At 32.5% G+C, this 54,603-nt stretch overlaps 7 protein-coding genes and 1 non-coding gene across 9 annotated transcripts; all 8 read right to left on the bottom strand.

Annotated features, from left to right (window-relative positions):
* Nucleotides 1–2,340: 2,340 nt before the first annotated feature.
* Nucleotides 2,341–7,742, bottom strand: LOC107417219 (histidinol-phosphate aminotransferase, chloroplastic-like). Its single transcript, XM_048471149.2, has 10 exons — nt 7,568–7,742; nt 7,193–7,438; nt 6,618–6,701; nt 6,318–6,472; nt 6,108–6,205; nt 5,792–5,900; nt 4,266–4,423; nt 3,688–3,830; nt 3,409–3,549; nt 2,341–2,651 (listed from the first exon to the last, which is right to left on the bottom strand). Exons 2-10 carry the CDS (start codon nt 7,424–7,426, stop codon nt 2,520–2,522), a joined length of 1,254 nt encoding a protein of 417 aa, XP_048327106.2. The 5' UTR covers nt 7,427–7,438; nt 7,568–7,742; the 3' UTR covers nt 2,341–2,519.
* Nucleotides 7,743–9,114: 1,372 nt separating this feature from the next.
* Nucleotides 9,115–9,228, bottom strand: LOC112491476 (U5 spliceosomal RNA). The gene has a single exon (XR_003055760.2). It is a non-coding gene; the product is annotated as a U5 spliceosomal RNA (small nuclear RNA).
* Nucleotides 9,229–9,539: 311 nt separating this feature from the next.
* On the bottom strand, nt 9,540–11,313 carry LOC107417213 (G-type lectin S-receptor-like serine/threonine-protein kinase SD2-5). Its single transcript, XM_060816132.1, has one exon. It carries the CDS (start codon nt 11,301–11,303, stop codon nt 9,549–9,551), a length of 1,755 nt encoding a protein of 584 aa, XP_060672115.1. The 5' UTR covers nt 11,304–11,313; the 3' UTR covers nt 9,540–9,548.
* Nucleotides 11,314–11,353: 40 nt separating this feature from the next.
* On the bottom strand, nt 11,354–12,073 carry LOC125422029 (G-type lectin S-receptor-like serine/threonine-protein kinase SD2-5). Its single transcript, XM_048472472.2, has one exon. The coding sequence runs from the start codon at nt 12,071–12,073 to the stop codon at nt 11,354–11,356; it is 720 nt and encodes a 239-aa protein (XP_048328429.2).
* A 1,758-nt stretch (nt 12,074–13,831) lies between these two features.
* Nucleotides 13,832–16,802, bottom strand: LOC107417214 (G-type lectin S-receptor-like serine/threonine-protein kinase SD2-5). Its single transcript, XM_016025810.4, has one exon. The coding sequence runs from the start codon at nt 16,517–16,519 to the stop codon at nt 14,174–14,176; it is 2,346 nt and encodes a 781-aa protein (XP_015881296.3). The 5' UTR covers nt 16,520–16,802; the 3' UTR covers nt 13,832–14,173.
* A 931-nt stretch (nt 16,803–17,733) lies between these two features.
* LOC107417225 (pentatricopeptide repeat-containing protein At2g41080) lies at nt 17,734–20,313 on the bottom strand. Its single transcript, XM_016025827.4, has one exon. The coding sequence runs from the start codon at nt 20,045–20,047 to the stop codon at nt 18,056–18,058; it is 1,992 nt and encodes a 663-aa protein (XP_015881313.3). The 5' UTR covers nt 20,048–20,313; the 3' UTR covers nt 17,734–18,055.
* A 647-nt stretch (nt 20,314–20,960) lies between these two features.
* On the bottom strand, nt 20,961–25,544 carry LOC107417227 (ATP-dependent zinc metalloprotease FTSH 2, chloroplastic). The gene is made up of 5 exons (XM_016025829.4): nt 25,257–25,544; nt 23,302–24,486; nt 22,908–23,221; nt 21,851–22,091; nt 20,961–21,474 (listed from the first exon to the last, which is right to left on the bottom strand). Exons 2-5 carry the CDS (start codon nt 24,484–24,486, stop codon nt 21,133–21,135), a joined length of 2,082 nt encoding a protein of 693 aa, XP_015881315.3. The 5' UTR covers nt 25,257–25,544; the 3' UTR covers nt 20,961–21,132.
* An 11,154-nt stretch (nt 25,545–36,698) lies between these two features.
* Nucleotides 36,699–38,590, bottom strand: LOC107417220 (RING-H2 finger protein ATL46). 2 transcript variants are annotated; one of them, XM_016025818.4, is made up of 3 exons: nt 38,255–38,590; nt 38,051–38,127; nt 36,699–37,429 (listed from the first exon to the last, which is right to left on the bottom strand). In XM_016025818.4, exons 1-3 carry the CDS (start codon nt 38,399–38,401, stop codon nt 36,937–36,939), a joined length of 717 nt encoding a protein of 238 aa, XP_015881304.2. In that variant the 5' UTR covers nt 38,402–38,590; the 3' UTR covers nt 36,699–36,936. The 2 variants fall into 2 exon arrangements, with proteins under 2 accessions (XP_015881304.2, XP_015881303.2); XM_016025817.4 differs by having other exon boundaries at nt 36,699–37,501; nt 38,255–38,587.
* Between the last annotated feature and the right edge of the window lie 16,013 nt (nt 38,591–54,603).

Genomic DNA, 54,603 nt, shown 5'->3' with positions numbered 1-54,603 from the left:
TTTTTGTATTTTTTATTTTGTTAATTTTATACGTTTTCATTTCTTAGTGTGATATAACAGGAAAACAAATGTGATGGTGCTCTATAGATCTATACCCCCCCCCAAAAAAAAAAAAAAAAAAAAAAACACTTGAGAATCAAGCTTTTTTTTTTTAATTTATGTTTTCTTTTTAATAATTTGGTTGTCCATAAAGAATAAGACAAAAAAAATTCCTAACATAGTTAAATTATGATAAAAAAAAAACCCATATAAGTAAATTTTAATTTTTTTTGGAAAATAATTAAATTGTAATTGACTTTTCTTTAATTTAAATGCATGATGCATACAAGTAGTATATATATTTTATAGTTTCTGGAAAATTTCAAATGCATATTGGTAAATTTTGTAAAATAATTAAAAGTTTAATAATAATATTTTTAAGGAAAAAAAGAATAGATTTAAATTTAGTTTGGTTTTGAAGTAGATTATAAAAGAATTAGTAAAAGCTTTCTTGAAGTAACAATAACTTTTTTTTAACATTATATTAGTGATTGGCAAACTATTATTTCAGCATTGCTAAAAGTTCTAAAATTAAAATTTAAGTTATTAATAAAAAAAACTTATTTAACTATTTTAATTATATATAATGACCAAAATATATATGAAAATTATTTATTTATATACATATATTAATACTTAAATTTTTTTTATTATTAGTTAAATGTTATAATAGTAATCTTAATTTCAAAAATCTAACAAGATACATCTAACTACTTATCAAGATTTTAGTTTTTGAAGAGAATAAATTATTAAAGAACTTAAAATATATAAATTTATCAAACACTACATGTAAAATAAAAAGTGGGATTCAAAAGCAACTCAAAACACACATTTACACTATTAGCATGTTAGATATGCAAAACAAATATAGAAATAAAATAGCTGTATTACAATATATATATATATATATATATGTTTTATGTTTGATATATTTTCTTTCAAGGGAATAAATAATAGTACATTTCAAAGACTAATTATTCTTTTTTAAAAACTCAGAATTATTATTTCTGTATTTTTATCTAGATAAGCTTTAAATATATATTTATCATATTTGTAATATATTTAAATTTAGATGGTTTATCACATTTAAAAATACATAAATAAATATAAAAGTTGATTTTTTTTATTGATTTTAACGAAATTTGATATTTTTAAATGCTAAAGTTTGAATCTAATTCTTTAGTATTATCAAACATATAAATAGGAACCAATATTTCATTTTCTTTTTTTTTTTTATTACTATGAATAGTTATTCCAATTTTAATTAAAAAATCATTTTGTAAAGCTTATGTTTAATATTGAAGGGAGGAAATGAAAAGAAAAGATAAGATTAATGAAGAAAGGAAATAATATGAAATGAAACAAAAATGAGTTGTTTATAAAATTACCTTCAATGCACATTTCTAGTAAGCCACCTAAATAATAATTATATGAATAAGTTTGGAATATTGAAATAATTCATTAAAGACTTTTCCTTTTCTACATTTACCTCTTAATTTTGAAAAGAAAACAGATTTGCTAAACTAAAAAGAAACTTTGTTAAAATAAAAGGACAAATTCCCTCCCTTTCCTGTCCACTTTATTTTTAATTATCTAAACAAAGGATTCATATGTTTTCTTTTCTATTCCCTCTAATCCTTCAATCCAAACACAGTGTTTCTCAATAAGAAAAGGTTCCACTAGTTGAGTTCAAAAGCAATTTCAACTTTAACTTTGTGAAATTAAAAGTATCTAAATCATGGATTTTGATCTATGACAATGTTAAAAAATTTACAGTTTTTTGGCTCAGAAAAAGATTATCAATGTCATGTAGAATGTTGTTAAGCTTATTCTAAATGACACTAATGTAAAGAAATATGTTACAAAATCATACAAAAGCAAAAGATAAAAAACTCAAAAAAATTACAAGAGTAGCAGCTTTTGCTGCTTAGAATTGCCATTCAAGTATTTCGGATTTCTTTTAAATAACAATAATAATAAAATAATTAGAATTGCCATTTAGGTATTTCGGATTTCTTTTAAATAATAATAATAAAAAAAAAGAATACTCTTTAGGATTAGTACCTTTAGTTGTTAATTATGTATTATGGTGACATCACGTCCTATTATAAGGTGAGAAAATATATCAAGAACTCAACTCTCTAAGCATGATGACTCACTCTAATAAATACTAGGGATATCTAGTAGCCCCTTGATAATTAGGATGGAGAAAAATCCCCATTCAAAAGATTTTGTAATTTATACATATACAAGACCCTACATAACTCTGCAAAATGTGAATACTAAATTGGAAAAACCAGCAAAAGAACAAGCACAAGACAGTTTCAAAATAAGGTAAAATTCGATGTCAAATGTGGCTCTAAAGGAGTACAGTTACAAGCAAAAGGCATTCTACAATTCAGTATGGTAAAATTGTTAAATTTCATTCCAGAACAGAACCTCTGACACTAACAACATCGTACCCATATAGGCAATGGAGACTAAAACAAGCTTCTAAGGCCTTTCATCAGCGCATCTGTGTGCTCAGGCTTCCCAACTGAAACCCGAACATAACCCCTCAACTCTTTATTGTTGTAGTGACGAATCATCACCCCCATTTTCGCAAGATCCTCCTGTATTCAAACCAAAATATGTCAATTTCCAAATTGCCTACAAGAGACGAAGTGACATATGCAATATCCACGTATTAGCCAGCCTAATATACCGTATGTATCTTTTATGTCATCCCTCCAATGTTTGACACATAATCCCATGCATTAAATACTCATTGAAATTCAAAGACACCATCACTGACTATAGTTTTCTCACTCTCAACATATGCCATAAGTCTATCATCCCTACCATAAGTCTATCATCCAAGCCATCTTAATTTACCTTAAACTAGCTTCTTTGAGGCGGTTTCGAAGAAAAGAGGTAACTTTACAATGATAAAAAGGGGAAAGAACAGAACACAAGAGACAAAGGTGACGTTTGTTAACGTGTTTAGTTTTTGCTTTTTCTACCAAATTGCATGTTTGTTTGGTTACTTCGAGTGTTTGTTAGTTTAAGTTAGTGGTAGTTATTTTTTTTCCCTCCTTGGGTTTATAGTTAATTAAGATTTCTAACTACAACTAACACTAACAAACACAATTGCAGTAAGCAAACTACACTCGATTTAGTAGGAATAAATAAATAAATAAATAAATAAAAAAAAACCAAACAAGTTAACAAACGGCACCTAAGGCATAAAAAAAGTAAACCAAACCCTTAAAAGTGATATCTTCTTACAAAAACAGGTTTCCTATTCATGCATGCATATGCATCTGTGTCTGTGTGTGCCTATGTCAGCTTGTATGCAAGCACGTATTGTATTTTTACGTAGATATGCACCTTTAGCTTCTTAGCATCCACTCCTGATGTGACCTCACAGAGAATGAAATTAGAATAGCTTGGATATGGATTTAGAAATGGCACATCTTTTAGAAGGCCAAAGAGCCTCTTCCTTTCTTGCAATAAAGCGTCTTTCACCTTCTGGCATAGAGAAGGAAGCCCATATTAGATATGCAACTCAGCAGAAGAAATATTAACAAACCCCTTGTAGCAAGATATGTAAATTATTTAATTACATAGCCATGAAAAAGATTGTGGAATCTATAAAAACAAAACAACCTCTAGATAGGTAGGATTTTGCAATGCTGCACAAGCAGCAACTTCCGCAGCAACAGAAACATTATACGGCTGCTTTGCTCTCCAAAGGTACTCAATAAGGCTTAATGGAAATGCTCCATATCCAACACGAAGTCCAGCTAACCCTGCATCAGTTGCTCCAATTTAGGAATCTAATCACTTCATAAAAGATAAGAAAGATAAAATTAAGATATTCTTAGAGAGACAAAACACACTGCAAAACAATTTTGTTTCTGAAGTAACAGAACATAAATCTAACATACAAAGAACATCCATTGGTTAACAATTTTATCATACCTTCAATTTGATATCTATACAGAAGAAAAACCAAAACATCCAGGTGATTACACTAAGCACAACCAAATTTACGTTTTTCATTGATCCAAATGTTTTACATGAAAGGCATCGAAGAACTTTAGGTTTCAATTATATATAATCATAATATTGGCAGAATGTACTTCACATGGTTCCCATTGACTGGTTGAATACATAGACAAATTGGGACACATGTTGAATGCATTGATCCCCTATTCATTCACCAATTAAGAATGTGAGAATACCAGCTCTTTTGCTGAATGTTCGAAGAACAATTAAGTTCTCATGCTTCTTCACCCATTGCATCCTGGATTCGATTCCTGAAAACTCAACATATGCTTCATCCAGCACCACCAATATGGGAAGCTCAAGGATTTTCAAGAGAGTCTCATCATTAATTATACTGCCATGGAACAAGTAGCAATATAAGCATAATATAACAGAACAAAACCACATCTACAAAGTAAAGTAATGGCATGAAGTTCCAAGACCAACATTTCATGCAACTTTTCTCTTTAAGCAAATAAAAGAATATGTAATGATTGACAGATGTCGAACTTTTGTATATACAAAAGGAAGATCATTAAGTCAACATATATGATGCAAAAGAGGGCATATAAGGAAAGATTACTGAACCAAACCACAGCCTTCCTAATGCTTGTTGATTCTCACAAGAATTCCAAAACTGAAGGCACAAAAGTCCTTTTCATTTTCCACAGAAATACAAAGAACAATGATGATTGAGAAAAGAAATGTTGTTAATTCAAAGAAATGTTGTTAATTCACCCCTCGTATGAATTAAAAAAGTACCATGTTTCCTTTCTATAGTGTTCAAAACTAACCAAAAAGTACTACCACAAAATAAAAAATTAAAAAAGAATAATTAATAAAAAAATTAAAAAACACTACCCAAAATGGAAAGTAGACTCATAAAACTGGAAAGAGAAAAAACCAAACTAACACTAGAAACTCCTAATAGTTGACCTAATAATCATGACAGAATCGATACAAAATTATTCCGATTCTCCTACAAGATATTATTGATTTTTAAAAAAAAAAAAAATCTAAAATGGCAAAAAACACAAAATTAGCCCCAAGTGGAAGAATTTGGTAAAAATCCACATAAATTGTAATAAAGTAGTAAATTTTGTTCACCAGATTGTTTCGCTTCCAAGTTCCGAGACAGGTGTTACTTTAAAATTCTGACATTATTGATCCCAAACACAGGACCCCGCAATGCAACCTAACAGTTCTTATGATACTCTCATAAGACAATAAACTCTACAGCCTAATTTCCACACAAATACATAGTGCCAGATTGTATTAGAATTAAACAGTATAAATCTAGAGCAATATTGAGCAGGCTGAACAACCAGAAAAACAAGAAGTCATATTAATGCATCTCCTGAGCCAATAACGGTGATCCTAAAACCTCTTTCTTGTCTTTCATACACAAGCTCACGCTTGTTCACGTTCAAAGTAAAGCTCAGTTTGCACTTAATCGCATTTAGAGGTTATTTATTCAAAGTAATGCTCAGTTTGCACTTAATCACATTTAGAGGTTATTTATTATGTTCTAAACTCATGGAACTGAATGTATGCCAATGTCATCTACTATGACGCCATAGTAAAGTTCCACTTTAAAGAAACTCATCCAATGAACTGGATTAGGCAGTTAATTACTTTACTGGTATGACACATATTAGAGCTGAAAACAACCATAGAAGGATAATCATGTCAAAATTCACAGACAAGCAACTGTTGAAATTACCTGCCATCCGGATTGTTAGGAGATGTTAAGAATATGCATTTTGGTTTTTCCCGTTCCACTGCATCTTTAATGAGTTCTACATTCAAGCTAAAGTCTGAATTCCTTGGAACTGTAGAGTAACAGAAAAATGAAAGAGATTATGCACATTATATGTGATACATAAGTGCAAAAGCCAACAAACTGTTTTTGAATGATTCCAAGCAGAAAGTTATAATTAGAAATTGGAATGTTAAATTTTAAACAGACTTGGAAACAATTATAATAAAACATCAAATTTTAAACAGACTTGGAAACAATTATAATAAAACGTTTCTACCTTTAATGACAAGTGCACCATTTACTGCAGCATCAAATTCATACATGGTGAAGGTTGGAGGGCAGTCTACAATCTTGTCACCAGGATCAAGCACACTTCTGCAGCCGTATATTAATCAGGAATAAGGACAACCAAAGATTAGGAACTTTTGATTGCCTAAATTAGGCATCGCAGCATAATCTGGAAATTATAAAACAATTATGTTCTAACCGCATAATTAAATCAATGAGTTCATCCGCACCACATCCAGCAAGTATATAATCAGTTTCAAGGCCTGAATCCTCTGCAAGTGCAGCACGCAATCTACGGCTTTCAGGGTCGGGATAGACATAAGGGAATTTCAATGCACCCAAAGCTTCAAAAACCTACAGAAAATCTGAAACTACAATGAGGAGACAAGGCAGTATCAAATGTTCAGGCTACTACATTAGTTAAGTGTAAATTGATGCTTGACATATAATTTCCACAAAAGGCTAAACAAAGAGATATTAGGTTGCGTATGTGACTTGCCTCCGGAGGAGGACCATAAGGATTTTCATTTGCATCTAATTTGATGATATCCTCAGGCTTCCTTCCAAGCCGGGTTGACAAAACCTATAGCAAATTCACTTGGATATCAAATTAACAGAACATGATTAATCAGTGAAAAATTGATAGTAAAGGTGCGCATTAAGCATAGTTAACTAACAAATGACAGTGATATTTAAACAACCGAAATAATCAACACCAAAGACACTAAAAAGACAACAAATTCACAAAAGCATATAGACAGCAGTATGAATAAGCAGAAAGCAACAGAATGTTCTCTCTAACAAATCATTTCTAGTAACAATGGCTCAAAAGAAGATGTTTATATATATATTTTCTTTTTCCCTTTATATATATATATACATATATATATACATTTTTCCGAACTCAGTCAAAACCATACTCGGATTATCAGTCATAGACATTATCCATTTGCCAATATACCCGAAATGAAAAGCAACAAAACTCCATTTACTTGAAATTGCATCAAAACTTCAACATCATCATCATCATCATCAAGAAGAAGAAAAGAAAAAAATATTGCAGTTGAATAATACCTCAAAAGGCAAAATGGGTTGATAAGGAGACAATTTCCTTAAATGGGGTCGAATGAATGAGTCACCAGTCAACCGCTGTTGACCACCGTTGACTTGTTGTTCCACTGGGATTGTGGATGCCATGGATACAACCCTCTTGTTATTTCCTTCAACTGCCCAACCGGGTCTACGACTGTTTTTTGTTGTTTTGATAAAACACAAATAAGGAGAGGGGCAGAGCTCAATGGCACCCATAAATATCTCCCCCTTTTGGAAGCAAAAAAAAAAAAATATATATATATATATATATATATATATATATAATTACAAAAATTCAGAAAAAAAAAAAAAGGAAAAAGATAAGAGTGCCGGAGGGATGCGAGATGGGTTGCAAACCAAAGTGGCCAAAGTTGGAAAGAGGCGGAGGAGCCGTGGGAGTTGCCGTGCCGTTCAGGCTTTTAGGGTTTTGCTCAGGCAAGGGAGCGTTGGGAATTTGGCCGCTGGCTTGGATTTTAGTTTACTTGACTGCGCTATATTTTAGAAGCTATTTTGCTAACATGGCCGTTGGTTTTAAGTTTTGTTTTGTTTTGTTTTTGTTTTTTTTTTTTTTTTGTGGGTTTGAAAATTAATTGTGTGTTATTTGCTTACACAGGTGGCTGTTGAAGAGCCATTTTTTTTATAGGAAAAAAAAACAAAAAAAAAAAAAAACAAAAAGGACTAATATGGCTTTAAAATCCTTTTGGTATAGTTGATGATATAGAATGTAGAGATTTATACAATAGATTTGTATAATAGAATTTTTTTAAAAAGAATTATTATTAAAAACTTAATAAATGTTTAACTATAAATATAAAAAATGTATTAAATGTTCAATAGTTTCTATATAAGCTAAAAAAATTATATTAAATGCTCAGTGTCTATTTGACAGAGTTTTTTTTTTGAGTTAAAAGCTCTACTTGAATGTTAAAAGTGTTTTTGTTAAAAAAAAATATATATATATATTTGGTAAAAATTAACAAGCACTTGTCGACTAAGAAAATAATTTTTTAAAACTATTTTAGAAAAGTCCAAATTTTATACTCTCTAAAAAAGCTTTTCTTTTTAACTTATATGAAAACTTAATGAGCATTTAATGTATTTTTTTAGCTTATATGAAAATTTATTGAGCATTTAATGTAGTTTTTTAATTTACAACCAAATACTTATTAACTTTTTAATAAAAATAAAAAATTTATTATATAAAACTCTACAGACTAAAACTCTATTTTTATCAGCTATACCAAATGGATCCTCATTGAGTTTTCATATAAATTAAAAAAAAAATTTTAAAAAAAAACATAAAATTTGAGCTTTTCTAAAACAGTTTAAAAAATATTTTTTTTTTCAATAAGTTCTTGTTCACTTTTGTCAAATATCCTTATTTTTTAACAAAAAAAACTTCTGTTTTTCAAATAGAGCTTTTGATTAAAAAAAAAAAAAAAAACTGTGCCAAACAGATATTTAAAAAAGGAAAAAAAAAAGAAAAAAAAAAAAAGACTTTCTACAAAGTAGATGATTTTATAACAGCAAAATCATTTAAAAAAATCACCAGTTAAAATGATTATTGAATCAGCATGGTAAATTAATACCAAATAAATTTTTAGTTCGTTAATATATTTTAAATTATTATAAATTTGAAGAACAAAAAAATTTAAAAACCAACACAATTTATATTCAATTGTGAACGTATGTTAAATATCTATTTTATTATTATACTTTCTTTTTTTTTTTTTTTAATGAAAGGGGCAATATATATAAATATATTTGGTAATATTTTTTGGGTGAAAAACATTTTTTTGTAATGAATTTTTTTATTTTTTTATTTTGTATGCCTGTTGGTTGATTTGAATCATTGTTTCTTAATTTTTTCTATCTGAAATGTCATTATAGGGGAATAAGAACATGTCAAATTGAAATTCATTCTAAAAACATAAATGAATGTTAAAATTTGAAATTCGCACACACGGTATTCTTTAGTAAAAGGCGAAAGAATAGTTCGCTCTGTGTGCACCGCACGGCTCCGTAGCTATTGTCCATTCTCAAATGCTTTGCTTTATAGCTTGGACTTGGTTTTATATTTGTATTTCACAACAAATGTGGGACACTGGTTCTTCTGCTTAATGGAGCTTAGAAGTTAGAACCTTCTACCCATTTAGCCATATGACCTCACAACAGTGTTATTTAAGGCTCAAAACTTAGTGACTTTTTATGGTTATGCTTAACTAGTTACATTGAACTTGGAAAAACATGTATAAGAAAGAATTATTAATATTCAATAAGATAATTCAATTATTTCTTAGACGAATTTGTTTTTACCTCATTTGGGTTATGCTTTCAATCATCTTGGAGCAGAAAGCATAGAAGCTTGGGGAGCAACTGTCATATGGTCATTTGCAACAGATGTAGAGGCCAATGCATGAGAAAACATATACATTATATTTTGGTCTACTTCCATAACTCCTTCCAAGACTTTCACTACTGTAGACATGAGAGGCCTTCTTGTATGATCATTTTGCAGACACCAAGCAGCAACCTTTATCGTCCTCACCATTTCTTCCTCCTTGTTTTCCATTTCTTCATCCAAATCTTCAACAATGTCAATGAGCTTTTCCTCTTCGGCCTTCTTCTGCAACATTTTAAGTAGGTGAAAGCTAGACTCTGACCGTGAAGGATCGACATTTTTCCTTTTGGTAACAATTTCAAGAAGGACAATACCAAAACTGTATACATCAACTTTTACGGTGACCCTTAATTGTTGCCACTCAGGAGCTAGATATCCAGGAGTTCCTCTCATTGTGGTTAGGACTTGGCTCTCATTTCTGTCAATCAGTGTCGACAGGCCAAAGTCAGAGACTTTGGCATTGAAATATTCATCTAAGAGAATATTATGTGGTTTGATATCTAAATGTATTATCTTCTGTCGACAATCTTCATGAAGATAGGCCAACCCCTTGGCTATGTCAAGGATGATTTTCTTTCGAGTTTGCCAATCTAGAGTATGAGATCGGTCCCTCGAGAAAATCCAATTGTCCAGAGATCCATTGATCATGTATTCGTATACTAGCAGCCTGCATGATTTTTCTGCACAAAATCCGACCAACTTCACAAGATTAAAGTGGTGCAGGCTTCCAATTGTCTCAACTTCTGCTAAGAACTCCCTCTTCCCCCGACTCATTTTATCCAACCTCTTCACTGCAACTCTGGTTCCATCTGCTCGAATTCCTTTGAACACAGATCCAAATCCTCCAGTGCCTAGCTTTTCCTTGAAATTTTCAGTTGCAACTTCCAAGTCCTTGTATGAAAAAGAAATGAGCATTCCAGGAACTTGACTCATATTGTCTTCCCCATCCTCATCCCCATCTCCATCCTCCAGTTTTTTCTTCCTCAACATCACAAGGCACGTGATTATTATAACAATGATAATGAAACCACCAGCCATAGATAGTGATAATATTGCTGCCAAATTCTTTCGAATTCCTGGAGGTGAAGATGGTGGGAGAATCTCTGGTACATCTCCTCCTAATGGTGAAGGACTTGGTGACAAATTTGGTTGAGGTTCAAAAGGAGGAGACGGTGGGATGAACTCTGGTGGCGAAGGACTTGAAATTCCATTTGGATTCAGTACCTTTATAAAAGTGGCTGATCTTCTATCTGTTGTTTGTTCTTCTCCAACAGAAACAATCTCAGATGGAAAATAACAAGTTCCATTTGAAATATCATTCTCATGGATGAAGACAGCTGCATTGCAAGAACAATTTCGCTGACAGGCTAGTAAACATGTGTTTTGCTGACCAGCTTCAATTGCATCCTTTGAAATGTTGATGGAGTAAGCAATGTTCCTTACTTGCATCAGATGGTATCTGTTTGAAGAAATATTTTTGCAATCCGAGGTAACCATATCAACAACATTGGTGCTAGATTTTTCTCTTGTAAAATACTGGTACATCCTTAAATGACCATCAGTATCGAGTTTTACGTACTCAATATACGAAAGAGGATATCTTGGCGTAGATATTCCAAAGTTCTCAAGTTGTTGCATTTCATATCTTAGTCCAGATATCGAATTTTGATCATTCAAACTGTAATACATCATAGATTGACCAGAACCAGTATTGAGAAATGCAGAGAAATTAGCATCAGATGTTAATGTGGGGCATAGAAAGGGCCATCCATCCAGAAGGACGTGAAGGAACTTGCAACAAGTTTCTGACCCTTTGTTAAACTCTGCCCAATTAATAATGTGTCCCTGGGATGTTCAAAAGATTGCCAAATCTTATATTCTTCATCATTACTAAATAGAACCAAATTTCCTTCTTCAGTAAGGTTCATTCCATATACAGAAATACCTGATATATTGGTTGACCACACTCGTATCCCCTCGGAGTCTCGTAGTACTAAGCCTTCATTGCTTGTCAGCTGCACAGATGCATTCTTTCGAACGGGACGATTTCTGTTGGCTGCCCAAACTACATTATGACCTCCATTTCCAAAAGCAACAATCGACAACAGGTAGGAACTGCAGTTTCCAGTGCAGTAAAATCCACAATAGAAACCAACATTATATGTGTGGTTTCTATTTTCTAGTAAAACTGTCATCTCCCATCCATCCATGGCATCTGGATTGCTGTTGTTCCAAGTTGAGGGAAGGCCTGGATCAAGGTAGTATATAGAACTTGTTTCTTTGTATTGTCCAGTAACTGTAGTTGAAAGTCTGAGAAAGTAGACATAAAAAATAATAGGAAGAATATGGAATAGGCAAGACATGATCTCTATCGAAATTTTCTTCCAACTCCTTGGTTGGAGAGAGGGAAAGAGAGGAAGAAAAGAGTTGGAGGGGATGGTGGATGGGAAGGGATTGGTCATTAATTGGTTCCAAGAAGAAAAAGTAATTTTCAAGAGTCAATTTACTTGACTAAATGCCATTTAGTGAGAAATTAATGGCAAAACCAGGTTCTTTATTTTTATTTTTCTACTACTGTGCTTCAACAAATCAGGTCATCTTATCAATATTTCGGTGCAATCCTATAGACCTGCAAAAAATTAGTTTTCTCCACATATATCATACAGCTTTAATGTATGGAAATTCTATATGATTGACAGTTAACCACAACTCAACAATGATCTACGACCACTAAGACTTTATAATTCTTAATCAAGGTCTTTATGATCAACGAAATTGTAATCCATCCCATACTTCAGAAAAAGAAAAAGAAAAAAAAAAATTATAGGACCCATTATTTGGTAGGAGTTTATATAGGTTCCAATTTAATAGATCTAGTCAATATTCAAACCGATCCGATCCAATATATGTCAACTACAAATTTATTTAATACGTATAAACCATTAAAAAAATTACTAATTAAATAACATATCAATGATAACATGCATAAAAAAGATTATATAATTTTTTTAAGTTAATGTATGGAAATTCTATATGATTGACAGTTAACCACCACTCAACAATGATCTAGGACCTCTAGGACCTCTAAGACTTTATAATTCTTAATCAAGGTCTTTATGATCAAAGAAATTGTAATCCATCACATACTTCAGAAAAAGAAAAAGAAAAAGAAAAAAAAAAATTATAGGACCCATAATTTGGTAGGAGTGTATATAGATTCCAATTTAATAGATCTAGTCAATATTCAAATCCATCCAATATATGTCAACTATAAATCCATTTAATATGTATAAACCATTAAAAAAAATTACTAATTAAATAACATATCAATGATAAAAATTCGAACTTTAAAATTTTGTAAAATATTATATATTTATTGGATTGAATTGATTCGGATTGGTTATTTTAAAATAGAAAAACTAATAACTTGATCCAATCCAATTGGATTTTAAAATTTGCAATCCAATGCAGATTGATCCGATAAAATTGAATTTGATTGGATGGATTGGCTTTATTGAATTGGTTATAATTTTGTACACCCTTTAATATTTGGCATTCTAGCATGCTAGCACCACTCTAGGTGCCTGAAACTGCCAACTTCATATATCACATTCTTTTATACTCGCTAGAATGTAAAAATAAGTCTCTAATTCTCAGTTTAATTATTTATACTTAAGTAGGCAAATTGATTTGATGACTTAATTTTCCAACTATTAACTCATTTTAACTGAAGTTAAGTAAAAAAATTTATGTAAACAGGTAAACTTACAATTCGGTAATAGGTTTTAGTCATTTGAAACCTTAACATTCTTATAAGCAAATCATAATAAGAAGTTCAATAACAGAACACTGAAGATGAAAAGAATCACATTAGCATCCTTTGTTCTTCCAGGAGTGTGGGTTAGGAATCCAAATAAATTAGCACAGGTACAACCTTGACGTGGGTCAAATCCTTTTAATCCTCTCAAAAAAGCAAGTTAAATGGAGAAACCTCTATTTGCTTCCATATCTCTAAGGTTAGCTGAAAAATAACAGAACCATCCTAAGCATGTTTTATATGCTAAAGGAGCTGAATGCCCATATAATTTGTATAAAAGTATAACTGATTTTGAATTATACTCAAAACAACTTGTCAAACCTGGTGTCATAAACTCTATTTTATTCTCCTTTTGTTTTGTTTTGTTTTTGCCCTTTCTTCTTTCTTAACTTCATAGTTACATTCATCTAGGAGGATAAGAGCAGATAACAGTGGTTCTGCAAAAGCATACTAAAGATGGCCCTGCTGGTATTATACACAAAGTTCCTCTCATTTCATATTCCAAGTGACTTAATTAAATTACAATCACATCCCAAATTCTTTATAGGCTTAATTAATTACCTTGCGCTTTAAACTATAGACAATCAAAAATATATATTATTAATAAAACAGAAAAAAAAAATTTAATTGTTTCTTTTTTTGCTCTGCATTTTGAAATTGTGAAATTACCAAAAGAAAAAAAAAATGATAATGTAAAAAATCATACCAATGCTCTCATTTGTTTTACCACCACAGTTATGATTTATCATCTTGGAGCAGAAAGAGTAGATGCTTGTGGTGCGACTGTAATATGGTCATTTTCAACAGAGGTGGAAGCCATTGCATGAGAAAACATGTAGACGATGTTCGAATCAACTTCCATAACTCCTTCCAACACTTTCACTACTGTAGACATGAGAGGCCTCCTTGTATAGTCATTCTGCAAACACCAAGCTCCTACCCTTATCATTCTTACCACTTCCTCCCTGTTATTTTCCATGTCTTCATCCAAATCTTCAACAATATCTATGAGTTGGTCCTCCTCAGCCTTCTTCTGCAACAATTGGAGTAGGTGAAAGCTAGAGTCTGACCGTGAACGATCAACATTTCTCCTTTTGCTAACAATTTCAAGAAGAACAATTCCAAAGCTATATACATCAACTTTTACAGTGACTTTTAATTGTTGCCACTCAGGAGCAAGATACCCAGGAGTTCCTCTCAATGTTGTTAGGACTTGGCTCTCATTTCTGTCGATGAGTGTGGATAATCCAAAGTCTGATATTTTGGCATTGAAATATTCATCCAAAAGGATGTTATGTGGTTTGATGTCAAGATGTACTATCTTCTGTCGACAATCTTCATGAAGATAAGCTAACCCTTTGGCTATGTCAAGTATAATCTTCTTTCGAGTTTGCCAATCCAGACTGTGTGCTTGGTCTCTAATGAAAATCCAATTGTTTAAAGACCCATTAGTCATATATTCATATACTAGAAGCCTGCATGATTTTTCTGCACAAAATCCAACCAGCTTTACAAGGTTAAAGTGGTGCAGGCTTCCAATTGTCTCAACTTCTGCTAAGAACTCCCTCTTCCCTTGACTCATTTTATCCAACCGCTTCACTGCAATTCTTGTACCATCTGCTAGCACTCCTTTGAAAACGGATCCAAATCCTCCACTGCCTAGTGTTTCCTTAAAATTCTCTGTTGCCTCTTTTAACACCTCAAATGAAAAACACATTGGCATTCCAGGAACTTGCTTGATATTGTCTTCTCCATCCTGCAATCCGTTCTTTCGCAACATCATCAGGGATGTGAGAATTAGAAGAATGATGACGATCCCGCCCGCCGTAGATCCTGATATTATTGCTACTAAATTTTTCTTAGGCTTTGAAGGCAAAGCATGCGGTGGAGGTGGTAAAGGATTCGATGATCCATTCAAATTTAGTACTTTCACAAATGTAGCTGACTTGGAACCATTAGTTGTTTGATTCTCTTCACCAGTTGAAAGAATCTCAGATGGCATATAACAATTCCCATATGAAGATTCATCCTTCTGATTGAGGAAGACAACTACACTGCAGGAACAATTTCGCAAGCAAGCTTGTTTGCATATGTCTACTGTCATGCCTTGTTCAATTAAAATATCTGAATTGCTGATGCTGGAGAGACTTACATTCCTTACCTCTACGAGATCTGGATCAATCGGGCATTCTTGGGTGACCAAATCAACTCCGGCAGTACCAGATCCCTTTGTGGTATTATAGTGGTAAGTCCTTAAATGCCCATCCCTATCGAGTTTCAGATACTCAATGTACTCAAGTTGAGATGTTGCTTCAGATGTCCCATACCTCACAAGTAATTCCTTTTGTTCATCCTCTACATATTGTAGTCCAGAACGATTTCTTGAATCCTTATCCGGATTTAGCTGATAATATATTAGAGATTGACCATCGCTAGTATTGAAAAATGCAGAAAACTTAGCAGTGGGTGTTACTGTGGCATAAAAAGGACCATCTCTCCACAAGGTCGAAAAGTAATTCGCAACTAGTTTCTGACCTTTGGGTAAACTCTGCCCACTTAACAATGCATCAGTAGGATGATCAAAAGACTGCCAAACAATGGCACCTTTCTTATCAAAGAGAACCAGATTTCCTGCTGCTGTAAGGTTCATACCCTCCACAGATTTACCTGATGTATTTGAAGACCACACCATATTTCCATCCGAGTCTTGTAGTACCAATCCTTTATCTCTTGTAAGTTGCAATGACGCATTCTCTCCTACGGGGTTGTCCATGTTGGCTGACCAAACTACATCATGACTGCCTTCTCCAACAGCAACAACTGAAAACAAGTAGTCGTTGCTGTTTGCAGTACAGTAGAATCCACCATAAAAACCGAAACTACGACTGTAATGCTTTATTACAAGGAAAACCCTCATTTTCCATCCATCCATGATCACTGGATTGTTGTTGTACCATGTTGATGGAAGGCCTGAATCAAGGTAGTATAAATAACTGGTTCTTGTAAATGAAGAATTTCCAGTCATTGCTGCTGAAGTTTTAACAATGAAAACACTGCAAATAACAAAGAGAACACACAATAAAGATGCCATGATCTTTGATAAATTTAGACCCCTCTGGTAGCCTGGTAGTCCTGTTCTTACTCCTTGGTCGGGGCACAGAGAGAGAGAGAGAGAGAGAGAGAGACCAAATCAATCTGAAACTTTGAATAAAAATAATGTTTGACTAAATGTCAAGCTGAACCAATTCTTTTATTTATTTATTTTTTTTTACTACTTTGTTGAGTTATTTATTTCTACCTTTAGAAAAAGATCGATTGCTGTCTTTACATTTGCATATTATGGTGCATTCATGGCCAACACCACCTGATGCAATGGTTTAAATTTGCAAACTTTTTATTACTCTTTCTTTTTTTATTATTTTATTATTTTATAAAAGCTCTAATGTGATTGATGTCATCCAAATGGATAATAGGAGAAAACAATGCTTTTGTACAAATATTATACGGGATTTAAGTTTTCATATAAAAAAGTAGCTTTTAGTCATGATACTAAAAAGCTTCTACTTTATTGATTTGTGAAAGAAACCCTTACATATCTTCTTGTGAATTTCCATATATCTTCCCCACCAGCTTCATAAGCCAACTGGTCTAGATTAATCCAGACGTTCAACGGTGACAGTCGACCCCACCATCCAACAACCAAATTCAAAGAAGAAAAATTGATCAATAATTGGAGGTCTGTTGGTCACATAACGCGTAACCCACAGCATACGTCACAGGGAATTGAACAAATTCCAAAAGTAGTTAGTATCTAATATGGAAATGGCACCAGATCCAACTTGTAGTAAATCCCAGATGGAAAAGAGTTCCAATAAAAATTTAGATGAAAAATGAAAAAGAAGTTTCTCTCTCTCTCTCTCTCTCTGTGATAAGATGAATGATCAAACAGTTCTACACAGTTCCTGTTAATAATTTAAACTTCTAAAGTCAGGTTTTCTAATTACCAGCTAATAAGATGTCTTATTAGGAATCACTATGCTAAAGTCTCGATATGACCCTCATAACATTCTTTAGCTAACAAACAGAAATTCAAGCACCAAAAATCTCCAGTTGCATACATGCCTTTACTTTCCTGAAGAGACTGGATTAAGAACAGTAGCCAAATCTACGTAGTTCATCTGCATTTGCAAAACCATACAGGAACAACCTAGATCACTGTCAATGACATACATAAAGCTTTTTACTGTCTGCTTACCTAGAAGTGCATTATATTTCTGTTTTCATGCTTTTCTATTAAATTTTCATAAACATTTGGGATATTCTCATAGGTCATAGATCCAGCTGACACTATTAGATGGTAGCATGACATTGTTTACAGCCTCACAAGGGTTCTTCAATCCAAGGTGATGGCTTCTTATTCTAGTTAAGTGATCTTTCTTGGTGTACAAAGCAAAAGATGTTGATATGATTGTTTCAGCAAAATGATCATAAGTTTCAATGGAGTTTAGAGTAAAATGATTTCTCTTCCATCAAAATAAATTTGTTTTCCAATTCAAAACTGGCAAGGAAAATAACGTCCTAATTTTTCAATAACAAAAAATTATCTTAGAGTGGCATAACCTCTCCTTTACCAGTAATCACCACAAGAGCATCTCCCTTCCTTGAAATGGTGAAATCGACTAGAATCACGTACAATGATTTCCCGGTTTTTGATATCAGATATGTATTTAAAGGCAACATGACAATCGCTACATATACGTAAGTTCTTCATCACCCTTATCGGTACACCCTCATGAGTATTCAATAAAGCAAAAGCAACTGCCAACTTTTCACTGTGATGTGCCAATTCATATTCTTTTTCCTCAATGTCCATGTCATGCAAAACAGAGCCAATATCAGGCTCATAACCTCGTAACTTCATCTCTGCGGTCAGTTCTTTCAGATACAAATCAATCTCCAAAGATTTTGGATGGGATTTGTCACTCATGCAAAACTGGTGAACTTGATTCTTTATTTCCAACCAGCTTATACCCGGTTCCTTCTTAACATTCCTATCTCTCATGCTTCTCCTCACATTGGAAACTTCCTGCCACCTTCTAGCAGAAGCATGGATATTGGAGAGTAGCACATAAGAAGCTGAATCCTGTGGGTCTAGCCTAAGAACTTCTCCGGCAATTCGACTCGCCAAGTTTGTGTTCTTATGGATTTTACATGCAGATAACAAAGTTTTCCATATGATTGCATCTGCTTTAACAGGCATTGATCTTATCATAGATTCTGCTTCTTCCAGACATCCAGAACGACCGAGTAAATCAACCACACATGTATAATGTTCTAGTCTAGGCTTTAGTCCATACTTCTCTACCATCAAATCAAAGAACTCAATCCCTTTTTCCTTCAATCCACAATGACTACAAGCATAAAGCAAACTTAGGAAAGTAATATCATTGGCTTCCAACCCTTCATGCTCCATCTGTTCAAATAGCTTGATGGCTACATCTCCTTTACCATGAAATCCATAAGCAGCAATCATAGAGCTCCATAATACAACATCCACATCTTCTCTTTCCATGAAAGCTTTCACAGAGTCTTCCAAACTCCCACATCTTGAATACATACTAACTAAGGAGCTAACAACACCAACTACAGAACTGGACCCGGCTTTGATTGTCTCAGCATGAATCTGCTGACCCTGTCCAAGTGTTGCCAATTCTGAACACGAACTGATTACGCTAACAAATGTGATTTTATCGGGTTTAAAACCGGCAAGTTTCATGACATTATACTGATCAAGAACCACCTCCGGATACCCATTTTGAGCTTTTCCGGCTATAAGCGTATTCCATGCAACCACATTGCGAGTCGGCATTGATTTTATTACCTTTTCTCCTTCTTCCAAGCTACCAGATTTCATATACATGTGGGCCAAAGAGCTGCCAACAACCAAATTGAACTCAAACCCACATTTCATTACATAAGCATGAACCTGCCGTCCTGCATGTAAAGATCTCAAACCCGCACATCCCCTCAGAACACTACCCAGTGTGAAATTATCAGGCAAAAAACCCAATCGATGCATTTCCGAAAAGATACCCAAACCCTCTTCATTGAATTCAAACTGGGTCAAACCAGTAACCATGGCGTTCCAAGTCGCAACATTCCTCTCGGGCATTTCTTCAAATACTTTCTTGGCACTTTCTATGTCGACACTTTGCATGAACCCATTAATGATAATGTTGCAAGACATGATGTTTCTCCTTGGCATACGGCCAAACAATGCTATAGCAGTCTGTAACTCTCCGGATTTGGAGTACATGTTGAGGAGGTGATTCGAAACAAACTTGTCTGAGGAACACCCAGATGTAACAATCAAAGAATGAAGCTGTTTCCCCAATCGAAGTGACCTTTTGGGGATGCATGCTTGAAGGAGGTGAGAGAAAAGAGATGGGTCTGACCATAACTCAAAACTGAAGCTCTCAAAGGCTTGTTTGATTTGCCCTTTCGAGCAAAGACTGGTAAATTCTTCAGTTTTAGATGCAGCGATGGAGGTGGTGGAGGCAAAGCGAATGCCTTGGATGTTTAGCTTGTTGAAAAGACAATAGAAGCAAAACTTGCCCATGCATCTGGCTTGCTGGGCTTCGTTAAGCGTTTATTGTTTTTGGTACTAAAAAGTCGAAGTAAAAACTAAAAACAAAACCAAAAAATAATTAAAAAATGTGTTCAGTAATTCGATCGATGTGGCAAGAAGGATTTGTGATTAAAATTATACATTACTTGTCACTTGTCTGTAATATCATCATGCATGTAAATTGCTTTACTACTGTTTTTTCATTTTCAATTCCTGCACCCAATTTGTGTGATTGATTAACAAAGTTTATTGGAAATGGTTTTAGCGAGAATAAAACTTGTTAAGGAAAAATGAAATAATTTATTTAATAAACGGGACACGTTTTATGAAATTTATATTCATTTTTGGAAATGAAAATAACAACACACATACAGCTATATATATATATATATATATACACACATACACGAGGATTTCTAAGGTGTGGATAGCTTGCATATGGATGCATTCAAAACTGATGCTTTTTAGATGAAAATATTAGCTTTTCTATATACTATATACATCAAAGCTAACGTTTTCACCCAAAATACGACCCATCAACACCATAAAATTCTATTACATATATATTAAGATTTTGCATCCCATTATTCTTCAAAATTTCTTGAAACTGTAGTAATCTAATGGTCAAATGTATTTTTGTTTTCACCTTCTACTTAAGAACAAAGTAAAAGCTTTAAAATTGAAAATTCGGCTCAAATTACTAAAAGTTCCAACATGAGCGAGGAACCATCAAGTAAATTTGAAACAAAGGCTCCTAGTCAAGCATGAAAGCTAAGAAAGGTAGAATCAGCACTGAACAAATTCTACGTCAATAACTTCTTTGGATACTTGCTAGAAATTTTCATCGATGTTACAAAATCTACATGAGAAGAAAATAAATTCTTTCATCAAGCCTGCAAGGAAGTGTGATAAATTCATGTTATGGAAAATGCATTAGGCTCAACTACCGAAATTTTGGTATCTTAGATCGGAATACTTTACATATACATGATAAAAAATAATTACACTTTTTTTTATACATTTAACCAATTAAAAGATATATGGTTTGAGAGCTAATAACCGTATGACTAATTTATTTAAACAGTGACTGGTGATGGTACTGAAGGAGGGACCCGGTTTTCGACTGGGATTTCAACGAATTCTGAGAGAATTGCCCGGAATTCATCGCCTGTCATTGTTTCCTTCTCGAGAAGGACTTCTACAATCTTGTCGATGGCCTCACGGTTATTCTTTATGTGGGTCAATGCAATCTCATATGCCTCATCTGATAATCTCTTGACAGCAGCATCAATGTCTTCAGCCAGCTTTTCAGACATTGAGTTCCTCGCCATCATTCTCATGATGACATCAGCACTCTGAGCTGACGCGTCCATTAGTGACCATGGGCCAATCTCTGACATTCCGAATGTGGTTACCATCTGCAAACAAGTCAATATAATCCCTCAAGTTAGAGATGTCAATGATCAATCAAGATAATACTCTTAGAGCTATTGGTTACAAAACAAGATAGAAATCCAACATAAATTGTCAAGAAAGACGATCGGAAAAAGCAACAATATTTTATAACCAAGAATCACTTTATAAAGCTACAACTCTTCCAACATCCAAGCAAGCGAGAAAAACTGAACCATTTTGCTTCCTTCCATACCCAAAAATAACTAAAAACTCCCTTCTACGTTCTACCCAGCCACAGAGAGAGAGAGAGAGGGGGGGAAAAAAAAAAACACAAAGATAAAAAATGACATTATATGACAGTGAAATTGCTTAGAGCACACCATTGACATCGTGTAGTACCTGTTTGGCCAAACCAGTAATCTGCTGCAAGTCACCAGCTGCACCTGTTGTTACCTCGGGTTCCCCAAATATGACTTCCTCCGCAGCTCTGCCACCGAGTCCACCAACAATTCTTGCAAACAGTTGCTGCTTGGAGATCAAGGTAGGGTCATCTCCAGGAATGAACCAGGTAAGACCCCGTGCCTGACCTCGAGGGATCAAAGTCACTTTTTGTACAGCATCATGCCCTGGAGTCAAAGTCCTGTATAAAAGAGAATAAAGCACTTTTAAATTCTGTAAAATTTCCTCCTTGTAGTTGATGACGCTAGTAATCTGAGCTTCATGAGCATAAATACAATGAACAAAACCATGAGGAAATATTAGCCCCAAAAAAAAAAGGCGATAGGTGATATGGATCTTATAATCTGCTACCAACCTCCAGAATAGATTCGACAACAATCACTACAGTGGAAAATAAGCAGCATCATCAGTATAAAAACTTGGTTAGGGTTCATAACCAGAATAAAATGCTACTCAGGTGCAAAAGCAGCAACAGTTCTATCAAAACCAAGATTGACTGCACCCAAGCTAGATATGATAACCTTCCGGGTCAATCAGACAGTTTAAGTTCAAATTTAATCATGACTTGCAATCAGTTTGAGCTCCAATTAGCATCACATTCAACCTGTTAGAAGTTCTAATAAAGTATATTAATGATAACTAGTTACACTTGATTTTATCTCTACTTTGGCATGGTCTTTAATTAATACAGGCAATCAAAATTTCATAAGCTTAAACTAAAGCATCCTTGGGAGGGTCCCTTTGAATTTTGTTTAAATATGGAATCTATAAGGCATTGATCATTCAGAGGTAGCATGTTGCAATCACAGGTAAAGGCAAGGATGGACATAAAACAAGTACTAAATTTGATGAGACATCTAAATTTTAGACCAGAAAACCTTTTCAAGTAACGTGCAGATTTATGTTGACTAAAGATTGTACTTTACTAACTTGCTACATTGCAAATTATATATTCTTTACTTATTTAAGGGGAAAAGAAAGCAGATATCTCACTCACCCGCAAATAGCATGCCCAACTTCATGATATGCCACCAGACTTTTGCTTTTCCCATCTGTCATTACTGTTCCTTCCATTCCAGCAACAATCCTATCAATTGAATCATCAATCTCTTTAGATGATATTGCTGTCTTCCCACGTCGACCAGCTAATATAGCAGCCTCATTAAGGAGGTTTGCAAGGTCTGCTCCACTAAAACCAGGTGTTCTCATTGCTATAACCTCAAGAGAAACATCACCATCAAATTTCTTATTGCTACCATGAACTTTTAAGATCTCAGTTCTTCCTCGAATGTCAGGAACATCGACAGTCACCTGCATTACAAATTAATATTGAGTAATTCCAATGCAGATCATTGCAATGAGAACTAATTGAATTACACATACATCCCTACCTGCCTATCGAACCTCCCAGGCCTCAATAAGGCAGAGTCCAGAATGTCTGCCCTGTTAGTAGCTGCAACGACAATGATACCAGTGTTGCCTTCAAAACCGTCCATTTCTGTCAAAAGTTGGTTAAGGGTCTGTTCTCTTTCATCATTTCCTCCACCAATTCCAGTACCTCTTTGCCTTCCAACAGCATCAATTTCATCAACAAATACAATGCAAGGTGCATTCTCCTTGGCCTTCTTAAAAAGATCACGCACTCGAGAAGCACCAACACCAACAAACATTTCTACAAACTCAGAACCTGAAATGGAAAAAAATGGAACACCAGCTTCTCCAGCAATTGCCTTGGCTAGCAGAGTCTTTCCAGTTCCTGGGGGACCAACAAGAAGAACTCCTTTAGGGATGCGAGCCCCAACCGCAGTGAACCTCTCAGGTTTCTTCAAAAACTCCACCACCTCCATAAAGTCCTGCTTGGCTTCATCTACTCCAGCAACATCATCAAATGTCACACCAGTGTTTGGTTCCATCTGGAATTTGGCTTTAGATTGACCAAAGGCCAGGGGGAAGCCAGGACCTCCGGGCCCACCCATACCTCCAGATGAACGCCTTGAGAGTAGAAACAAACCCCCAATTAGAATTAGTGGGAATGCCAGATTCCCAATCAAGTTGAATAACAGAGAACCTGAATCCTCTTGAGCATTATGCGCTGCAAAGTCGATGTTCTTCTCCCTGAACTTCTGAAGGAGCTCCTGGTTCAGCCCAGGAAGTTGCACCCGAACTCGCTGCACCCTGTTCCCTAACTCAGGAGAAACAGCTTCAACAATTGCTATGGTTCCGTTCTCAAATAAATCCACCTTTTTAACCCTATCCTTATCCAAATACTCCAAAAACCTAGAATAAGACATCCTCGAGGAAGAAACTCCTTGGTCATCAGCATTAGCGTTCCCTCCAAGTAAAGCTGGTGCACCAATTCCAACATTTCCAAGCAACAACTTTAAGAAGCCTCTTCTTCCTTCATGTTGCCTACCCTCTGAAGATGCTTTTACAACAGCAGCTTTTGTCACCTTTCGGAATGATAGAAGGTTTGATGAAGGGAGAAGATGCCTCCCATAGAAGCTCTTGCTTAATGCTGGATTAGTACCATGAGTAGATAAACCATTTCCCACAAGGCATGCTGATGACAATGCCATCTGCAAGTTCCAAAGTAAAGGCATTCTATGGTGAATATGTCCAAAAGCTAAATACAGACATGTTAAATTATCAGTTAAGAAACAGAAAACATTGAAACGAGGACTTAATTTTCATATGCGAGAATTATATCATTGGAATAAACAAGAGAAGAAATAAAATGAATTAGAAGTATTTCAAATAGGTGCTTAATCACTCCGACAAAGTGGACATAACTTTTCCCATGACACTAGAAAACACAAATGCAAATTATCACTACAAGAACACATTCAAAAACTAGTTGAAAATATAATCAGCACAAAGACACAGGAATTATCAATTCTCCGTCCATGTTACATCAATCTAATACTCTATAAGAACATTCAAATAAACCATTTTTTTTTTTTCCCCCTCTTTCCCCTGAACATATCCATAACCTTGTTACTTCTTCTCGATTCAAACACCATAAATTGTCCTCTACGTCAAAAACCCCTTACAATTTTCACCATCCACTAGCATTCATAAAAGAAAAATACATAAACTAATAGGTTTTTCCAGCACAATTACATTATCGCCCATCCCCATCCAAACAAGCAACGAACTGAGACCAAAACACTTCCAGCAGAAACGAAATGATAGACTAACAATAACAAAGATTGAAGATTCCCAACAATTTTATCGTTTTCTAATCAAAAAATTCAAACTTTAACATGCTAAACATATTTGACACCAAACACAGACACCGACCCATTACAACCCATTACGAAGAAGTAAGAGAAGAAGAAGTACGAACCTTGAAAACAGAGAGCAAATAGAGAAGTAATGGAATTGAAAGAGAGGAGCTTCTTGGCCTACTTGGCGCAGAGAGAAGGCGTGGGGTTTTGAAGGAGAGGAGAGGAGAGGAAAAGAGAGAGAGAGAGAGGGAGAGAGTTTTTAGTGTAATATTTTGGAGTGGATGTGGTTTGGGTTTGGCATACGTGTCTGCGTGTTAGCGCTTGGTTTGTCTGTTTTCGCTTGCTTCAGATTTTTCGTGCCGTTTTGGGGAGCTTCATTTTTCTCTTTGGCTGGTCAGCAAAACTTCTTTTGCTTGATTTGAGATTTTTTCTGGGGTTTTCACTAGTTAGCTAAGGATGTTAAAAGGGCACGTCACACGCGTGTTGCAAGTGTGGCTAGAATAAAATTTGAGATTTATAATTAATAAATTGATAATAATAGTAATAATAATAATTCAAAAGAATAAATTGACAAATTGAATTAAGAAGAAGAAAGACTAAACAAAAATGAAAAGTCCAACTTATAAGGAGAAGGTGAATGTGGTCCATATCAATCCAACTTTATAAAGAATGATGCAAACTGGACGCCCTATAGGTGTTTGACGTTTAAAAATCTTCCTATAAGTTTTCCAATTAATTTATTTTATATAGATCCAATTATTATATTAATAAGATCATTTTTATAAGGACACAATATTAAAATTAAAGAAAATAAATATCATTAAAAAGAAAAACAAAACAACAATTATGAAAGAAACACCAATTGAATAATATAAAAGTTATTGTTGTGAAAATTTATCCACAATATTATGTAGTATCTAAAATACAAAAATTTAGGAATGGATGAGATTAAACAAACACCCTAATGGTGTTTTTGGAAGCTTATTGTCACTTAGCTCTAATCATACTTCAATGCTTTTATTCTTTTTTTCTAAATCTCCAAAGGTTCAAATTAAATTGCTTCAATGGTGGAAAATGATGGAAGTGGCATGGGGATGGTGGTAGGCGTATAGTGTTGGTGATGGAAGATGGATGATGTCCTGTACGCGAAAAAACAAATTCTTAAATAGAACTCGAGTTTCCTCCACATTTCTTAATTTTGTAAATTACAAAAATAAAATAATATCTCCAAAACTAATCAGCTCCTATAAGTTATAATCCATTAATAAAAATAAATACAAAAATAGATAATAATTATCAATTATTTACCTACCAAGAAATTGGGCTTCTAGGCATGAGATCTCATAAAATGTTGAACTAGGCCTCCCTTTTAACCTAACTTCTAAATGAAAAACTTGCTCACTTCTAAGCTTATTTTATGTCCTAGTTGCATAAAATAATGATATTCGACCTTTTTTAAGGCATCCAAGACTATCCTGCTTAGGGATACCCTTTTGAACCGATACCAAGAGTTTAGTAAGACATTTTTATAAATTGAATGTAACTCAATAACATAAAAGTGAAAAATAAAAGCTTTTAATAGGAATTTTAAAACCATAATCATATCCATCAAATGTTCCAATTTAAAAGAAAGAAAAGGTCTATCCATCAGAGCATATTAAAGAGAGTAACTGAGTCTAAAAATAAATAAAGCAGAATAAATAGTAGTTTCATATGAAAGCAGAAAAGAGATAATACATCAACAGCATAAGAATAACGAAGGTGACGATGTGATAATGACAAAATGTTTTAGGGTGATGATGAAACGATGCCTAGACTTATTATATACCAATTATCAACCGAGGTCTGGGAGAACAGTTTAAAAATACAGAACTATGAGCTTAGTGAATAAACAAATACGATATTATAAAAATAAATATTATTTTTAGACAATTATTTATTTTAAGACCTCACTTTCTCTCTTTGAAAAATCCCTTATTTTAATAAATAATTTTCACAAAACCCTTGATTACAACCAACATAGCAATTTTATGAAACATAAAATAAAAAGATTAAAACCAAATTATACCTATCACCCGATAATTAAGATACACTTTTACAAGTTATGATTCATAAATATCGATAACCATATATATATATATGTACATATACCGTATCCACAGTGTAACAACAATAATCCTGTGTGCTATATTCATTACCATACCATGTTGCTCGATCATACTAGAGCCCCAATGTGTTGGGAAGGGGAAACTATCAATACGAACCTGGGGTCCCAAAGACATCGTAAACTGGGACTTCTCATCAAACCTTAAGAATCACGTGATCAAGTAGGGAATGATTAAACAAGCATAGATAATGATAATCTAACAAATCCATATCCATGATATAGTATGTATGGTACACAATAATTCACAATTTAGTATCTGTTTCAAAATCCAATTGATTTATAAAATTTGTTAATTAATACCCAAAATCGTCATATTAAAATATTCTTACAAATACAATAATAAACATATATATATATATATATATATAGCCATGTATTGAAATTTATTTATGCCAAAGTAAACTTTTTAATATATCATAATACAATAAATAGAAATATTCATTCATAGCATATAATAAAGTATATAACTTAAATAACTCTAATAATAATAATAATAATAATAATAATAATAAGATAATTTATATATTATATAAAATCAAACACATAATTTCTACAGCAATTTCAAAAAATAAAGTTCACTTGTTTATCACAATTCAAACTAGCTCCTTTGTCGGATCACCTCCAATACTAGTCCGAATATCTAAAATAATAACGAAATATTACTTAGGTACCAATGTCCCAAAATAACTTTAATAATTGTGAAATTTCTAAAATTGGATACCGAACAGTCCAATTAAACTATGAGCCCTAATTACTAGATACCCAAAATTAGAAATCTTCATCCATAGGCCAATTTAATGAAATTAAACATTCTATTGGGTCCCATTAATGCTAATTATACTAATCTAACTTTAATTTTGGCCAATTTATCTAATTATGTTCAAACACAGTCCAAATTTATTTAGTATTTAACTAATTGATTTAAAAATGAAAAAATTATTAAACGATGTCTAAAATTTATGAACTTTATATTGATAAAAAGCTCATGAGATGGGGAATACGATGGTGTACTTACCTTGATCCCAAAACCTTGTCAATGGCTGGAAAAGCTCCCTAAAATTTCGTTAAAACTTGATATTGTTGGATCTTGCAAACACTGAGGAATCTCGAAAAATGAAGGTCGTGAATGATTTTAGAGGGTTCAAAGTAGGGGGAATATGAAGTTGTTTGAAATGGCCAAAAAAGGGTCCAAATTCTAGCAACCCAACTAACCGCCAATGATGACTTTAGAAATGTCGGCTGGTTGGCCAGGAAGCTTCACAGCAAAGTCATCAAAAGGTAAGCTTGTTGGACCTTCAGCGTGTGTTGGTGATGAGTGGCCAAAAATGGTCAAATTTGACCCAAAAGGTTCGGCATGCTTGCGGGTATGAGTTGACTTGATTTGGGTTCCAAAGGTTTGGGGAAAGTTTTTAGGTCTTTTTGGATATTTTTCAATTTGTTTATTGAGGGCATGATTCTCGAGATATATATATATACACCTTGGGTCCACTAAAAGACAAAAGTCTGGACTTGTTTGGACATGATAAAATACTGATATTTAAATACTTCTTTGAACCATTAATCTCTAATAGCAACTTAAAACTAGGTATACCACCAGTCTATGAACTCATATCAACAAGTTCTATGCTATAGTGTGTTGGTCAAAACAAAAATCTTTACCAATAAAAGGCCAAGCTTAAGGCCTATCATAGTCTAATTAGTCAATCTTGATCAAACCAAACATAATTTAAATTCTAATTTTTAATCTTTAGTGGATTAGTCAAAATTTTAACAAAATACAGCTTCAAATCTCCAATTCTAAAAAATACAACACATATATGCTAAATTCAAATGAATGTTGTCATTGACCCCTTAATCCAATTACAATGTAATCTTACAAAGACATTCCCTTATATGTCTACAAAATTCTCTAACAAGAAGCACTAAAATATTTCATCAGTAGCTCAAAATATGATCAAACATTGACTATTATACAAAAAATCAGTGTCTAATACAGTAAAATACAATAAAGACATACAACTTCAAAAATCAAAATAATTCTCCAAGCTTCTCGAAAATTATGTCCAAAATAGATAACTAGCAACTCAACTCCATTAAAGCTCTATAAAATATATTTCTTCATAATTCTTCTAAAATAATACAAAGTATCCTTTAAACTTAAATTTTTAGTCTTTTTACCTAAAATTAAAAAAATAGTAAAACAAATAGAAATCCATTCTAAGTAAGCATAATTACATAAGAAAACAACAAATACTAAGCATAAAAAAAAAGCTATAAAATAATAATATTTCACACTCATTAAGTTCCCAATGACTTAAAGCAATCCTGGAGCAATGACAAAATGTTTCTTGGGAAATTTTTGTCAACCAGAAAGATTAGTCATTTTTTTTATTTCAAAAATTATCAACAAGGTGTGGAGAACCATAAGTTAATTGAACATTAAGAAACTACATGTGACGACCCACCCTAAGAAATAAATTAAAATTTAAGTTTTTAAGTAGTTTAATTGGGTTTGACTAGTTGGATTGAGTATGGGTTTTAAGGTTGACCTTTTCTATGATCAAGTTTTTTATTTGATTGGTATGCTATAGCATGAGCTCGTCAATATGAGTATGTAGTTATGGTTAAAAACTTATAATTCTGAAAAGTTTTAGTCATAATATTTTTATTTTCATTTGTGTCCAAATTAGTATTGATTTTTATTTGTTAATTACCCAAAAGCCCATATATACATTGGGGACTGTGCCCAACAATAAAAAAAAAATTTTAAAATACCCAAAAAGTCCCAAAGAACCCCAATAGAATCGTGAACATGATTGGATCTTCCCCAACCAACTTTCACATAAAATGGGTTAAGCTACTTTTCATCATTTTTCAACTATTGAAAAGTTGCATGCACTGGCCACCCCTCAAGCCCATAATCTAACGACATCCATCATTAGATGTAACTAAATCAAGCCGGCAAAGCCAAAGGTAATGCTCTAATCAAGTCATCGGAGTTTCTTCATTTTCTAGCTATTTTAGCCACCCCATACCACTTACCCCTGATTTTGGACCTTCAAAACTTCAATCCAACCTTCGTTTATCATGATTCTTCACCTTTTGAGAGATCTACTAACATCAAGTTTAGCTTAAAGTTTGAGGGGATTTTCCGATCATCAACGATGTTTTTAGATCAAGTAAGTATACTAATGTAATCCCTATCTCATAGACTTTCTATTGATATATAATTTATGAGTTTTGGACATCAGTTGATTAAATTTTTTTTTTGTTTTTGGATTAATTAGTTAAATACCAAATAAAAACCCAAAAGAAGGTTTAATTTTCATAAAAATTGGCTTTAGGGTGAACATCCAATTATGGGTATCGAGTCTTAAGGGTTTGCATCATAATTGGACCCTTTGATGTTTAATTTTGGCAATTTTGGAGTTGTAAAAATTATTTTAAAACATTTGGTATACACCAATATCTTTGCTTAATTTTTGGAAATCTAAAAAATATTCTTGTTATATTTTAGGCACATTGGGACCAAGACTAGAGGCAATTTGGTGGAGGATGTAGTTTGAGTGTGATATGTGAGTGAACTTTTAATTTTGAAAATAGTTTTTGGGTATTAAATGCATGATTATATTATTTTATATTTGGGAATTATTAAAACCATATGATTTATATTATGCTATAAAAGATTAATCTAATTTATAAATATTTGATATTTTTTACAATAATATTTTGATAGAAATATGTTCTTAATACATGATAATAAATATGTATATCTACCGACATTTGTGAAAAATGACTTATTTTTTATGATAAAGGAAGATGGTAACTTATATAATGGTTAATGGGTTTGAATATTGGTTTTGGATATTTATATTTGTATCATTACTTTACCATGGTTTTAGATTTAATGAATATATAGTTATGCACACTTATTCTCATCTCCTACTATGATCATGTGTTCCATAAGGTTGGATAATAAGGTCCTAGTCTACTACAACTTTGGGATGCCAATAGTCACATAAAAAAAGAGTAAAGAGAAAAGAGAGTTTCTATAGCAAACAAATTCTATATAATCTCATTTTAAATTTATGTTTTTATTACCATTTAAAATTACTATTAAAGGCATTTAACAATTGTAACTCTTTTGAAAATCCTCTTATACACTCTCATTCTTCCTCTCAAATCTATTTGTCTAGCTCATACTCTACCATAAACTAGGGTTGCATACAAAACAGTTAAACAAAGCATGGAAGCTCAAAAAGAGTAATATGTATTTACTATTGTCAGGACCCGTCCAAAATTCCTTCCCCGGAACCCTAGACAAGCCCTGATCCCAGGGAAACCCTACCGGACCCTCCAACGGAAAATCCGGCAGAGCCTCCCCTAAGGGATGGACTTACCACAAATTACCTGCACTGCAAACACACTTCTATACTCATCCCCTTATTCCTCCCGCAGACTACAAATTGTTCCACAAATTTCAGCACTTCTTAACAACAATAACAGTCCAGTGCATAAATAAAACATAAGTGTCCCAATAGTATACAGAGCTTTAAGAAGTGCTAAACAACAGAAATACAACAAGGCTGAAAGAAATAATACACTGAAATGAAAGAGTACGGAAGTACTTCTCGAAACACAACAGCAGCGGAAAACTTGGTTCGTTCCGGAAAAACGTCTACCACCACTTGCACCTAAGGAAACGGAATTTAAGAGTGTGAGATGCTAATCATCTTAGTGAGTGACCCTAACTAATGAACACTTTTAATAATAATAAAATAATAATAATAACAATTAAGGAATAGAACAAATACCAACAATTAATAAATAAATAATAATAACTGTTGGAAAATAATAATTTCCCTCAAAACTCTTACCAATCGCTCCGTTTGAAATGTTCCCTTTTTAAAACCTTTTCGCAAAACCCAGTGTACATACCTCCCGAAAACCAAGGGATTAAACCATTTGATAAACAATAATTAAATAAATACATACCCCAATATATAATTAAAATGTAATAAATTATAGTAAATAACTTTGAACACCTTTGGGGTTTAAAATATTATTTGCAATTTACACTGATGCACCACACCATATACCGGTGATGCCCTCCGATACCCAACGTCCCGAGCACCGACTGGCGGGGGGTTAAAGAGAGAAACCTGCAACGGCACTTCGGCGTCCCGACAGTACCGCTGCTGAAACCATCACCCGACCAAGGAGGGGGGTGGCTGTGGCCAATAACAAACTTGCCTACCCACGGTCCAATGGCAACTCACGGGTGAAGTAATAACCGTGCGCTAAACCACATAATACCTGCGCGCTACCACGTGTCCATACACCATACACCAGAACACCAATACTGTATGAGTGCATCTAAAAATAAACATTATTAACCAACCGTACCGTTTTCCAAAATTACCGTGGAAAATATACCAAACTTTCACAAAATACCATCCCACATATTTTTATTTAACAACCCGGTACGAAACAGCGATAACAACAAACCACAATTTTCTCGAAATACGAGATGCAACCATAAAAATACCGCGGGCATAATTTATAAAATTTAAACAAATATTTTCGTAAAATATTTAACCCAATTATGCCCGAAAAATTAATACTGAAAACCACGTACAAATACCACCGAAATACACTTTGCTCATGCATAATAAATAAATTAAACCACAATAAAACCATAATTAAATCACACCACATGAGCATAATTTAAATACCAATTAAACATAATTAATTGCCCAAAATAATTTTTGAAGGTGGGTCACTTACCTTGAGCGCGTAAATCAACTAAGATCCTCCTCGGGATCAACTCCACCACTCGTACGCTCACCTAAACAACCACAGTGTACCAACCAAAAATATTAATATTTTATTCGGGTAATTCCCAAATGGGTACCCGGGGACCGAACACCAAACAATATCTAAAGGTTACGAGTTATATACCGAATCGAAGCTCGTGTAATGAGGATCACGGATTCGGTCTTACTTTCCGGTGATCGGACCCGACGGGGTCGGAATTTCGCCGGAAAGCTTTTCGGGTTTCGGCTCCGCAATTCTCCCAAACCGTCGTGAATTGGCGAAAACGGATGCCGGATTCGGGTTCAGGAGATCGAACACAGTGAACTGGAGCCGGCTGAAAAACTGGGTACTCGCCGGAACAGTAACTTCCGGCGAGCCGCCGCAGTCACCGGCAACCATCGCCGGCGGCGGCGTGTGCGGTGGCTGTTGGCTGTGATTTTTTGCAGATTTGTAGATCGTGGGGAGAGCAATCCAACGGGATCGACGGTGAGGAAAACGGAGGCCGGATGGCGGAGAAATCACGGTTTGAAGATTTCCGGCCCCTCGCCGGAAAACGCTCCGATCCCGGCGCGTCGGTGGTCCGATGGCCGTGAAACTTGGTGGGTCGGCCGGACTTGAGGAGAGGATGAAGGGTGTCAGGCGCGTGTGGCCGAAAAATGGCCAGAAGTGGGTCGATCGGCGGTGGCCGGAAAAAACTCGCCGCCGATCTTCGAAAGTCCGATCCGGGCGCGTCCGGCAGCCGATCACCGTGAAACTTTGAGGTTTTGCCGAAAATGGGGAGGGGAACCTTGCTAGCCGGTGCGTGTACAGTAATTCGGCCAGAAAATTTGAAAAATTCCGGCGCCGGTCGGACTCTCTCTCTCTTTCTCTCTCCTCTCTCTCTTCCCCGAGAATTTTGTCAAATAAATGCCACTGTGTGACACTGTTCATGCCACGTGGACCAATAAGAACCTGACACGTGGTATTTCACTGTTCATCGACTTAAAAATATTAAAATATTACGGTATCCGGTAAACTTCAAACGTCCATAACTTTTTAACCGGATGTCCGTTTTAAGCGTGCCGCTAGTCTGTGAACTCGTATCGACGAGTACTTCACAACCATGCATGAGTCAAAGCTCATTTCCCCATAAATAAAAAGTCAACTCCGGCACCCTTTTGGACAGTTTGCACTTCAACTTGTTTTGCCCATAACTTTCAAACCGTAGCTCCATTTTCAACGTGCTACCAGTGTGCTACCAGTCTACGAACTCGTGGCATCGTGCACTTCGCCACGGTACCCTGGTCAACTGGAAATTCCAACTGGAGCAAAAAGTCAACTTTTGACCCACTCGGTCAACGGTCAACCTCAGTCAATGTGCAGGGATTCCGGTGCGATTTGGGACGGGGTGTTACAACTATCCTCTTTCATTTTGCGGTGATTCATTTTGTTTTGTAATTTTTTTTTGGTTGTTTTCTAGTGATTTGTGAGTAAAATAACATTTTTTTTTTTGTTAGTGACCATTTATTTTTGAGTTCATAACTACAAACTTTGTAATTGTATAAAAGTAAATAACCGAAGAATTTGAACATTGTCCAAAAGTTTATGACTAATCATATAAAAATAAATTCTTTAAAAACATTCAAAAAAAAACAAATTTCAATATATTTAGAAGTACATAATAGAATAATTCAAAGATGTTTATAACCTTACGATTGAATAATGTGATGAAGTTTCTATGACTATCGATTTCTCCAAAAGCATTCTAATTGGAAGGATGATCCCATAAAGTTTCATCATTTTGCCTAAAATCCTTTTGATTCGTTGACCAAATGCAGTTATTATTTTCATAAAGTGGTGTTTAAGTTGTGAATGATTTGTGAAAAAGACTTTTTTTTTTTTTCTCTTGGTTGGGGTGTGTATGATTGTATGATTTGTGAAAAAACCGTTGTCACACAATATCCTTAATTGGTCATCATGACCTAGTGGCGTTTGTCTACCGAAATGCAATGGATGATCAAAAGATGCAATATGTTGCACCTTCAAAATTTCTTTTTGGTGAACTTGAAATTATTTGAACTCTATCATGCTGGATATACTAGGAACTTCTAAGAATGTTTTAAAATGAAAATTGAGAGAAAAACTTTGGGCTTGTTTGGCCATTTGTTTTGAGAACTGTTTTTTGTTTTTGAAAATAGAAAATTGTCCTTAAAACAAAAGTGTATTGTTTGGCTATCAGTGAAAACAATAAAAAGATGTTTTCCATAGTTTTCAAAAAAATTAAAAGTATGTTCATTTACATTCACTGTATATGATACTTGAGCATTGACATGAGAGAGTAAGAATGGCAATTTATCTCGAACAATCCAAAAAGCGCTGTGCACAGCCCCTAAAAGTATGTTTTTGGTTTTTGAAAATTATTTTCAAATACAATTGGTCAAACACTTATTGTTTTCATAAATCAATAGGATACTGTTTTTGTTCTATGTTTTAAAGATAATATTTTGAAAACAAAAAATAGAAAACATGGTCAAAGGCCCTTTGTTTCCCATTTTCTACTCCACAGAAAACTAGAGAAAAAGTTAATTTATAGACTTATTCAACGGCTATTTCAGGCCAATAAATTCCACTAATCAATTCTTGCTATTACAAAACCATTCAGCCATAAATCTTAAACGTTGCAAAATGTTCAGAAATTATGACATTTGGAATTTTTGTCTCAAAACGTTTGGTTGTTACAAATGTTTTTTTTCCACCATAATTATTATTAAAATATTCATGAACAAAAATTTTCAAATAGTTTTGCCATAATTTGAGTATAATTTCAATTCACCAAACAATCATTCGTCAAAACTGATCATGATAATTTAATCATATTTCTCCAGCATTACCAGGGGGGAAAAACTTGAATTAAGAATATGGAAAAAAAGGGAAAAAAAATAAAGTTTAAATAATATTTATATAAAAATAAAGAAATTCAAGGAAAAAAGAAAAATACATACAAGAGATATAATAATAATAATAATAATAATAACAACAACAATAATAAAGTTGGGCCAAAAAAAACAATAATAACAAAATAAAAGACATGAGTGAAGAAAAAGAAATTGCTAAAACTGAAAATACATGAGTAAAAAGAGTATAAGAAAGGTGAAGAGAAACTTTCCTTCTACCAATCATCCAATTGATGAGGGATTGCTTTGGATGGAAAAATTTCCATCAACTTTCCGAACAACCAGAACATCTATATCCCTCCACTTCATGCATTCTTTTCCATCATTCCATTATTCCATCATACCGAATAAAGCCTAGTGATCTATCGTGAATATGGAATATTGTATGTATATATATATATATATATATATGGAGCTTAGACCATATAAAACTGACAAAGAACATATAGTCATAGGTGTAATCATGATTCTTTATTGTTATCTGGTTGGAAACAATATATTCGTTTTGACAAGGGGAAGAGAAGATCATAATGTTTTTGGAAACAAGAAAAACTGCAGCAGTTTGGAAAGCACATTCTCTCTGTTTCTTTTCATAAACAATTTCCACACAAGAACTTAAGAAAATTAATCAAACAACATGCAACAGAACAAAGAAAGCCTTCATTTAGATCCATTATTCCAATCTGTAAGTGTATATATATGTATATATATATATATATAGTGTTTGATAAATATAGGTACTTCGTTCAACACAATTTGGTAATTTATAGGCTAGCTTTCTCATGTCTAGCTTATTATTTTTTTACAATCTTTCTCGTTAACCAAACAAACCACCGACGCTCTGCCATTGCAGGAAGAAGAAAGCAATCTCCACAACCTTCCTTATATATAGAAAGCCGTTCCTTCCATGGCCCTTATTATCGAAATAAGCTCCTCAGTGGTTGTCGCATGATTGAATCCTATATTTGTAGTGGCACTCTGTCGTTCCCTCATCTTGTCGCCGAGACCAAACCTACATACCGGACACTGAGGATTGCTTGTCACCCAAGGAACAATGCACTCTTCGTGAAAAATGTGGTTGCATGGAGTAAGCATCACTTCTTGTTTTGGCTCGAAGTCTTCCAAGCAAATGGCACACCTCTTACCCTCTTCCTGGCCGTTGATTTCCTTCTCATTGACAGGTATGTCTCTGTAGTACAAGTTGATCCTCTTTGTGAATCTCCTTTGTAAAGGATTGTAGATTGTTCGCTTGAGCTTTTCAAGGACTTTCTGTTGCTGAATTTGGTTCGATCTCGAGCTGTCTAAGCGTCTATGGATCGGTGTGTCCCTGTGGTCTATTGTTCTTGGAGGCGGATCAGGTACGTTCTGTCTACGCCTGTAAGGTGCCTCCGTTACCACTCCATTATCAAAGACAATGAGAAATGGGGTGTGTGAAGGTGTTGGGATACTGCAAATTAGGAAATTTCTCCAAAATGAGTGGTTTTGTATTTAGCAGAACAGATTTCATAGTGATATGAAGTTATGAACAAAACTGATTGATAATTTAAGGAAAAAAAAGTGAAATATAATTATCGGCATATATTGGGTCAAAACAGAGGAGAGGTTTCCTGAGAATATATGGGAACTGAATTTACTCCAATTTTGGTACTGCCCTTCTTTGGCCATGTACTTAAAATAAATTTTTTTTTAATTTTATTTTATTTTATTTTTAAATTCCCCCCTTCTATTTTTTATTTTTGAAATTACTTTAAATAATTTTGAATTTTTCATAACAAGATACTTATCACATTCAAAATGCTAAGCGAAATGACTAGTTTTAAATTACAAACAAAAAAATGGATGTTCATATATATATATATATGTGCATATATATTTCTTCATTAAGTTCAAATAATATGGCAAACCAGAATGTTGTAAAGCAAAATTAGCATTCAAAATCCATCCCCAGCTACCCAAATTACAAAACAGGATAATTAAAAAATACAATTATAATTACCTGGTTACCCCCAAAGGAGTTTGAAACCTCCTATCCTCGTTTGTCTGCAATGTACCATGACCGCCTCCTCTGCCATCCTTTTAATTCAGATAAAAGAAAATCAATGTTCAATGGTCATATTGATGATCAAATAACAAAGATTGCTGCATGATTTTTTCTGGAAGATTTCTGTAGATGAAAAAGTTTAAAAAATTGAACACATACCGGTGTGACTAGAAAGGATTGTGATGTCGAATACCAGGGTTGCATATAATTTGAGTCGTTAGAGCTAGGATTGTAGTTGGCTTCATAATCCTGTCCAAAACCCCAATGAAGAGGAGCTTGAGGGAAATTGTTGGTGTTTCTGCTCATGTTGTTTCCCTTCTATGGATCTCCAAAACTTGTTTTTGTTGCTTATAGTATTCAATTAGTTTATCTTGAGCTTAACAATTATATAGCTTTTACCTCTTTTATTTTTGTTTGAAGGTGATCACTTACAATGAATATATACTTCTCAATTTTTGTGATGTTTAGCTTTTTTAAACTTTTGCTTTTGAAATCTTGCGAGTGTTATTCAAGTATTAAAGTATGGTTCTTTTTTCCCTTTTTTTTTTTTTTTTGGTTTTTTTCTTTCTTTCTTATCATTTCAAAGATATTCTTTAGCATGGTGGGTAGTGCTAGAAAATTGAAAGATTCTAGGTCCATCAAGAAAGGAATAGGTTCTGACAGAGCATCAACCCAATATTATGTATTTCTTTATTGGTTAATACCATGAAAAAGAAGAATACCATTTTCTCATCAAAGATGAAATTTTTTCCACTTTACCCTTCAAAGTTACAAAAATTCTGTTGGCGTGTGCAAACCTAAAGTCATGTATAAGGTTTTTATAGGGTATAAAAAGGATTGAATTACTCCATTTAAAGGATAATATTTTAGGATGGAACTTCGAACCATAACATATATTATCAGAGTTTGAAATCCCAATTAATATTGCTAAGATGGCATCAAAGGCAATTAAGTGTGGCTTGGATAAGAGAAATTGAAGGTGAGCCCATCAAATCCCCATTAATACAAAACAACTTGACCTCTGCGTTTGTTTTTAAATTACTAAAAGCTCTCACAAAAAGCCTTAAAATTAAATTCAATATATATAGAATTATTGTTTTCATGTCAATTTGGTCTAGAGATGCAATTTTATAAAATTAATATCAAAACAAAGTTGCATCAGTTTTATGTGGTTTAATCGTCTCAATTTCATATCTGAACAATGCATAATTTGACTAAATTAACAAAAATTAAGTGCAATACATGAAATAGGTTAAGAACAAAAAAATGTTAACTATGATCAACATTAATGGGTATAAGTATGGTGTCCTTTTTCTTTTCCCTTTTTTTTTATTTATTTTTAATTTTTGGTAAAAGTGAGTATGGTATCCTTTATTTCTATGTGTAGGAACTCTTGACATATTATTCTTTCTTCCCTTGTATTTTTCCTTTTTTATTTTCCCCTTTTGCTTTTGAGAGTTTGGGGGATATTTGAAGTTCCACACCCCATGAGAAGTGGAGTAATTGCATTGGCTAGTTAGTAAAGTACTTTATTCCATAGAGCTTTTTCAGTTTTCTTGATCATTGTTGGACCGATGTATTGACAACCAAGTGAATTTCATGCTTTTAACCAAAAAAATAAAATAAAATAAAATTGAAAGTTCCATGAGCTCTGGCGTATATCTCATTTGAACTTAAAGAAGCTTTTGGGAGCCGAAATTCAAATAGGACAAATTTTAAAATTAAAGTTAATTCCATTTTAGTATTTTGTACATTGGCCAATTGCATATTGGACTCTCGATTTTAAATGTTTCACACTGTGTCTTTAATTTGTAATTTGTTTCACATTTCAACTCTTAAATTAAGTAATAAAAAATTTAAAAGTTGAGAAAATTGATTAGTTTTATCAATTTATAAATAAGATAAAAAAAAGTTGACTATTTAAAAAAATAGTCAATTTTCTTAATTTCTAAACTTTATATTAATCAATTTGAAAATTGAACTAATGCGAAACAAATTTTATATTTAGATTTTGATGTAAAAGATTTTAAAATAGATGGTCCAATACGCAATCTAACCAAAATAAATGATATTATGAATTGCAATTAATCCTAAAATTAAATATAAAAATTTATATTAATTTAATTTTGATATCTTTTAGTTTAAGATTTTGCACTTTTATCTCTTCATTGTAAAACACATCATATTGAGCTTTTAGGTTTTAAACAGAAGTAAACTCTATTAGGTTTTACTTCTAATTTTTAAAGGGATATTAACAACCATTTCAAGTGAATTGCACGTGGCTGTAAAAAGCAATTTTTTTTCTTTTTTTTTTTTTTTAAGAAAAGTGCTTACAAAAATGTAAAAATTTTAAAACTAAAGGTTGTGTCACAAAACAATATTATGTTAATTAGTATTGTATTATAATGGATTAGACTGTAGTGTAATATGCTATATTAATATTATACTAGGAATGTAGTACTGTTCTATAAATTTTTGTAAAAGAAGGTGTTTTTTCCCCCCCCAAAAAAAAAAAGGATTTTTAGTATTATTCATCCAACATTTTATAAATAATTACATTATTCAAAATAAACAAGTTGATTTTTTAATTACTCAACATAAGCAAATTGATTTTTTGATATATTGATAATTTTTTTGAATAAATACATTATTCATAATATAGTAAATAGAATTTTAATTATTATTTATGACTAGTTACATTATGTAAAGTTCAATCATACTAAACAAATTAACAAAAAGTTTAATGGTAAAAAATTAAAAAAAAAATAGTATTTGATTTTTTTAAATTATAGAACAAATTTAATTAGACTGAGTAAAAAATTACCTTTTTTTTTTTTTTAAAATTATCATGAGTTTTTATTATTACTCATATAAATTTAGGATTTTAGTTAGATTATGTATAAATTATTATAATATATTAAATTGAGTTTTGATTATTACTCATAAAATATTACAAAACAAAGAAAAAGTTTAACATTGAAATAAAAATTAAATTATTTGAATTTTTTTCAGTTAAATATGTATATATTTGTGTGGATTATGTTTAACTAACCCAAAAAGAAAAAAAAAAAAATCTCATCGTGACAAACCAAAGCACAAAAGAATAATAAATAAAAAAATGCTTTTCGATAGGTACCATATGGTCTGTTATACAAGGCACCAAATGTACCCGTATTAAAATGCATTCAACCATGTATTAGTTAAAAATTCTATAATATATATATAAAATAAAAAAAATCCTTTTTTACTACCCCATTTTCTTGTTTCTTTTTTATTTTTTTATTTATTTTATTTTATTTTATTTTGTATCTTTTTATACTATTAAAAGTTTTAAAAATAATCAAAAAGGCAATCCCAAATCCCGATACTTATGTTATATCTTTATATATATATATATATATACGGAAATTCTATGGTGAGGACGGTCCGTATGAAGACCGCAGTATTAATGACGGTTTTTCATAGTATTAACGACGGTTTTTTAGAAAATCATCATCAATACTATGAAAAACTGTCACCAATACTGTGGTCCGCATGAGAACCGTTCGCACCATAGACAGACTGTATATATATATATATTGATATAACCAATTTATATCAAGTCAATGTAATGGTTTTACCATTCAAAATTTCTTTTTTAGTTTTTAAATTGCTTTAAAAATTAAGATTTAAAAATTCACTTATGGTTATTTAGATCTTAAAGGATCAAAATAGGATTTAATTATATGTTATGAAATCTATATCTGGTTAATAATTAAATTTTAAATCCTAATTTTAATGTAATAAAAAGAATAATAATGGAAAATCTGATGCAGAAACCATTAGACCGACCTTATTTGTGTGCTACTCTTCCTTTTTCTCTCTATATTGTGTGAGGATCTCTCTCTCTCTCTCTCTCTCTCTATATATATATATATATATAAACAGTCATAGGCTAATATCATGTAGACTTGATAATTTTACTATTAGGATTTTCGTTTTTAATTATTAGTCACTTCAGTAATTAAAATTTAAAATTCATTTATGTTCACAAGTCTCTATATAGTTCATTTTTCTTAAATAAGATTTTAATATGTTATCAAATACATATTAGGCTATTTATTATTTTTTAAATCATGAATATTAAACATACCTAAAAAAGTTTAAAGGAATTCTTAATGCTAAAACCATCATGTTAATTCGATATGAATCTAACTCTATATATATATATATATATATAATTTTGATATAGTAAGGATATTATGGCAAGGCTATCCTACATGGCAAATCATGTTATCTATGTTTGTTGCCACATAGGAAAAAGTAGATTATTAATCAATTTTAAAAAAAAATCTAATTAATCTTTTATAATAATTTTAAATGGATCTCATGGAAATTTGACAGGGTTTTTAGCACCCGACCCGTGAAAATGCTCTCAATTTGAATTTTTAATCAAGTTTGGCCGGAGTTAACCTAGTTGACCAAGTGGATATCATAATTGATTTTTTGCGACAGGAGGAATTTTACTTTGACAAAAATACCATGGCGAAGTACGCGTCAACCTAAGTTCATAGATTAGTAGTATGCCAAAATTGAAGCTGAATTTAGAAAGTTACGATCATAATAAAGTCTGATCTGGACTAATTGAGCGAGCCCAAGATTAGGTTTTCCTTTGTATGGATTTTGATTTTGACTTATATACCATTATATGTAACACCCCGATCGGAGAAAACACCCTGAGCTTGAAATTTAGATCCGGTTTAACCAAGGTTAACCGAGGTTGACCAAGTAAGTCTTATGTTGACTCATGTACTATGTGATAATGTTCATCGATACGAGTTTTTAAACTGATGACATGTATAATTTGGACCTATGGTCGAAAAGTTACCTATTTATAAATTTGTACCTATTTTTTTCGAAATTGATTTTACCAAGTAGTGAAATATTTAAAGGAACCTTTTATTTGTGCCACGTGTCACCAATTAAGATGTGCTCCGTGTCATGTTTATAAAGATGCCACGTGTCACGATAAGAAAGTGCCACATATCATCCTTAATAAAGTATTATATTATATTATATTATTATATTTTTATTTTTATTTTTATTTTTCTTTTTCCTTTGCTTTTCTTTTCTACCTCTCCCCCCAAAGCGAAAAACACCTCTCCCCCTTTCTCTCTCCTACCTCATGTGCAAAAAAATGGAAAACAGCCCCTCTCTCTTCCTCTGTCTGTCTGTCTCTCTCTCTCTCTCTCTCTCTCTCTTCTTTCTTTCTCTCTTCTTCCTCACATGAGTCGGCCAGTGTGAGAGCCCATTGTTGGGCAATGTCGGTGGTTGAGTTCCTGTTTGCCCATTTTTCAACGGTCTCCAATCATGATCTTGGTCCCTCCACCTAGGTTTCGACCCTTTGATCTCAAAAATGGCCTTTATGCATTCAAATTCCAAGCAATCTGTGAATACGTTGGATGGAAGTTTGGCTGAAACTTTCCAATATTTTTCTAGCCAACGCCAGTAGAGTTGAGCTCAATGGATATTAACTTCGTGTTCCTCTTCCTCTTAGCTTTCTATTGGTTATGAATTTTGGTGATTTATTTGGAAAATTGTGATTTTTGGATGACTTTTTGTATTTAGTGTGAAAATGGCGTTAAATTGAATATATATATATATATATATGTGTGTGTGTGTGTGTGTGTGTGTGTGTGTGTTTAGACGTATATATATATATATATATATCGTGAGTGATGAATATATATATGTATATATATATATATATATTTGTTGAAAGCTTTTGTATATTCATATCAAAAAATATATATAAATGTGCGGACATTTATACTTGTTAAATATGCTTGTTAAAGGTTTTTATGTATATATTTAAATGTATGAATATATATATATATATATATATATATGTGAATATATGTATGGATACTTATAGATGAATATATATATATATACATATTTGTGTATGTATGTATGTGTATATATATGTATACATATATACATATATGTGTGTGTACATACTTGCTAAAAGGTTGCACATATGTGTATGTATGTGAACGTATATTTTGTGTTATTTAACATTTTGAAAGGTAATATGTATGTTTTAAAAATTGTTATTTAATTTTATTATGTTATTTTATGTGATTTGAATATATTTGTTGTATAATATTTATTATATATTTTTGAGAAATTAATTGTGTTTATTTATTGTTACACTTATTTTGTATGATAAAATGTATTTGTGTGAATTTAAATTATATATGACTTAATATAATTTTTGCATAAGTAAATTATAATGATTTAAGAAGAATAATAAATTTTAGTGTATAAAATATATTGTGTATTTGAATATTTGTGAAATTGAAAATATTTAGTGGTAACTAGTTTTAATTAAAATATTGGATTTATGCGATAGTTTATAAGGAAATATGGAATTTAATGGATTCAGTAATAGTATATAAATCTGGTTGTATTTTATAAAATTTCGATATTTTTAATATTATAAAGTTTTATAACTTTTAGATGCACCATACAGTACTGGTATTCTGTACTGTATTGTTGATTAGTGCGCAAGTATGTATGACCATCCTATAGATGCTTGTTTATTATGGCTATCTTGTGAGAGCCATGAACTTGAGGGTTGGCATGTATATTTGTTCCGTGAGCATCCCTCCCTTTCATTGGCCGCAGGATGTTTGTTTATTATGCTATGGATCAGCGTACAAGTTATATTCATGGTCGTCCCTTGTGAGCTGTGGTGAGAGAGGATAGATTGGTATAATGCCAAATGAGCACCAGCGGTATCCCCCCTTGGCCGTAGGATGACTGTTATTACGGATTAACGTGCATATATGTATGGCCATCATGTGGGAGTTATAGACTTTAGGTATGACAAATATAGTGCATAGTAAGTATCAGTTACCCTTCCCTCAGTCGAAGGGCGATTGTTTAGTCATGGCAAGTTATTAGCAATCGGCACCATGAGATGCTAAGGTGACCAATTGCAAGTTTCTCTCTTTAGCCTCCCCGTCAGGTAGTACTCTGGAAGCCAGGTACTGTTTGGCACCACTGGTATATCGTATGGTGCATCAAGTATCTTTTTCATATATACGTTTATATATATTATTATTATGTTATGCTTGTATGTACCACACCGTATGAGGGCAACGATATTATCGGCGCATGAATAGCTTAGCCTCGAAACTCTACTACTTACGAGTCTATGGAGTCAGACAACCATTATAGGCAACCATCCCGGACTGTATTGGTAGCAGTGTACCTGCGGTAGCTGATATCATGGGATTGCATATTAGCATGTGATATGGTTCGTACGTACCTCCACTACGAGTGTGCATATTTTGTAGTATATTTATAAATTTTGAAATTTTATTTTACTTTATTTTATTTTATCTTATCTATTCATTATTATGAATATATTATTATCCTTATTTGTTATTATTATTATTATTATTTGTTACGGGATTATTATTATTTATCGTTAATGACTTACTATTATTATTACTATTTATCATTATTACTATTATTAGTAGCGTTATTGTTATTATTATTGTTATTGTCATTTATTTATTTATTAATATTATTATCATCATTGCAAAATTTTGTTTATTATGATTATTTTTATTGTTGTTATCTTGTATTATTGTTATTATTGTTATTATTATTATTATTATTATTATACGGTAGCCTTCGGACAAATATCGCAGCTTTCGGGCAAGTATGGTAGCTCTCGAACAAGTTGTATTATTGTTCTTAATATTACTAATATTATTGTTGTTTTATCACCCTTTTATTTACATTTATGCATTTGGTATGTTTGTAAATTGATATAGAAATATAGTACTATACTAAGTGGGTGGTGTAGGTGGACATGAAATATAAAGGTATTTATATTCTATTAAATTATTTCTTGCATCTATATCCCTGTGCACTTATTATAAAAGTCCTAAAAATTTGTGAAATCTCTTGTAGTATGATGGGAGGAATAAGATGATACCATATAGGAGTGTGCTTTTGTGTAGGGAATTTTTGGGGCATACTCACCCCTTAGGAGAGATACTATCAAATTTTGGGTAGGACGGTCTGGTAGGGTTTTCCCTGGGATCAAGGCTTATCTAGGATTCGGATAAGAGATTCTAGATGAGTCTTGACATCGTATATTGTTCATCAATATGAGTCCGTAGACTAGTGGTATGCTTAGTTTGGACCTATGATTGAAAAGTTATAGATCTATAAAGTTGTGCTTATTTATCTATGACTAATTTTACATGGTAGTTTTATCGAAAAACATGTGGTGGGATATTGGGAAAAAACCTCCTTGATGGGTGCCATCACAGGTGCATATGGCCATACATCTTTCTTTTTCCTTTTCTTTCCCTTTTCTCTCTCCTTTCTCACAAAAACTCCTCTTTCTCTTTCTCTCACTCTCTCCCACTTTCTCTCTCAGGTTAGCCAGAATTGACCATTTTCTGGCCACTCGTTGATGACATGTGCTAGCCACCAGGGAAGCCTAATCATCGGTGACCTCGACCACCATGTCTCACGGTTGGCTAGCCAGCAACATACCCAGATCGAGTTGCTAAAGCTAGTGGCCAATTTTATTTTTTAGCCGATATGGTCGTTTGCTGACCTACACACTCGGATCCATGCCTCTATCTCCCTTAATTTGAACCCCTGATTCCAAATATGGCCTCCAATGTTCCAAATTCCAAGTCGTTTGGGAGATACAATGGTTTGAATTTTGGCCAAAACTTTCTTGTCAATTTCCGATCACCTAGAGTAAGTTTGGGTCATTTAAGCTAATTATCCTTAATTCTGATCTCACAAGCTTTCATTTGGTATATATTTTGTTAATTTTGGTTGAGTATTTATGATTTTACCATTTCTAAGCTAATGTAGAAATTGCCGCAAAAAGTAGAATTGAAAGTTCCCTTAAAAAAATTATTGCATATAGGTCCATAATGGCTAATAGGGGTTAATGGAATGCTCAATTTCATAAAATTGAGCGTAGCTAGGAGAAATCTCAAATTTCGGACAATAGGCCAATTGAGATTTTTGTATAGTTGGACTACTTCGTAGTTCAACTTTGAGAACCGGAAGCAGTGAAAGGAATTTTAAATTATTTACTATATTTCGGTACCTTTGAAGAATACATGTGATATTTAGATAATATAATATTTCTAATGTATGTTAGGCACGCATTGGAACTTATGGTGGACCTTGCAGTGAGTAAGAATGGATAAATGTTTGTACTGTAAGCGACACATTTTTTAAGTTTTATTTTTGAGTAATATATAAATATTTTTATTTATTTATTTATTGATTATTAAATTAGGTTTTAAAAGTGTTGTTTAACAAACTATGATTAATTGAGTATTTCACAACATTCTAGAAGGTTTAGATGCTTATGTTTAATTAAAATAACTTCATTTATTGAATTATTATTTTAATTGTCAATCTATAGTTTTGGGGACTTTAAATTACTGGGTTGGTTGTAGAATTAAAAAGGATATTAGTTTATATGGTTTCTCTCGAAATGCTTCTTTGCTTTAATTGTTTATTATTAATTTTAGTTTTGGTAAAATAATCATATTAGTAAAACATGTCTATTTACATATTTATGTGTGTGTGTGTGTAATTAAGTAAATGTACATGATTTTGCAAGATTATTAATTTGCCTATCTTTGTTTATTTATTTATTTATACGTCGATTTATAAGTTGAGAAAACCTAATTCTAAAAATAATTACATTTGTGTTTTAAAAAGATAATTCTTCATTTATGGTTTGTAAATTGAAATGGGGAAAATCAATATTTTTATATATCTATGTATGTATATATTTGTACATATATGTGTCTATGTATATAATTAAATATATGTGTATGATTTTTTTACCAAAAAATATATGTGTATGATTTTGGTAAGATTATTTATTTATTTATTCAAGCATTTACTTATTAATTTAAATGTTGATTTTTAAAGAATCAAGAGTTGTAAAAATATTTAATATTAAGATGATTTTAACATGGTTTACTTTCTTAAAATGTTATATTGGGATCTTCCAAATTTTTATTATTACGATTACTAGTTATTGATTATTGGGTAATAATTAAATAATTAGAATTACGTTTGATTTTGTGGGGATTGTAAAATTATTCATTAATTATGTTTAAATCTTATTATTTTTCTTTTTTTTGTTTATTATTTAATTATTTATCTATTTATTTGTTTATTTAATTATTTATTCAATGATTTATTTAAAATATTTAATTATGGTTTTAAAATGTAATTATGAAGAGTTGACGTTTTCATAATTATATATTTTTATATGGCTAGTTAGTGTATATATGCACCATACAATACTAGTGTTCTGTAATGTTATGTTTATTAATAGCACATAGGTTCTATTTAGTCGTTCTTTGTGAGTTGTAGTGAGCTAGAGTAGATAGATAGTTTGTAGTAATGGTGTTAACCACACCTTCCCCATGGCCAAAGGACAGCAAGTTTAGCTATTCCTATAGGCGCTAAGGTGGGTGAAGGTAGGCAGGTATTTTTACCGTGATGATATTAGCCACTTCCTTAGCCATAGGATAGTGGGTTATTTAGTACTAGCACTATTGAGATACTAATGGTCCTCTCCACAATGACATTAACTGTGCTAACTCCATTAAGAGATCAAAACTCTTTAAGGAGATTTGAACCCGTGTAACATTATTCATCAAATCAACATTTTCTCTACTTTATAAGCGAACATCAAATGATCCAATGATCCATACAACACCAAGACTCCAAAAATACCAGTACAAATTGTAAAATTAAAAAGCATAGGTTATAAGCATTAATACAAGTCCATAATTAAAATGCAATATTTAATAATAATCCAAAAGTACAACCCAATCCTAGGAATCCAGCTTAATCTCTTAAACCTCAATCTAGAACTCCATTTCCAACCTCAACAAAACCACTAAATCTCAACTATAACCTATAAAAGTTAGGTAAAAAGGGTGAGTACGAATACTTAGTTAATGGGTTTTAAAACACTTACACAAAATATCAATAATCCAATATAGCAAAATATTATAGTAATTGAGATGAGATGCAATGGAAAGGCAGTTTGCATAAATCTTGTAAATCTAATATATCATAAGTAAAAATATTAGATTGTTGAGTTAGTTTTTGTATATTGGCAAATTTTCATATGTTAAAACATTGAGTTGTAAAGTATCTATTTTAGTTAATACCAAAGCATGAAGATTAAATCTCAGTTAGGTATGGTAAATGACTTAGAGACCTTATATATATCTAGGTGGTTAGGACACACTGTTCCATACTATCTTTGTTTTTTCACTGATCTGTGTGTTTTTACCAGCTTTAATACTCTAGGTATTTTGACTTTGTTTTGATATGATTTTTTACCAAATTTGTGAAAATCAATATTTCAAACAAGGCTCCTATTTTGTGCGAATAATGTCTACCACATGTCTTCCATGTCTGGACAAACTACCCTATTCAAACAATGTATTTATCTTGTTAGAATAAAGTCTTGCGATGTGTCAATTAGTGACTCGTAGACCAACCCTTCAAACAAGGTATATATTTTATTAGAACAGGATGTTGCCACGCATTTATTTTTGTTGGTTTTTAAACATCCTATTCAAACATGCTCCTTATGTTGTTCGAACAAGATTCCCAATTTCATTAAAGCATAATCTTTTTTTGGGTTTCAATGAGAGAGAAAAGTTAAAAGAGATTTGTAGGCTTCTAGGTTTAGATTTTTCACTGTTAATGGATATTTATTGAGCTTAAGTGATTTTGGACCATAGATTTCATCTCTAGATTACCTATTAACTATTATGGATTGTTTCTCTCATCTTTATTTTGTTCTTCATTGACTATGTCACAATGAGTCTATTAAATCTACACTTTTTTACTTAGAGAGAGACTCCTAGGTTTTTCACCTATTTCAAATACCTCAAAACACTTTCCATTGTCTATTTGGTTAGTATTCTAAGATTTGTCGTGACAAACTTGAAAGAGTGGAGCCTTTGTGAGTGAGGCCTTGAAGACAGATCCATGTGTGTCCTTATGAGGAGTAGTAGTAGTGGTGGTTTGGGCTTAAGGTCACTGCATCCAATATCATGGAGTTAGCACCCACTATCTCCGTGGTTAGAAATATTGATAATATTTCTTACACCTAGATTAAGGTTGTATATGTGACTATATGATTGATTCATGATATTTTGGACTTCTAGTTTCGAGGTGGTGATTGGCACATGTGGTTTTTCCTATTATAGGGTTTCCTTATAAAAAAAATTATATATATACCTAATTTTTTATCTTTCAATATTTTATTTTCCAGCACTTTAGCCTCACTTACTTTATTATAGGAGGATAGAGTCCTCATCTATTTACTTTTCCGCATTTTTTATTTTTTGATTATGGAAGGGATGAGTCCTCATTATTTACTTTATTGAATTTAAATTTCCTGTTTTTGGGAAGACTGAGTCTTTACCTATTGAATTATAAACTATGAATATATAGTTTGAGGGCACGAAGATGACATGAAGTAGGTCAAGGCACTTGCAGAGGGTCTTTATTTCTTAATTATAAAAAAGAAGTCTAAACTGTTTGAGAAGCCAGTTCAACCCCCTGAGTCTTTAACTATTGAATTATAAAACTATGAATATATAGTTTAAGGGCATGAAGATGACATGAAGTAGGTCAAGGCACTTGCAGGATCTTTATTTCTCAGTTATAAAAAAGAAATCTAAACTATTTGAAAAGCCAATTCAACCCCCTTTCTAGTCTTTTCTGGATCTTCAACCTCTTCAACAAACTTTTCTAATTTCAATCACATGTACAAAATAGATCAATTCATGCTGGATAGGAAAAGAGTAACTTTCTTATAATCTAGAGAAACACTTACTCACCAACTTGGAGACAAAATGTTTCACTACCTAAATACTTAGAAAAGATAGATATCTCTGAACTAGATTAAAAAGATACATCAAAACATATCCAAATTCCTATCCATATCCTATCCATATATTGCCGAGGGGATGTTTCCACACATAAAAGTACCCTACCATTAGTCTTTAATGGATCAAACTAAGCTAAAGGTTAGTTTGGCATAAAAGCCAATAATTTGCACAAAATCAATTAATCAACAGTCAATAATCAATAATACTAGCTAACTAAGCTCCAGGGCAATCCATAATTCAAATCAATAAACTAGGCCGAATAAACATCAAGCCTAAACCATATTTTATACAAGACTAAGCAAGCTCCAAGTCTAAGCTTTGTCCAAATCGAAACCAGAATTTCATAATCAAATTCATAATAGCAAAATAATCATATCATTGTCATTACAAACAGGCATTAGTGCCAAAAGTAGTTTAAGTGAAAACGATTCATCTCCAAATAATGTTAGGAACCACTTTTTCAAAATCAGAATATCAATAAGTAAGACGAAGTACTTTTGGAATAATAAAAAAGCATAATTGTAACAAAAATCTTTTTTTTTAGTGAGTCCATATAGAAAAACTATTGTATGTAAAACATGTCATATGCAAAGTAATGCAGTAAAATTCCATCCACTTTTCCAAAATTCAATTTAAGCTCTCCATAAAATGTCATTGTACTAAAAATAGTTTAATGTGTTACTACGTATACAAAAATAGTTAATACAGTGTTAGAAAAGTATAATACTACTCTACTTTGAAAGAATTAAGATTAAACCACTCCCCAAAACCATGATGCCCAATGCAAAACAAAATAATAATAATGATAATAAAACAGTTTACATAAATTGTACAGTTCCAAAGATACTTTAATGCGTGATATGTAGAATGCTTTATCTAGACCAATAAAATTATTTCCAAGCTTAGTAAAATAATTTCTAGTAAATTCAAAATTCAAAAATATCATGAGGCATTATACATACATATATATATAAAAGTTTTAAGAAAAATTCCACTCATAGATTGTGCCTCTAGTAAAACCTTAGTCTAGAAATGGGCCTCCTCGCTAGACTCACTCAAGTGCCCATTTATTTTTGGTTAAAAACTACAACTTAGTTAGCAATCAATCAAATAATCATGCAATCCATTTACTAGCCGCAACTCTCACTTTAGTGGAGAACCATTCAAGAAACGAATCTAATGTAGCCTTGTAATTCCTGCAACAACAACTAGATGCAACTTTTCAAATAAATTCCAATATCCACAATTTACCTACCAAATCCAGAAATTGTCTAACAATTACATTTCATCAGCAAATTCCACTTAATGATTCCATTAAACTTAAAATCAAAATAAAACTCAACCACAAGAATTAAATACCAAATCAAAATACAAGATCAAATAAAATAAACATAACAAATTCAGTTGTCTTCCAAATTCAAATAAATCATTTCTTAATGATGAGGACATGACCAAGAGCCCTTCAAGATGGAGCCTAGATCCACTTCAAATGTCTACAGGACCCATAACCTGAGCACGAGCAAAGAGATTGAAAGAGACACTAAATGGTTTAATCCAGGAAGTGTTTACAACCCAAGGAAGCAAGTTCATTAGTGAAGATGAACTAACATTGGTCCATATGATTAGGATGGTGGATGCCAACGTGAAAGAGAGTTTAACGCATAGACTTCTACAACATGGTGATGTGGCATCATATGGTGACATGGCATCCAACTAAGCTTGGCCAAAATTAGGAATATATTAATTTTTATTTATGTTTTGATTGGATTTTGGCATGTTGCCTATTTACTTTCCTAATTTAGTTTTTATTAGGTTTTTTAATTATTTTCCTAATTTTATTAGAGTTGAATTGTCAAAGAATTAAAGACTATTCAAATTAGGAAACTAGGAGCTAAATTAGGTTTCCTTAACCTAACCAAATTAGGTTTTCACATTAGGTTTCCTAAACCTATCAAAATTAGGTTTCCTAAACCTAATTTTCGTCCATTATTATTCCACTTTTACTTTTAGCAAATTTAGGAAAGTTTTATAATTTATTTTGCCGATTTAAAGGCACATAAGTCATGAATAAAGAGGAGATTATGGTTTTTATTCAAAGTAAGAGTGATTCTCTTGGTTCTTTAAGAACTATATCAAACTTTTTCAAGCTTTGCTTGTGGAGTTCAAATTCAACTTATCAATAGGTTATTCCGCACCCTATTATGGTGTCTTCACTATAGCAAGGTTCTTACCTCAAATATAGGTAACGGGTCGAGGTCTTCCATTGATAGAGTGTAATTAGACGGTCCTAATTCTATCTTTGTTATGGGTTTAGAGGCAGGTCGCTCTAGGTTCGTATCACTTAACCTAAGACTAAAATACCAAAGTCACCCAAAGTTCAAAGAAATAATTAACTTAACCTTAAAAATAAATTGGATACAAAAGTCCCAAAAAAGTCTCCCAAAAATTAAAGAAATTTAATTTCACCTCAAATATTAAAAGAAAAATACAATTCGTTTTAAAATCCATCAAACCCAATTCAAGCAAAACAAATTCCTTTAAATCCATTCAAATACAATTCAGCCAATCTTAATTTAAAAATCAAAAAAACTTTTTTTTTTCCAACAATTCAAAACTCATATATTCCAATAAATCCAAAAATTAGGCCTTGAGAAATTTCCAAAACAAAAATCTTAACCTTAAAATACATGCATGTTGCAAATCAAAACTTAACCTCAAATCTAATCATTAAAATTACAAATCCAAATACCAATTTAACATGTAAAAGTCGAAATCATCCTCATCAAACCAAATTACAAACCTTTTCAGCATTTAAGCAAAATGAACAACTAAATTTCCATCTTTCAATCCCATATCTTGTACCCACTCAAACATGCAAATTCAAGATCCTCATCAACATCAAATCCCACGAATAAACTCTTAGCATCAAGTAATTAAACCACAAAAATTCCAACTCGAACTTCAAGAACTTAAAGCCCATGGCATGCAATTATCATTAATCAAAGTACCTTACAAAATTCAAACTCAAATTATCATCAAGGCCATGTCATGCATGTTAGAGTTTGGGCCCAAAATGAGTGTGAATGATTTGTTAGTAGGCCTTGGGCCTTAAATGTTTGTTTCCCTTACGGGTTGGTTGAAAATATGAGGATTTTGATCATTTTTTTTATGAAATAAAACAAAAGAATATTTTTGAACGTGGGAAGTTGAGAGTTTGATGGGAAAAAGACTTTTGAGTGGAGAGTTGGTTCTACACATGTTTTTTCAAACATTCTTTTGAGTTTTGGAAAAAGACAGAAAATTCTTCTTCAGTTCTTTACATGAAAAACAGAGAGAAAAATTACAGAAATTTTTTATCATAGTGGTAAAGCGAAGGAGAGAAAAGCTTTTGAGGTGCTAGATCTGAAAGCTTTTGCAGCCGTTGTATTCTGGGAGACAACCATCAGAAAAATCTGCACCGGTGGGGCAGAAATCGTCTTAAAGAGACTGTGGTACCACACAGACCTCGGTTAGACTTCCAAAAAGCAGATC

The sequence above is a fragment of the Ziziphus jujuba genome, chromosome 4 (assembly GCF_031755915.1).
Source record: "Ziziphus jujuba cultivar Dongzao chromosome 4, ASM3175591v1".
Lineage (NCBI taxonomy): Eukaryota > Viridiplantae > Streptophyta > Magnoliopsida > Rosales > Rhamnaceae > Ziziphus > Ziziphus jujuba.
Note: the sequence above shows the minus strand (reverse complement) of the source record. Positions and strands in the feature narration are given on the sequence as shown.

What these genes read in the sequence shown, in the direction of transcription:
- LOC107417219 (XM_048471149.2), bottom strand. Translation starts at nt 7,426, where the DNA reads ATGGGTGCCATTGAGCTCTGCCCCTCTCCTTATTTGTGTTTTATCAAA. An exon ending in CCTAACAATCCGGATGGCAG is followed by an intron (nt 4,424 to 5,791) that starts GTAATTTCAACA and finishes GTTCCATGGCAG; the next exon opens with TATAATTAATGATGAGACTC. An exon ending in AACATTCAGCAAAAGAGCTG is followed by an intron (nt 3,831 to 4,265) that starts GTATTCTCACAT and finishes CAACTGATGCAG; the next exon opens with GGTTAGCTGGACTTCGTGTT.
- LOC107417213 (XM_060816132.1), bottom strand. Translation starts at nt 11,303, where the DNA reads ATGATGTATTACAGTTTGAATGATCAAAATTCGATATCTGGACTAAGA.
- LOC125422029 (XM_048472472.2), bottom strand. Translation starts at nt 12,073, where the DNA reads ATGACCAATCCCTTCCCATCCACCATCCCCTCCAACTCTTTTCTTCCT.
- LOC107417214 (XM_016025810.4), bottom strand. Translation starts at nt 16,519, where the DNA reads ATGGCATCTTTATTGTGTGTTCTCTTTGTTATTTGCAGTGTTTTCATT.
- LOC107417225 (XM_016025827.4), bottom strand. Translation starts at nt 20,047, where the DNA reads ATGGGCAAGTTTTGCTTCTATTGTCTTTTCAACAAGCTAAACATCCAA.
- LOC107417227 (XM_016025829.4), bottom strand. Translation starts at nt 24,486, where the DNA reads ATGGCATTGTCATCAGCATGCCTTGTGGGAAATGGTTTATCTACTCAT. An exon ending in CTGGGAGGTTCGATAGGCAG is followed by an intron (nt 23,222 to 23,301) that starts GTAGGGATGTAT and finishes TTTGTAATGCAG; the next exon opens with GTGACTGTCGATGTTCCTGA. An exon ending in TTACTGGTTTGGCCAAACAG is followed by an intron (nt 21,475 to 21,850) that starts GTACTACACGAT and finishes ACTTGTTTGCAG; the next exon opens with ATGGTAACCACATTCGGAAT.
- LOC107417220 (XM_016025817.4), bottom strand. Translation starts at nt 38,401, where the DNA reads ATGAGCAGAAACACCAACAATTTCCCTCAAGCTCCTCTTCATTGGGGT. An exon ending in AATCCTTTCTAGTCACACCG is followed by an intron (nt 38,128 to 38,254) that starts GTATGTGTTCAA and finishes CTGAATTAAAAG; the next exon opens with GATGGCAGAGGAGGCGGTCA. An exon ending in ACTCCTTTGGGGGTAACCAG is followed by an intron (nt 37,502 to 38,050) that starts GTAATTATAATT and finishes CCTAATTTGCAG; the next exon opens with TATCCCAACACCTTCACACA.